The 72,089-nt window shown below is 37.1% G+C and overlaps 1 protein-coding gene across 1 annotated transcript; it reads left to right on the top strand.

The window, feature by feature from the left end:
* The first annotated feature begins 54,999 nt into the window (after positions 1 to 54,999).
* On the top strand, positions 55,000 to 57,580 carry LOC104219312 (zinc finger protein 4-like). Its single transcript, XM_009769976.2, has 2 exons — positions 55,000 to 55,194; positions 56,562 to 57,580. The coding sequence occupies exon 2, from the start codon at positions 56,607 to 56,609 to the stop codon at positions 57,354 to 57,356; it is 750 nt and encodes a 249-aa protein (XP_009768278.1). The 5' UTR covers positions 55,000 to 55,194; positions 56,562 to 56,606; the 3' UTR covers positions 57,357 to 57,580.
* Positions 57,581 to 72,089: the final 14,509 nt, after the last annotated feature.

Below are 72,089 nucleotides of genomic sequence, written 5' to 3'. Positions count from 1 at the left end.
TAAAAAAATAATCTTAGAATTACTACATTTTTTATTTTTCGTTTTTCTCTAAAATAAATGAAGAAAAATGTCCTACTTTATTTACATACTTTCGAGTTATTATAGTTAAGTTTCGAAAGTGAGTCGTTTAAAGAGTTTACATGGGCAGCGCATAGAATGTTCTACATACATACAATAAAAGAAAGAAAAGACTACATTAAACTACAACTTCAAATCTTTCTCATTTTTTTGCATTCATGTTTCGAGTAGCTTACAAGATGAACCAGTGTATCGTTTGTGTACCTGGTATTGTCAATACGAGAAGAAGAAGGTCAGCAAAGTAGTATGTAACACAGCAACATACAGCAGCATAAAGCCCAACACAGTAGCTTCAACACCTCAATCCAGAAATCCCAGCAACACGGAGAAAACTAGTAAAAATGGAGAAGAAAAATAGTGCGGAAATCTCTCTTTGTTTTTCTTTCTAGATTTGAACTCTCTATGGTGTTCTTCCGCTCTCAATATTTCAGAAAATTTGGTTATATCTTTTTTACTATCTCCAAAATGAATTCTGTCCCTGTATATTCTGTGTATCCAGAGTGTATATCGAGTGTATACTGCTCTCTCCGCCCCCTCTTTTCTTCTTCTCTCTATCTAGTTTTTCCTCTTTTTTCCACCCCCTTCTTACTAAATTTTCTCTTCTATTTATAGCAAAATTTTCGAAATTTTCAGATTTGTTTTTTATTATTTTATTATTTTTTTAATTAAAAGAAATCCCACTTACAAATTGCTTTTATTTTTTTAGAAAAAGAAATCCCACCTTTATTTACTTTTATTTTTAAAATTCCAACTTTAATTACTTTATCTTATTTAAAATACCACTTTTTATTTTTTTAAAAGAGAATCTCACTTTATTTAACTTTTCTTTAAAAAACAAACCACTATCTTTTCTTTTTCTTTCAAAAATGCTACTTTCAATTACTTTAAATTTTTTTAAATTTTCAGATACCTTTATATTTATTTTTTAATTCCAATCTTCTTTTACTTTTAAATTTTTTAAAAATTTCCACAAAACTTTTTATTTTTTTAAATTTTCTACATTCTTTTACTTTTTTTTAAAAAAAGAGAGAATTTCACCTATTTTTACTTTTATATTTTTTTTATTCAATACTTCCCTTTTTCTTATTTATTATTATTTTTTTAAATCATTCCCGAAATTATTATATTTTTTTAAAAAAATAAAAAATAAAAAAAATAAAAAAAATATTTTCGGATTTTTTATATATAAAAAAAACAAAAAATAAAACTATTAATAGTGATAATTCACCTTTTATTTTTTATTTTTTGGTTTTGTTTTGTGTTGGATAAAAATGAAGAAGGGGTGTTGGGTTAATGGAGCGGACCGGGTCGACCCAGTTTGAAGTGGACCGGGTCATGGGGAAAGTTGGGCAATTATTTGGGCCTGTAGCTTGAATTTTGAAGAAGAGGCCCAATTCCGACTTTCTTTATTTTTTGCTCTCTTTTCTTCTTTTATTTTTCTAAAACTAAATTATAAAAATACTTAAACTATTATTAAGAACTAAATTAAGTTATAAAAGCGCAAATTAACTCCCAATAACAATTAACGCACAATTAAGTAATAATTAAGCATAAAATTGTATATTCGGACATTAAATGCTAAAAATGCAAACGATACCTATTTTTGTAATTTTTATTTTTTTGTAAAACAAACTTAATTACTAACAATTGTAGAATTAAATCCTACATGCAAAATGCGACATATTTTTTATTTTTATTAATTTAACAAATAAACATGCACAGACAAACATACAAATAATTACACAAAAATACCACAAAATATCACAAAAATTGCACACCAAGAAAAATTATTTTATTTTTGAATTTTTTTGGGAGTAATTCTCATATAGGGCAAAAATCACGTGCTTACACTACGAATAGCAAATCCTGAGAACAATGAAAGATATCAGAATAAGGAAAGTAACAAAAAAGAAGATTGTGGTAAAGTAAAAGTAATATACCATGGGTCTTCACATTCCACCCAAACTTTTGCGAGAGAAAATTTCAGGATCTTTGATCCATAGGAGCGATAGGTAACATTTTTTTACCCAATCACGAAAGTCGGGAAGTTCAACCAAAAACTTCCATGATTTCCAAGGAATAGAAAAATATGAATGAGGAATCAAATTCTAAAAAAAAGTCGTATAGTAAAAAGAGAGAAAAATACTCACGTGCAAAGTTTCAATCTCAGGAAAAGACATGTTTTCATCACCCACTAAGTAATGAGTGGGAACAGCCACAAACTGAGCGTACTAGCTCCGGTCACGGTCATCTTCAGGACTGACCAAGACTCTTTGCTTCTTGCTACAAGAGTGAAAATTCCTTCACGAAAAAACTTTTGGGGAATACAGATGGAGGAGGTGACGAAAACTGAAAGGAGTTGAGACTAATCCTGCCAAGTAACAAAGGCAAGCACCACCATCCACATTATCGAGCTTATTTGACCAAGGCACACATTGAAATAACGGCAAAATTCGATGATCACTAGATGAATATGAGGACTGAATCCTAAAGTAAAAGAATAAGTGTAAACAAACGAATAACCCTCGCGATAAGAGGTTATTCGGTTATCAACACTAGGAGCTATGAGGAGAAATTGGGTTTCTAATGGCTTTCACGGTGTACTAAAGGAAGAAGGCTGGAAGTAATTAAAGAAAGGTAATGATCGGCAGGTTTGAGTGCTGCTATGGAAGAAACATCTTCCTCCACGCTTTACAGTCTAATGTAAAAGAAAATTCATAAGGGACATCTCAGAAATAACAGGCTCAGGTAATGGTTCGTTTTGATCTCTAACTTTGGAAAAAAATCTAGAAGTTGATGAAGCTTTAGCTTTCGAAGAAGAAAATTTAGAAGAATTCTTCTGGGAAAGAGTAGCGCTACAACTTTATATGGAACCTTGACTACGAAGTCTACAAGTTCTTCTACTTCTAACCTGGGTAATAGAAGGAGGAAGTTCATCTACGATGATAGTTTTTTGGGGATCCGTTGATGGAGAGGGGTTTGAAGAATGGGAAGCCCTTTTTTTTTATAGTAGAAACACGAAGTGAGAAGAGAAATTGCAAAAGAAGCTTGGAAAGGAATGCAAGAAAGTAGAAAAAAAGTTATGAATGGTGCGTGATGCGGTATTTATAAGAGAAAGACATCATTATGAATCATCATCATGGAATCATCACTTCGAACTGACACAGTTGCAGAAAAACCTAAAAATACGTTGTAAACTACAGAGTCAATCCTAGCGAAACACGTGTCTCAAGCATTAAATGAAAAAGACGTACGTCTCTCCACTTCTGAAGAATACATAATGATATTGGGAAGAGGCAAAAAAAATTCCCGCCATAAATATTTCGAAAATTCAGAAAGTGGGAGGACTTTCTGTATTGGAGGAAAAATAGATATGGCACGTGGATTAGTAATATATTGACAGGTGACATTTGAATAAGATCAACAAAGAAGAATGATGAGACGCGAGAAAAACACCCACGAGATTTTACAAAAGATATCGTACTTGACAATTAGGAAAGAAAAAAATCCACGGGATGCATGAGGACTACAAAAGAGGAAGATTCATCGACAACTGCGAATATGGAAAAGAAATCAGCATGATCCTTGATTATACGCGATTGTTTATTATTACTATAAACGTTATGAATAATTTGAAATAAGCAATTAATGTAGTTAATGTTAGTAATGGGCAGGAATTAAGTGGGAAAGCAGTTACATAACATATGCTTATATAAGCACCCCTTGCCATACTTTGTACGATCATTAAGGAATTCACAAATATATGCAATCAGTCTTTTATTCTTATTTCACTGCTTGATTGAAGATACTTACTCTCAAATTCTTGGAAGGAAGCTACAATACTCAATAAGATTTCCTTTCCTTTACTCATTGAATATTTAGTTTCTATTATTTCCTATTCTCTTATATTTAGTAAAGTAAAGTAAAATTGATTAAATCCGATTTATTTTAATATTTTCTTTAACCATAAAAACTATTTTTTGGTTAAACACTAACTAATAAAGTTAAAAGTTAATGATAGTTTGTGATAGACTTGAACTTTCTTTAAAAGTCTTGTTAAATAAAAGGAGAATTGATATTGGGATACTACGAGAAATGTCCAATAATATCTCCTATCCAGGCTGAACTCCTAGCACTACGATATGCACTTCAAACGATTATCAAGGAAAATATCGTCCCATGTGAACTAGAAACAGATGCCACAGAGGTGATTCGTTTTCTTGAAGAAGATTATCCTACTTACAGTGCTTTAATTCATGAATGCAGGTGGTTAATGGGGAAGGCAATGCAGCAGGGGGAGATCATAATGAAGCACAATTTCCGTGAAGGAAACATGATAGTATAGTAAAATTATTATTATATAATAGTTATTTATATATTTAACTTATTTTTTACTTTTATTTTATATGGTATGATATAAAATGAATTAAACTTTAAATGAAGAAGTAACAATTAATATAGTCACCGTCAAAGAATGTGGTGCAGTGAATGGGATTGTTCTTTCCTTAACCAAAGGTCTCGGATTCGAACTCTGAGTATGAAAAAATCTCTTCGCTCCCACCCGAATGGGGCTCAAACCTTATAAGAATCTTTTAAAATCCTGAAAATCTTTAAAGAATTATAGAAAGTAAAAAAAATAAAATTAAAATCCTCTACGTAGTGGATGCATGCATAAGTGCTAACGATACTTCTGCAGCCTTACCAAGAATTGATCATCTTATTATAATATCAAAAACTCGTTACCAAAAAAAAAAAAAAAAAAAAAAAAGATATACTTAGTACGGAACATTGTTTTTTATTATTGAAATCCTTAGGAAAGCTCATATTAAGTTGATGGTTGGCGGCTCATGGCAGACCAATATTCTTTCCGCTAAGCAATTAGTTTAGATTAAATTAGAGGATTACAGATCATCGGATAATGAAACATAAATAAAATATAGTGCAAATGGGAGTTGAAAATTAAATTTTAGTCATGTGACTTCTCCAGATATAGATTTTGTCAGACTAAATCTTATACAAATTCTTTTATTATAAGCACAATATGATATTGCGTTTTTTATCTTTCTAAAGAAAAATAAATACCGTAGTTAAACTATTTAAATATACTAGGTAAAGATTTGTAAAGTTTCTGGCTTTTGCAAAAATAATAAACATGGTTAATTGATTACTTATAAGTCAGTGCTTCTCTATCCTGTACGAGGAAAAAGAGTTATCGTAATATCCTTTACTGCCCGTACCTAATATTTTCGGGTAGATGTGTTAATCTTTGCTTAATATTTTTAATATAGTAGACAAGTAAAAGTGAACGGAGGGAGCATAAATTATGTGAAAATTATTAAGAAGCGACAAAAAATCATTTCATAATTACAAATATTAATTTTGAGAAAACTCTCCAAGTTCAAACTTATTAGCTCTCGGAATATAAAAAAGTTATCTTTTCTCTCCTCCCACATGAAAAAAAGTAGATAAAGGATTTAATTGTAGCTCCCACATTGTGAAAAAAAGAAGCAAAAGGTTTAGATACGATAATGATACAACTTGACCATTGTATATTGCTAACATAAAAGATGAAATATCCTTTTATGAAAAATTGGAAAAAAAAAGGTAAATGAAATAATTATTTAGGGAGCCAAATTAGTGGGATACACGAGCACGTGCGAACAGAGGAAAACCTAAGGGGAAGACGTTTTCTTGTCTTTATGTCTCTCACTATGTAACATATGAAGCTGTCGGCAATGATTCTAACTGTAACACACTTGTCCTAATCTTTGAATAAGCAGCAGGCGAGTGTATTATTGTTAACTTTTATTCAACAAGTTTTGAGATTGTTTCTCTAAAATGATGAAGGGCAAACTAGTCATTTCTGTAGGCTTTAGATGGCATAGTGGTAATTTGACATTTTCTGGAATAAGGTTTTTGATTTGATTCTCACTCGAGGGTGTGGAGGTGAAAACGGAAAACCATGTAAAGTTTGCTATAAAAGTTAGTTTGTTAAGCCAACCTATTCTACTTTCTATGATTCTATCCATAGGGTTAGGATGGAGATTTTATTTTTTGAGAGGAGTGAGATGATTTGGTGTCACAAGCTGGCCACTATTGACCTAAATTTGTTCTTCCAATGGAATTGCTCCATTTTCACACGATTACAATAACAACCTTATGAGCCAGACAAGCGTGCTGATGACACAAGCTCCTCACGGAGCTCAAGTGTGACTTCAGCAGTTTGGGTGTATGAACAGTGGGTGTACGAAGAGTGCGGAATCAAAATGTGGTTTACTTTTACTCAAAATACTCAAATAAGTGTAAAAAAAAAGTTACCAAACTATATATAACGCCACTAATAGTGGCGCTATACAGTAACGTTAACTGTACCGTTACTGTATAGCGCCACTATTAGTGGCGTTATACTGACACACCTTACATAGCGCCATTAATAGTGGCGCTATATGCCTTATTACCTGACCCCACCAATAATTTCTGGGTTCAATAATTTAAATGCGTATAAAGCCACTTTTTGTGGCGCTATATACAAAAAAAAAAAAAAAAAAAAAAAAACCCCGGCTAGCCATTTTCTATATAAACATCGTAGAATCGCCACAACTTCATTCAAAAAAAAATTTTAACTCTTGTTGGTTTCTATTATTGTTAAATTCTCCAGCATTTTTTCATTATGTCTGAAGAACGTAGAATAAGAGTATCATTATATTGGGGGGGTGAGGTTGTAATGTAGAATAACTCTGTGGGCTACAGTTTACCTGCTAAGTGTAATGTTAAATTGCCACTTTCAATGGAGTACGAAACATTGATATCGTTGTTATGCAAAAAAATGAGTGTGAGAAAATGTTCAGTGATACTCAAAGTAACCGGAAGAAATCTGTATTCCGTTACGCCGCAAGGGGTTGCTTTTTACTCAGAGTTTAACATCGACGATGATGACACTTTGAGTGATTTCTTGAGGACTCCGGACGAATGCCGGGAATTTCTTGTAATCACAATGTTGGAGATGTACGTGAAGGTCGAAGACGTTCCAAAAAATGAGGTTGTGCGTAGTAGAGATAACCCCCAGTCATCGGGTGGTTATTCTGGATCAGTTTTTGCCGGACATGTTCCAGATGAAAGAATTTTTCTTGATTTAAATTTATCACCGTCGTCAAATGAGCAGCGAGAAAATAATATATACCCTGCTTTCCATAATTCACAAGAAGAGTGGTAAACTTCAATTTTCATTTGTGTTAATTATGTATATTTTTGCGTATTGAATTAATTTTAACGCTCATTTATTTAATAGGGGTACCGGCCGGATATGAATTTTACAAGTGGCCCATCCGGTAGTCATCACCTAACTGAAAACGTCCATCATGGAATGTCATCACATTACAACTTGTAAGTGAAAAGCTACAGCCATATATAAAACATTTATTAATTTAGTAGCTTATATTTTTGTTGAAATGTGCAGTGAAAACGAGCAAGTTGAACTACCCGTACTCACTCAATTGCCCGAAAACGACGTATTACATCAGGATCTGGCAGATGAACAGAGTGAGGAAGAGAACAGCGATTATGATAACAATGCCGATGAATCGGGAGACGAGACATCATTTGCTCGTGAGGATGGTGATGAAGAGGACGAGGAGGAAGGACCCGATTTGAAGAGAGCCCCCCATAGACGAAAAGTGAACGAGTCTGAAGTGTCGTTTCATTCAAGGGAGATTCCTTATATTGATAACTTGCCAGCCGTGCCGGATGTGGAAGCTCTCACAAGAGATTTTGATGAAATCCGGACAGCAATGTGGGATGAGTCTAGACCAACGGTGCTTGCAAAGGGGATGCTTTTTCCTGATAAAGCACGCGTAAGCAGGGCTTGTAAAATGCACAATGTTAAAGAGTGTCGTGAGATGCAGGTATCGGAGTCAAGTCCGACGGTATACAAGGCTATTTGCCGCAGGTGGTTTTGGCCATGTAATTGGATGTTGCGTGCGTCGAAGAAGAAAACAGGTATGTGGAAAGTGGGTAAATACATTCCCACCCACACATGCGAAATGGACACTTTCAACGGGAATCACTTCAACTTGGATATTGACTTGATATCTCTTGTACTTATTCCGCACATCGAAGCGTCCATAAGGTATAAAATCAAATAGTGCATTACAGCAGTCTACCAGGAATATGGCCATACAATTACTAAAAGAAAGGCATATCTTGGGCGCAAACGAGCGTTTGAAATAGTCTATGGTAACTGGGATAAGTCATTTGCAGATCTGCCTAGCTACATGGATGCACTGCAGCACTTTAACCCCGGAACAGTTATTGAATGGAAGCTTGAGCGGAGTCCGGGTAAACCAGAATATATATTCAATTACGTGTTCTGGGCGTTTAAGCCAGCAATTGATGGTTTTCCGTATTGCCGGCCCGTAATATCCATAGACGGAACTCATGTCTATAGAAAGTACGATATCAAGCTATTGATAGTCGTGGCAGTGGATGCTAATGGACAGATATTTCCTCTAGCCTTTGCTATTTGTGCAAATGAAAGCACAGAGACGTGGACAATGTTTTTGAACCACTTGAAAGAGCACGTTGTCAAACATCGTTCAGGTATTTGTCTAATATCTGATCGGCACGGGGGTATATTAAGTTCTGTGGAGAACCTTCCTGCTTGGCAAGAACCTTATGCATACCACTGTTACTGTGTGAGGCACTTTAAGGCCAATTTCAAGAAGGCACATCCCAAAAAAGATCTACATGATTTGATGTGGATGGCAGCAATAGACCACCAACAACATAAATTCCGGAGGCATATGGATTCTATCAGGCAAGAAGACGATGCAGCATATCGTTGGTTAATGCGACATGATCCTGAAAAGTGGACGTTGCATGCAGATGGTGGCAGACGCTGGGGAATTCTTACTACAAACGTGTCAGAATCCTTCAACGGGTTATTAAAGTCGGCAAGAGGATTGCCCGTCACAGCCATGGTGCGTATGTCGTTCAAGCAGATGGCGGAGAGGTTTGTACAACGGTCTGCAGCTGCAACGGAATTGATGGAAAGGGGTGTTGAATTTATGCCAGTGCCTATGAAGAGATTAGAGAAATACAGACGGCGAGCACATTGGCATTCCTTTTTGCAATATGATAACGAACGAGGTATTTTTGAAGTTCGCACCGCTATCCATAATAATCGGGGTAATAATGTACATACTGTAAATGAATCCACAAGGTTATGCTCATGTGGGAAATGGTCAATCTACCACATGCCTTGTTCACATGCCATCAAGTGTTTTCAACGTGTTGGTTATGCGGAGACCAACTATATTGATCAACAATATAGTGTTTCCAAATACCTAAACACATATAGTGGTCAGTTGCAACCAGTGGGTTCTGAGCATTACTGGCCCCCAGAACCATTTAAAATGGTGTGTAACAAGTCCTATTTGCGTAAAAGACAGGTGCAGAAGAGAACGCGTATACGGAACCAAATGGATGTTAGTGATATCGTATATGCACGCAAATGTGGTATATGCTCGCAAACAGGCCACGACCGTAGAAAATGTCCTTTGGGTGGCAACAATAATCAAGCTCAGGGCGGGTGTTCTTCTATTGTACCTAACTACCCATGAGTTCATGTTGTAATAATTAGTTGTTATGTATACGATTTAAGTATTTATGAAATAATATTTTCTTGTTTGTTAATTATGATTTGTACTTTCCCTTTTTACCTATTTAAATAATAATTTAATATAATTATCGGTATATTTATTATGTGTGTTGTCTTGTCGCTATCACGATATTTAATACACAAAATATACATATGGCGCTATGTGTGTCTTGTCTTGTCGAACTAAAAAAGTTGAAAACATCATGATATGGCACCATTAGATATGTGTGACCGGCTGACATAAAGTCGTCTCGTCAACATCATAATATGGCGCTATCTAATATAGCGTCATTAGATATGGAGCTATCTAATATAGCGCCATTAGATATGGCGCTATATGTGTCTTGTTTAGCCTATAAATAATGGGGTCATTGTAGTTATTTTGTGTGCTAAAAATTTCCCCCAAGAAATATTTCATTAAAAGTAAGTAAGGTTTTTATTATAAGCAAATAGTTCACAAATGGCTCAACCTGGTCGTCCACCAATTTGCTTATGTGGAAAACCATGCATGATGGATTGTGGGTGGGAAGGTGCTAACGTTGGACGCCGCTATTGGTGCTGTATGAACAAGTTGTACAAGCAACCCGACGAACCTACTTGTGAATTTGATGAATGGGCTGAGGAACCATGTTATCAGGAAAGCTACAGGGATAGATTACAGGAATTTCATAATATGTTGTTATACCAGCATAGAATACAAAAGGAGGGAGATAGAATTATTACAGAAATGAGGGAGAAACTGAAGGAGGTGGAAGATAAAAAATGGAGAGCAGAATGGAATTGTGAAGCACACAAGGAACGCAACGAAAAATATAAACGGGAACTTGCGGAGGTGAAGGCGAGAGTGAAAGAGTTAGAAGAAGAAAAAGAACAAATGGAAGAACGATTTAAGTGGTTGGAGCGAAGAATAAATGACAACTGAGGATGGAGCATTGACGTGTATGTGTTTAGTGTCATTTTCATATGTCATGTATTTTTATTATGTTGGCCTGTTATGTTTGTGTTTGTGTTGTAGTAATGTTTTCCTTGTTTGTTGTACTAAATTTTATTTTAATTTAAGTGGAAGTTAAGTTTAAGTTGTTGTGTTACTATACCAAAAACTATAAAACGAAATGAGAACTAAAAAAAGTAACTGTCATATTCGACTAAATATTGTTGTTAATGTATACAAAAATATTATTTACACCAAAAAAACAAAAATATGGAAGACCGAATCAATGTGTCTCGCATCCGGTGTGTCTCAAAGTAGTCGTTGGCCTGAGGCGCATCCCCTGCCGCCCGGGTACACTATCAGGATCATCATCATCAAGTCGTCTCCTTATGGCCGGATGCGGCACAGGATGACATGTATCGGTGGTGCAGTCAGGTCCAGTAGAAGGCTACATAATAATATCAAACTTAGTATAGAAAACTACATAACAATTCACAAAAATTTATATTGTCTTACCATAATCGTGTCTGGATCCTGAATGTAGTCATCTGTCGCAGCATCGCATGAAGCCTAAAAAAGTAAATTAATAAAGTTAAAACAAAATAAATAAGTTATAGTAAAAACAGTAATAAAATTAATACTAATAAACTCATACCTGCGCATGTGATGAGCTGCCATAACTCAGTCGGTGCCCACTATCAAAATCTCGGATCGGTCGAGACTCATCAGTGGTAGACGGGCCAGGGAAATATCTACCCAACTCCACTCCTTGAAAATCCGAGCCCATGATCAAGAATTGACCCGATGGGGTCACCTGCGACGTCCCTGGAGTGTCATAAATGCCAAGGCTGTAAGACGGCATGTCGGTCTTATGCATGCCACCTCCCATATTAGCAGCAACATCATCAGTAGGAGCCTCAAAGCCCCCTTGCTGGGGACCTCCTCTCCACCCACGACCACGTCGTCCAACACCAGCAGGTCATCGTGGAGCAGCAGCAGCTTGTCGGCCACCACCCCGTGGCATACCACGACCTCGCTGGTATGTGGCTGGGTCAACATAATCTGGCTGGTGTGCCAAACGCTGATCCGATCGGCCTTGCTGTAGTGTCTGGGCAGCCACATCCATTAAGAGACGACTATAGTCCTGTATGATCACAGGGTCGTGGACATAACTCTGCATCTGCTGCCCCATACGATATACGGTATGCAATCCAATCGCCTGCACAAAAGTTTTTAATATAAACTACGTATTTGACTAGAAATTACTATTAATGTAATTGATAATAACAGAAAACATACCAGAGCCTCATGTCTCCCGGCGTATGAGACGTACCGACCATCTACCTGATGAACTGGGTTCCCGATAAAAAGTCGGGAAACAGTGCGGTACCATGCCATATAAACTTCGATAGGAAAGTGTTGCGGAGCTGGGGTCAAGTCCCCTCGGCTGTCCCAAATACCCAACTGCGCTGTCAGCCACTCAATAAATGTGTCGTCCACTCTCATCCTATCATCCCTCTCATAATGTAAAGGATCCCATGCAGGCTGAGTCGGTATAGACTGCGGAAATCCAAACTGACGAAATACTCGCTCTGAGGCATGATGCTCAACAATATCGAGGCACGTGAGAGGGATGGAAGCCCTCCAAATATGGCAACCGTGCGTGCAATACGCTGGCAGGGTACCTATCAGCTCTTCGTTGTACGGCGTCCAGATGAACTATCAAATAATAACACAAACCGTTAGTATGCGCAACACCTAGTTAAAAAATAATTGGTAAGTTTAGTTAGATATTCACTTGTGCATCCTCCAGAAAATCCAACACATCCCTATAGAAGGGGAGATTAACTATGAGGTAGAGATGGCCGAAGTTGCAGAAATCGCTCCCACACCCAAACCTAAAACAGAAAGTTGACGTAAAGATTAACTATAACTAGGTAGAATTGGAACTAAACGACAAATTATTTGAATAAGTTGTCACCTGTAGAAGTGGCAGAAAGCCAGAAACGTCTCTCTGTGTGCCCATGGATGCCCGGCATATCTGCCTGTACAAAAAAGATAGGACAGCACCACCCCAGCTGTAGCTGACTGTATCATCAAAGTCCGCAATATGATGCAGAAAACGAAGGCTCACTAGGTTCCCCGAAGTGTTCGGGAACAAGACCCCCCAAATAGAAGGAGCAACAACAGCCTCGTATATTGCTCCACATACACCTCCGCTGAGTCGTCGGTGATAGTATCGTGGATCTGCACCAAGTGGTCTCTAATGGGGACCAACTGCATACGACTGCTCCCAATTGCTACATCTGGGTCCTCGGACCTGAAGCCCATGAACCTGTGCAGCATATCCATATATGAAGCCCGGTTAAAATATATCATGTTCCCAAGCAGTAAAACTGGCAAGTCATCGGTGGACAGGCCATATAAAATCTCGACGTCCTGGAGTGTGATGGTGGCTTCGCCGATGGGCAGATGGAAAGTGTGTGTCTCCGGTCGCCACCGCTCAATCAATGCCGTGATCAAAGGATAGTCGAGCTGTATCCGGCCAATGCTAATGATCGTATATAATCCTATCTCCTCCAGGTGATGGACCACACGGGGATGTAGAACGCGGGGAGGAGTCAAAAACTCCCACAATAAATCCACTCATGCCCCGAAAAGTCTGCGTAAGCAACTCTCCCCCCATATATGCTCGGATCTATGCTGGGGCTGTAGGGGTAGTAGCTCCGACGTCCGAGGGCCGGGATGTATAGGTGCATCCATGTCGTCAACTGCAAATTCATAATTTTTAATAACTATCATTAAAATTTATGTGTGTTTTTTATAATTTAAATTCATATTTTTTAACAACTTAATTGTAAAAATTATATATATACTTATGGGTTTCGTGCTAGATTTTCTGAGGCCCAGTGGTACCAAACTATCATTAATAATTTTATGTTTTTTTAATAATTTTTATTCATATTTTTTAATAACTTAATTGTAAAAATTATATATATATATATATATAATTTTTATAATTATGGGTTTCGTGCTAGATTTTCTGAAGCTCAGTGGTACCAAACTATCATTAATAATTTTATATTTTTTTAATAATTTTTATTCATATTTATTTAATAACTAAATTGTAAAATATATATATATATATATATATATATATATTTATAATTATGGTGCTAGATTTTCTGAGGCCCAGTAGTACCAAACTATCATTAATAATTTTATGTTTTTTTAATAATTTTTATTCATATTTTTTAATAACTTAATTGTAAAAATTATATATATATATATATATATATATATATATATATATATATATATATATATAATTTTTATAATTATGGGTTTCGTGCTAGATTTTCTGAAGCTCAGTGGTACCAAACTATCATTAATAATTTTATGTTTTTTTAATAATTTTTATTCATATTTATTTAATAACTAAATTGTAAAAATAATATATATATATATATATATATATATATATATATATATATATATATATATATTATAATTATGGGTTTCGTGCTAAATTTTCTGAGGCCCAGTAGTACCAAACTATCATTAATAATTTTATGTTTTTTTATAATTTTTATTCATATTTTTAATAAATTAATTGTAAGTAAGAATTATATATATATATATATATTATGGGTTTCGTGCTAGAATATAAGATAATTAAACAATTACTACACAATACTACGCTACAAGGCTCTACATTTTACTACGCTAAAAGGGTCTACATTTTACTACGCTAAAAAGGTCTACGTTTTACTACGCTAAAAAAGTATACATTTTACTACGCTAAAAAATAATCTAAACTAAACGGCATAAAAACACATAAATATACATGAGGATATTAACAAACACATTTTTTAGACTAATTTATGTAAGCACGTGATTTTTGCCCAATATGAGAATTACTCCCCAAAAATTCAAAAATAAAATAATTTTCCTTGGTGTGCAATTTTGTGATATTTTGAATAATTATTTGTATTTGTCTGTGCATGTTTATTTGCTAAATTAATAAAAAATACAAAAATATATCGCATTTTGTATGTAGGATTTAATTCTATAATTTGTTAGTAATTAAGTTTGTTTACAAAAAAATAAAAATTTACAAAAATAGGCATCGTTTGCATTTTTAGCATTTAATGTCCAAATATACAATTTTATGCTTAATTATTACTTAATTGTGCGTTAATTGTTATTGGAAGTTAATTTGCACTTTTATAACTTAATTTAGTTCTTAATAATAATTTAAGTATTTTTATAATTTAGTTTTAGAGAAATAAAAAGAAGAAAAGAGAGCGAAAATATAAAGAAAGTCGGAATTGGGCCTCTTCTTCGATTTCAAGCCACAGGCCCAAAAAATGGCCCAATCTTCCCAAACGACCCAGTCCATTTCAAACCGGGTCAACCCGGTCCATAACCCAACACCCCCTATCTTGCATTTCAAAAAAAAAACAAAGCAAAACAAAACAAAACAAAAAAAAGAAAAGGAAGAAAACCCTAAAAAATCCCTCTCTCTCATCCGCCCCCCCCCCCTTCTCTTTCTCTCTTTTCTTCTTCTTCTTCAAGCATCCAAACACCCCATCCATGGCTGCCCTTCCCCCACCTCTTCTCCTTCACATACACACACACAACCACGGCAACACAACACACACACACCCGCCGCCCGTGTTTCTTCTTCTTCTTCAAGATCGCGAGTGTTTCTTCTTCTTCAAGTTCACGTTGATCGTTGCTTCTTCTTCTTCCTCACTTCATGATGCTGCGTGACTGCTTCGTCCAGCATCTACTGCTGCTCACGTTTTGCATTGCTGCTGCCCCGTCCGGCATCGCTTTCACGGTTGTCTGCTACCTCTCCTTCAAGCTCTTCGTTTGTCCGTTCGTGATCGTCTTCGGCGTCAAATGATTTTGGTGCGATATTTGTTTCCGGGCAGATTTGTTTCCGTTCAAGTTCGTCATTGTTTCGATCCGGTTAGTGGGTTTTTGAGTTTCATTTTTTGCCCGTAATTTGTTTGATATTTTTCGGATCCAAAATCGATAAATGATTCAATTCTTGTTTTGTTTGTTCATCATTGAAATAATTTTTTTTAGTTTGTTTATATGTTTGGTTGGTTTAATTTTCAGATTCAAATGAAAATTTAATTAATTGATTTTCAGTTTATTTCATGTTAATTTAATTTTTGCAAAAAAAAGGAATTGTTAGTTTAGGTTTAATATTGTTAGATTTAGTTTAAATCGCTTGAATCCGTTGTTTGTTTAATATAGATTTCATTCATGATCATGTATCTTTGTTATATTTTTTTTGTTGGATTTAATTAAGAAAGATTAATTGATTATTTGAAGATTAGTGATTTGAATATGTTTATTTGTTTTGTTTAAGTTCAATTCGAAATTTGAATAAAGTTTGTTATTGTGGTTGAATCTTTTCATTCATGTTCATACTTTATTTGATTGATCTTGAATCCGAAATTTGTATAGTTTGATTTTCTTATTTCTTGTTTATCATTTGTGATTATTTCTTGAATTGGTCTCATAATCTTGTTTAAAGTTTAATATAAGAATTGTTTGTTGTAATGTTGTTAGAGTTGATTTTAAGTTCAATATTATTGAATTTAAGAATCTAAATATACTTGTTTGATTGTTGTTGTTTAAATCCGAAAAATAGGTTTGTTGTTGCTAAAAATATTGTTCAATCAAATTTTAGTTGTTCTTGGTTGTTCAATTTGTGTTCATGTGATTTGTTGTTGAAATGTTGTTAAAATCATGTTCATGTGATATTGTTGTTATGATGTTCATCCGTGTTCATATTGTTGTTTGAACATTGTTAGAAATTGATCATATTGTCTATATTTTGGTTAAGTTTGATTAATTGATGTGTTATAGCTGATGGGTAGTTTGGTAAATTTGTAATACGTTCAGGGGTAGTTTGGTAATTTCAGTAAGGTCGGAAGGGGTAGTTTAGGAATTGTACATTTTGTAATTGTTTATTTGAAGCATGGGGGACAAAATGAAATGGGGTGGGTTGTGATATGATTATTTAATATAAAGGGGGGACAAGATTTAATTTAAAGGGGAATCTTGCATTATTTTAAATGAAGCATGGGGGACAAAATGAAATGGGGTGGTGTGATATGTTTATTTAATGTAATGGGGATGAGTGGAAAGATAATGGGTTGGGTAGAGAAAAGTATGGATTTTAATTAATTGAAAGGTTTATGGGATGGGTTATATATGTGAGGTCTTGAAATCAAAAAATATAGACAGAGAGATAGAGAAAAAATACACAGATACGAGAGAGAGAAACAAATCTGAAAATAAGAGAGAGAAAAGGGCTGAACATTTAAGAGATAGAAAATTCCGAAAAATATTTAAGCTTTCAAAAAATAAAAATAAAAACTAAAAAAATATTCTGCTTTCTTTTGTTGTTTGAAATCAGAATTAATTGTTGTTTCATCAAAGCTGGAAGATTTTGTTTTTTTTGGATTACTACTCCACTGGTTTGTTACTGTTGCTGGGCTATTGTTGCTGTGTTGTACTGATTTTACTGCTGCTGCTGATACTCATATTCATTTTCTTTTGCTTCCAATATCAGGTACACAACTGAAAAGCTGGTTATTGTAATCCGAAATATGAAGCATGAATACATATGAAGAATGAAAATTTGAAGTTTTAATTTCGTTTTTTTTCTTTGTTTCTTTTGTTGATTGTATTTAAGCTATTTCATGAATTACTAAATAATAGCTGGAATAAGAAAATAATATCATAAGTTAGTCTGTAATAAATCAGTTCGGCAAAACAGGTTAATTCACTAGCTATGAAGGCTTCAAGATTGTAGGTTGATCATGAACAAGTAGCTAAATTTAGTTAAAACATGAATTTAAATTAAACATCGTAAATTAGGCATTAAGGCATGACTTGAGCTTAAGCAAGATTAGAAGAACGTTTAAGTCTAATAAACTTTCTAATAAGCTTTAGTAATTATGGTTAAATCTAGTTTCAAATGATTGTGAATAATTAATCTCAATAATATTTTTTTAAAAAAAATAATAATAACAATGCTGAGTTTTAATCTAGCTATATTTGTTTATTTTGAATATTAGTTGTTGAATTTTTATTTTATTTTAAATTTCGAAATTAAGAGTAATTTTTTTTTCCATCAATATTTGTATTAACCAAGCAATTAGCATGTCATGTTTTCTTAAAATTATAAAAGCTAGTAATTAATTAGGATTTTTCTTTCTTTATTTTAGAGACTAATTTTTATAGAAAAAATGTAGTCGCTTTAAGATTTGTCCATTTAAAATAAATGAGATGAGCCTCGCTTAATGAAATGTATAGATTTCGGGGCCCTCAATAAATGTACAGTTAATTGCTTAGAATTAGGGAGGAGCCGTTTTAGCAAATTTCACGGCCCTACCCAAAATAATGACACGCTAGTCGCTCTAGACGCGTATTTAATAATGTTATTTCCTTAAATACGGGTGTGCATTTATGTAACCCAAATCTAAATCTCAACGGAGTCGAAATGTGTCGATAACCACGGGTGCAATTGATTGCGACGTGATTTGAAATACGTTTTCACAATGTTGCAATTTTTCGTAAAATACTAACAATAAATAAAAAGAATAATAAAAGCGGCTAAGGGATAAAATTTGCACATAAGTTTATAATACGTATTATATTAGATAATCAAGCCGAATATAACAGTTAAGCGACCGTGCTAGAACCACGGAACTCGGGAATGCCTAACACCTTCTCCCGGGTTAACAGAATTCCTTATCCGGATTTCTGGTGCGCAGACTGTAATACAGAGTCATTCTTTTCCTCGATTCGGGATTAAAATAGGTGACTTGGGACACCCTAAATCTCCCAAGTGGCGACTCTGAAATAAAGAAATAAATCCCGTTTCGACTGTCCTTTAACTGGAAAAAACTCCTGTACCCTCGCGAGGGCGGAAAAAGGAGGTGTGACAATTTACATATTTTTATACAACACTAAAATTAAATCCGGATAAAATTTAACATGCTAGTTTTGGAAAAAATAAACACAAACCGAAATAGAACACATACAAATCAAGTAATATGCATTGTTATAAAAGTTCAACTTAAAATAAATCGAAATACCTCGATTTAGAATTTTCGAAATGTAGATAGATCGAAATTTTGACTCCGGAAGAGTGAATCCACAAGCTCTACTCGACAGTGGGACCACAAATATTAAACTTTTATGTGACGGGGGGACCCAAATTTATTTTTATTTTTTTTAAATGGGGGCAGAATCGGTGGTGGTGGTGGTGGGGGGGACCAGAAATGAAAATGAGGGAGATGGAACGAAGAAGAAGAGGATGGAGGATTTGTATTAAGGGGTATAGCGCCACTATTAATGGCGCTATATGTTCAGGTAATAAGGCGTATAACGCCACGATTAATGGCGCTATGTGAGGTTTGTCAGTATAACGCCACTAATAGTGGCGCTATACAGTAACGGTACAGTTAACGTTATTGTATAGCGCCACTATTAGTGGCGTTATATATAGTTTGGTAACTTTTTTTTTACACTTATTTGAGTATTTTGAGTAAAAATAAACCACATTTTGGTTCCGCACTCGTACGAACATGGGTACTATGAGTATTATAAATAATAAGGTTAAATTGGGCGTTTGGGCCTAATGATTTTTATGAGAATGCGTGTAATGCCATTTATGTGAGCAGACCACGTGTATGCACTCTTAGATACATAGATTTTACTGCTTAATTCTTGATTTTATGTTCTATCGCTCAAATTCAGACTTTCGAGTTCCGAACTTCCAACTATCTCAACCTTCTAATGTGCTTCAATCCTTCAAAATGTTATTTGTTTGGTTTCCTTTGAAATTCTTTTTCTCTTGTTTTTTCCAGGAAAACTTTGCACACACCTGCATTTATAAATGAGTCTTTTTCTTTTTCAATTCAAGGTATGTGCTTTATTTTGTTCAATTGTGGTGGGGTTTTCTCGACTCTTCTATTTTTTTAATGCACCGATAATTGGTGGGTGATAATTTCTTACTCTATTGTATGATTTGCTATAATGTATCCAATTTGCACACTAATGCACTGTAGGTTTTTGATAGTATGCCAAAATTAACTCATTCTTCTTTTTTTTTTTTCTTTTGCTTTTCTCTTTTTACAAGTGTTCTCCAACTGAACACATTAGTAGACTCAATATGTTGAGCACATGCATGTGCAGAATCAATAACAAATTATTCAAATGGGGAAAAAAAGAATTATGATTGCCACCATTAAGAAAATTTACCCTTTTTCTCTTTCAACACTCTTCTTTTCTTAAGTAAACTTTTATCGACCTTTCTTTTTCAATTTCGTGATATCCCATTTAGGTGTTCATTTCTATTCCGTATGGGTTTGTAGCATATTGTAATGCTTCAAGGATCAGATTTGGGTGTGTATTGATGCAACATGGCAAAATGATTGCTTATACTTCTCGGTAACTCAAGAATCATGAGAAGAACTATCCAACACATGAACTAGAGCTTGCGGCAATGGTGTTTGCACTGAAGATTTAGCGTCATTATTTGTATGGGGTTCATGTGGATATATTCACAGACCATAAGAGCCTTCAATATATTTTCAAACAGAAGAAATTGAATCTGAGGTAGAGAAGATAGCTTAAGTTACTCAAGGACTACGACATCGATATTCTATATCATCCGAGGAAGGCGAATGTTGTGGCGGATGATTTTAGCCAGAAATCCATGGGTAGTTTGGCTCACTTAGAGGCACATCACATGCCATTGGCTTCACCAGTTGGCTAGTTTGGGAATTCGTCTTGCGGACTCTAGAAAAGGAGGGGTGATTGTGTAAAATATGGCTGAATCGTCACTTGTTGTAGAGATCAAAGAAAAGCAATACCATGATCCATTTTTGATGCAATTGAAGGAGAGGATTCATAAACACAAAACCACGGCTTTTTTCTCTTGGCATGGAGAATGGTACACTAAGATACCAAGGGTGATTATGTATTCCAAATGTAGATAGTCTCAGGGAAGGAATCATGACTGAGACTCACAGTTCCAAGTATTCCGTGGCACCCAGGATCTACAAAGATATACCATGATCTTAATAAAGTCTACTGGTGGAATGATATGAAGAGAAATGTAGCGGACTTTGTGGAAAGATGTCCAAATTGTCAATGAGTGAAGGCCGAACACCAAAGGCCTAGTGGGTTGGCACAGAACATAGAAATTTCAATGTGAAAGTGGAAGATGATTAATATGGACTGTGTGTTAGGTCTACCTCTCGCGCCTCGTAAGTTCGACTCTGTCACGACCCGAATTTTCCACCCTCGTGTATCGTGATGGCGCCTACTAGTGAAATCTAGGCAAGCCAACCATTTGCATTATTTACCTTTTTCCCATTTTAATCCTTTAACAATTAAGAACCAGCATTATATAAACATCATAATTTAATAAGCGGAAGAACAGAATATAACTATTTAAATATTACCAATACAAATACTAAAACATAAACTACCCACAGCTGGTGTCACAATTTCACAGAAGGTCTAGGAATACTACAAATAATGGTCCGAAAAATAAATACAACGTTATCTCTGAAATACATAAATGAAACAGGATGAAAGGATAGAAGGAGATGCCAAGGACTGCGGACGCCTGCAGGACTACCTCGGATCTCCGAATGGACTGAAGGCAGCAACCCAAAGCTAAGGTTTGTATGCTCTAGTACCGGGATCTACACACAGTGCATAGTATAGTATCAGCACAACCGACCACATGTACTGGTAAGTGCCTAGCCTAACCTCGGCAAAGTAGTGACAAAGCTAGGACCAGACTACCAAATAAACCTATGCAGTTAAATCATATACAGCGGAAAATAAAAGCAGATATTCACGTTAAAGCTGGGGAGGGGAAAACATGCTACGGGGAGTATCAAATAACAACAAAATATCAAAGAGGAATGTAAAGAAATCAGGATTAATTGCCAACAATAATGAGGAAAACAAACACAACATTCACTTTCATTTCTTTCTTGTTGCAGGCGTGCAACCCGATCCCATTTTATATATCTCGTTGCAGGCGTGCAACCTGCTCCCATTACATATATCTCGTTGCAGGCGTGCAACTCGCTTCCATTTCATATATCTTGTTGCAGGTGTGCAACCCGATCCCCTTTCAAAGCTCTTGTTGCAGGCTGCAACCCCCTCCCATTTCATATATCTTGTTGCAGGCGTGAAACCCGCTCCCATTTCATATATCTTGTTGCAGGTATGCAACCCTCTCCCATTTCACATATCAACATCAATCACAAAAGAATCCCGGCAAGAGAACAAGAGTATAACCACAACATCCCGGTAAGGAAGACAATATCGTAAAGAATAACATCGCGGCAAGAGAGACAATAACATCCCGGCAAGAGAGACAATATTATAAACATAACATCCCGGCAAGGGCCAACAATGATGATCAAAATATTAAGCATGAATAAATCTTAACGGAATCACAACAATTACAACACTAGACCCACGAGCATGCTTGACATCGACGTATACATACTCATCACCATGCCTATACATCGTACTCCACCATTAACACATAGCAATTAAGACACAACTCATAATCCCTCAAGCTAAGGTTAGACCAAACACTTACCTTGATGCTACGAACACAATTCAAGCCTCAACTACAACTTTACCTCTTGTTTCCACCACCAACTCGCTTGCATCTAGCCACAATTTACTTAACGATATCAACAAATGCTAAATGAATCAATTTTAATGCATGAAAATATTTTATTATGAAGATTTCCCCGAAACGTCAAAAATCGACCTTGGGCCCACATGGTCAAAACTTGAGGTTTGAACCAAAACTCGATTACACATTCACCTACGAACCCAAATATATAATTTGTTTTGAAATCGGACCTCAAATCAAGGTCAAAATCCCCAAAATTTGAAAAACCTAAGTTCTACCCAAAACACCCAATTTTCCCCATGAAAACCCTTGATTTTGAGTTGAAATCATGTGAAAAGATGTTAAAGATTAATGAAAACGAGTTAGAAATGACTTACAATTGATTTGGAAGAGTAGTTGTCTTTGAAAAATCGTCCAAAGGTGTTTAGGTTTTGAAAAGGTTTGAAAAATGAAAGATTTTCGGCTAAGTTATGATTTTGCAGGTCGCAATTGCGACCAGGGTTCGCAATTGCGAACCCCTTCAAAACCTGCTAACTTCGCAAATGCGAAGGATACGTCACATTTGGGACCATGGGCAATGCCGGTCACCTTCGCAATTGCGTGGAAAGGTCGCATTTGCGACCAAGGCCTGCCAGCCCAGTCTTCGCAAATGCAAATGTTTATTCGCAAATGCTAGCTCGCAATTGCGAGCCAGGCTTCACAATTGTGAAGTCTGCAGACCTGCAACACACAACAATTTTTCCTAAGTTCAAAACACTCTGTGGCCTATCCAAAACTCACCTGAGCCCTCGGGGCTCCAAACCAAACATCCACGCATGTCCAAAAACATCATACGGACTTGCTCGTGTGATTAAATCATCAAAATAACATCAATAATCATTAATTTAGCACCAAAATCAAAGAAAAATCTCATGAACTCTTAAATTCCATTTTTAACAACCGATGGTCCGATTCACATCATATCAAGTCCGTTTCTTACCAAATTTTACAGGCTCAACTTAAATACCATATAAAACTTGTATCAGGCTCCGGAACAAAAATATCGTCCCGATAGCATCAAATTCCAATTTATTCAAATTTCCAAAAACTCTTAAAATTTCAGTTAAACAATTTTCTTCAAAAATTCATTTCTCGGGCTTGAGACTTCGGAATTCGATTCCGGGCATACGCCCGAGTCCCATATTTTCCTACGGACCCTCGGGACCGTCGAATCATAGGTCCGGGTCCATTTACCCAAAATGTTGACCGAAGTCAACTCAAATTTATTTTAAAAGCAAAATTTACCATTTTTTACAGATTTTCACATAGTGACTTTTCGGATACACGCCCAGACTGGGCACGAAAATCGAGTGAGGCAAAAGGGAGGTTTTAAGGCTTCGGGATGCAAAATCGACTTATACAACAAGTGATGACCTTTTGGGTCATCACATTCTCTACCTCTAAAACAATTGTTCGTCCTCGAACGGACATAAGAAGGAAGTACCTGAGTCAAAGAAAAGATGGGGATAACGGCTCTGCATATCGGACTCGGATTCCTAGGTAGATGCCTCAACAGGCTAACCTCTCCACTGAACACAAACAGAAGGGAAACTCTTTGATCTCAACTGACGAACCTACCGGTCCAGAATAGCTACAGGCTCCTCCTCATAGGACAAGTCCTTGTCCAACTGGATAGTGTTGAAGTCTAACACGTGGGATGGATCGCCGTGATACTTTCGAAGCATGGACACATGAAACAGTAGATGCATGGCTGATAAACTTGGCAGTCCAACAACGAAGTCCATAGTGATACGTTCCCACTTCCACTCAGGAATCTCAATCTTCTGGAACAAACCACTAGGTCTCTGATGCTCGTACTTTACCTGCTGACAATTCAAACACCGAGTCACATATGCAACAATATCCTTCTTCATCCTCCTCCACCAATAATGCTGCTGCAAATCCTGATACATCTTAGCGGCGTCCGGATGAATAGAGTACTGGGAACTATGGTCCTTCTCTAAAATCAACTCTCGGAGTCCATCCACATTAGGCACATAAACTCGACCCTGTAGCCTCAAAACTCTATCATCTCCTAATGTAACCTGCTTGGAACCACCGTGTTGCACCGTGTCCCTGAGGACACATAAATGAGAATCATCATACTATCGATCTCGGATACGCTCCAATAAAGAAGAACAAGCGACTGTGAAAGCTAGCATACGACTGGGCTCCGAAATATTCAACCTCACGAACTGATTGGCCAAAGCCTGAACATCCAAAGCAAGCAGTCTCTCACCGATCGGAATATATGCAAGACTGCCCATACTGGCTGACTTCCTACTCAAAGCAGACCTTTCCCGGATGGTATAAGATGGTGATATCATAGTCCTTCAGTAACTCCAACCACCTTATCTACCTCAAATTTGGCTCCTTCTGCTTGAACAGGTATTGCAAACTCTTATAATCTGTGAACACCTCACATGACACACCATACAGATAATGCCTCCAAATATTCAATGCGTGAACAATGGCTGCTAACTCCAAATCATGAACTGGATAATTCTCCTCATGAATCTTCAACTGTCGCGAAGCATAATCAATGACCTTGCCATCCTGCATCAACACCGCACCAAGTCCAATACGAGATGCATCACAATAAACTATATATGGCCCTAAACTTGTGAGCAAAACCAACACCAGTGCCATAGTCAAAGCTGTCTTGAGCTTCTGAAAGCTCGCCTCATACTCGTCCGACCACCTGAACTAGGCATCCTTCTGGGTCAACCTAGTCATCGGGGCTGCAATAGATGAAAATCCCTCCACTAACAGACGGTAATAACCTGCCAAACCCAAGAAACTTCAGATCTCTGTAGTTGATACGGGTTTAGGCTAGTTCTTGACTGCCTCTATCTTCTTCGTATCTACCTGAATACCCTCTATTGATACGACATGACCCAAGAATGTAACTTAACTCAACCAGAACTCGCACTTCGAAAACTTAGCATACAACTGACTATCTCTCAAAGTCTGAAGAACCACTCTCAGATGCTGCTCATGCTCCTCCCGGCTGTAGGAATAAATCAAAATATCATCAATGAAGACTATTACGAATGAATCCAAGTAAGGCTCGAACACTCGGTTCATGAAATCCATAAAAGTTGCTGGGGCATTTGTCAACCCAAATGACATCACCAAGAACTCATAATGCATGTACCGAGTGTGGAAGGCTATCTTACGGACATCGGATGCCCTAATCCTCAACTGATGGTAGACAGATCTCAAGTAAATCTTTGAAAATACCTTGGCACCCTAAAGCTGATCAAACAAATCATCATCCTCGGCAGTGGATACTTATTCTTGATTGTAACCTTGTTCAACTACCGGTAATCTATACACATTCTCATCGATCCGTCCTTTTTCTTAACAAACAACACCGGCGTACCTCAAGGAGAGATACTAGGTCTAATGAAGCCTTTATCAAGCAAGTCTTGCAACTGCTCCTTCAATTCTTTTAACTCAGGCGGGGCCATACGATATGGTAGGATAGAAATGGTCTGGGTGCCCGGAGCCAAATCAATGCAGAAGTCAATATCCCTATCGGGTGGCATACCCAGCAGGTCTGAAGGAAAAACCTTAGGAAACTCACGAACAACAGGCACAGAATCCATATAAGGAACCTTGGCACTAAAATCACGGACATAAGCCAAATAGGCCCAACACCACTTCTCGACCATACGTCGAGCCTTCATATATGAGATAACACTACAGGTAGAATGACCAGGAGTCCTTCTCCACTCTAAACGAGGCAACCCCGATAAGGCTAAGGTCACAGTCTTGGCATGACAGTCCAAGATAGAGTGGTAAGGTGATAACCAGTCTATCCCCGATATGACATCAAAATCAACCATGTCCAAAAGTAACAAATCTACTCGAGTCTCAAGACCCCCAATCACAACTATACATGAACGATGGACACGATCTACCATAATAGAATCACCCACCGGTGTAGACACATATATAGGAGCACTCAAAGAATCACTAGGCATAACCAGATATGGTGCAAAATAAGATGACACATAGGAGTATATAGACACTGGATCAAATAGAGCTGAAGCATCTCTACTACAAACCAGAACAGTACCTGTGATAACTACATCGAAAGCCTTAGCCTTAGGCCTGGCTGGAAGAGCATAACATCGGGGTTGGGCCCCACCACCACCCTGAACTACATCCCTGGGGTGGCCTGCCGCTAGCTGGCCTCCACCTCTAGCGGCCAGAGATCCACCTCTAATACCTCTACCTCCACCTCTAGCACTTCTACCTCTACCTCTAGCTGGCTGAGCGGTCGGTGGAATACTGGGTGCCTAAACCATGGCACGGGAACCCTAGTGCTGAGAACTGCTCGGTGCTCGAGGGTAGAATCTAGCAATATGCCTCGTGTCACCACAAGTAAAACAAGCCTTCAGTTGCTGGGACTGACGACCCTGAAAACTTTGAAGCGGAGGTGCAATAATAGGAGCTGGCGATGCACTATAGAACTGCTGATCAAAATACTGCATGTTAGAACCACGACCACCTGGGTCACCGTGAGAAGCCTAAAGTGCTGAATGAAACGGCCTGGGAGGATGACCCCTACCAAAAGAATCCCTACCTCCAGACGAGGCACCACTGAACCTACCAGAATGACGAGGTATCTTGTCTAACCCCTGACCACCCCCTGTGATAGAACCATCTCAACTCTCCTGGCCATATTGGACGCCTCCTGAAAAGAAATCTCACTCCCTGTCTCCTTAGCCATCTGCAATCGAATAGGCTGAATAAGTCCTTCAATGAACCTCCGCACTCTCTCTCTTAGTGGGAAGTATAAGAAGAGCATGACGGGCCAAGTCAATAAATCTGGTCTCGTACTCAGTAACAGTCATAGAACCTTGCTGGAGACACTCAAACTGCCTCCGATAGCTCTCCCTCTAAGTGATAGGAAGAAACTTCTTCAGAAATAACTGAGAAAATTGATCCCAAGTCAAAGCTGGTGACCCAACTGGTCTAGCCAAAGAATAATATCTCCACCAAGTCTTGGTGGATCCAAACAAGCGAAAAGTAGCAAAGTAGACCTCATTGATCTCCACTATCCCCATGTCCCTGAGAACCTCATGACAACTATCTAAATTATCCTGGGGATCCTCAGAAGATGCACCGCTGAAAGTGATAGTGAAGAGCTTGGTGAACCTGTCCAACCTCCACAAGGCATCACCAGACATAGCTGCAACTGGCTGAGCTGCTAGAGTTTGGAACTAGGGAGCCATCTGCTCCGGAGTGTTGGTAGCGGGAGTCTGTGCTCCTCCCCCGGCCTGAGAGACGCTGGTGCTACCAGAAGTAAGCCCGCCCGGGTGACACTCTCCGTAAGGCCCACTAGACGGACTAGAGCATCCTAAAGTACAACCGTAGCAATGAACCCCTCTGGGACCTGAGCTGGGCCTACCGGAACTGCCTGGGCCGGAACCTCATCATCAAACTCAACCTGAGGCTCCGCCGCTGGTGCTGCTTCTCTTACCTTGGCCTCGCCCTCTACCCCTTATGGGAGCTGCTAATGGGGGCTCAGGCTGCTGATTAGTGGATGAGGAAGCGCGTGTTCTCGCCATTTGCGAAAGAATAGAGTAGAAATTCATTTAGCATTAAGAAACCAAACCGCACAACAGGAAAGGATAGATATGAAGTTTTTTCCTAACTCTGTAGCCTCTGGGGGATAAATACAGACGTCTCCGTACCGATCCCTTAGACTCTACTAAGCTTGTCCATGAATTGTGAGACCTAAGTAACCTAGAGCTCTGATACCAACTTGTCACGACCCGAATTTCCCACCCTCGGGAGTTGTGATGGCGCCTACTAGTGAAAGCTAGGCAAGCCAACCATTTGCATAATTTACCTTTTTCCCATTTTAATCCTTTAACAATTAAGAACCAACATTATATAAACAATGAAATTTAATAAGCAGAAGAATAGAATATAACCATTTAAATATTACCAATACAAATCCATAAACATAAACTACCCAGAACTGGTGTCATAATTTCACAGACGGTCTAGGAATACTACAAATAAGGGACCGAAAAATAAATACAACATCGTCTCTGAAATACATAAATGAAACAGAATGAAAGGATAGAAGGAGACACCAAGGCCTGCGGATGCCTGCAGGACTACCACGGATCTCCAAATGGACCGAAGGCAGCAACCCAAAGCTAAGGTCTGTATGCTCCAGTACCGGTATATGCACACGTGCAGAGTGTAGTATCAGCACAACCGACCCCATGTGTTGGTAAGTGTCTAGCCTAACCTCGGCGAAATAGTGACGAGACTAGGACCAGACTACCAAATAAACCTGTGCAGTTAAATCATATACAATGGAAAATAAAAGCAGATATTCACGTTAAAGATGGGGAGGGGAAAGCATGCTACGGGGAGTATCAAATAACAAAAAAATACCAAAGAGGAATGTAAAGAAACCAGGATTTAATTGCCAACAATAATGAGGAAAACAAACACAGTATTCACTTTTATTTCTTTCTTGTTGCAGGCGTGCAACCCGATCCCATTTCATATATCTCGTTGCAGGTGTGCAACCCGCTCCCATTTCATATATCTCGTGGCAGGTGTACAACCCGCTCCCATTTCATATCTCTTGTTACAGGCGTGCACCCGCTCCCATTTCACATATCAGCATCAATCACAAAAGAATCCCGACAAGGGAACAAGAGTATAACAACAACATCCCAGCAAGGGAGACAATATCGTAAACAATAACATCCCGGAAAGGGAGACAATATAATAAATAATAACATCCCGGCAAGGGAGACAATATCATAATAATAACATCCCAGCAAGGGAACCAACAATGATAATCAACATATTAAGCATGAATAAATCTCAACGGAGTCACAACAATTACAACACTAAACCCACGGGCATGCTTGACACCGACGTATAGATACTCTTCACCATGCCTATACATCGTACTCCACAATTAACACATAGCAATTAAGACACAACTCCTAATCCCTCAAGCTAAGGTTAGACCAAACACTTACCTCGATGCCATAAACACAATTCAAGCCTCAACTATCGCTTTACCACTTGTTTTCACCACCAACTCACTTGTATCTAGCCACAATTTACTTAACGATATCAATAATTGCTAAATGAATCAATTTTAATGCATAAAAATAGGTTTTTATGAAGATTTCCCCAAAAGGTCAAAAATCGACCCCGGGACCACATGGTCAAAACCCGAGGTTCGAACCAAAACTCGATTACCCATTCACCCACGAACCAAATATATAATTTATTTTGAAATTGGGCCTTAAATCGAGGTTCAAATTCCCAAAATTTGAAAAACCTAAGTTCTACCCAAAACACCCAATTTTCCCCATGAAAACCCTTGATTTTAGGTTAAAATCCTGTGAAAAGATGTTAAAGATTAATGAAAACGAGTTAGAAATGACTTACAATCGATTTGGAAGAGTAGTTGTCTTTGAAAAATCGCCTAAAGGTGTTTAGGTTTTGGAAAGGTATGAAAAATGAAAGATTTTCGACTAACTTATGATTTTGGAAGTCGCAGATGTCGCAATTACGAACCCCTTCGGAACCTGCTAACTTCGCAAATGCGAAGGATACGTCGCATTTGCGACCATGGGCAATTTCGGTCACCTTCGCAATTGCAGGGGACCTATCGCATTTGTGACATCACAATTGCGAGGAAAGGTCGCATTTGCGACCAAGGCCTGCCAGCCCAGTCTTCGCAAATGCGAATGTTTATTCGCAAATGCAAGCTCGCAATTGCGAAGCCTACAGACCTGCAACACACAACAGTTTTTCCTAAGTTCAAAACACTCTGTGGCCTATCCAAAACTCACCCTAGCCCTCGGGGCTCCAAACCAAACATGCACGCAAGTCCAAAAACATCATACGGACTTGCTCGTGCGATCAAATCATCAAAATAACATCAATAACCATGAATTTAGCACCAATTAAAGAAAAATTTCATGAACTCTTAAGTTTCATTTTTAACAACCGATGATCCGATTTACGCCATATCAAATCCGTTTCTTACCAAATTTTGCAGGCTCAACTTATATACCATATAAGATTTTACCATGCTCCGGAACCAAAATACGAGCCCGATACATCAAATTCCAATCCATTCAAATTTCCAAAAACTCTTAAAATTCTGTTAAACAATTTTCTTCAAAAATTCATTTCTCGGGCTTAGGACCTTCGAATTCGATTCCGGGAATACGCCAAAGTCCCATATTTTCCTACGGACCCTCCGCGACCGTTGAATCATGGGTGCGGGTCCGTTTACCTAAAATGTTGACCGAAATCAACACAAACTCATTTTAAAAGCAAAATTTACCTTTTTCACAGATTTTCACATAACGGCTTTCCGGATACACGCCCAGACTGCGCACATAAATCGAGGTGAGGTAAAAAGGAGGTTTTAAGGCCTTAGGACACAGAATCTACTTGTAAAACAAGTGATGACCCAAAAGGTCGTCGCAGACTCGATTTGGGTGATTGTGGACCGACTCAGATTGAGGGGCATAGTTCACCGCTAATTTTTGGAAGAAATTTTAGCAGGGTTTGGGTACTCAGGTGAATCTTAGTATAACCTTTCATCCATAGATCAACGGGTAGGCTGAGCGGACTATTCAGACTCTTGAGTATATGTTGCATGCTTGTGTTCTTGACTTTCGAGTTAGTTGGGATGACTATTTACTGCTCATATAAATTTCCTACAACAATAGTTACTATGCTAGCATTGAGATGGAACCATTTGAGGCTCTATATGGTAGGAGATATAGATCTCTCATTTGGTGGTTCGAGATTGGGGAAGCAGAGTTAGTAGGGCCGAACCTAGTGCATCAGACTATGGAGAAGGTTAAGATCATTAAGGAGCAGTTGAAAACTACTCAGAGTCATCAGAAGTCCTATTCAAATATGTGTCGCAGGGATTTGGAGTTCAAAGAGGATGATCGGGTATTGTTGAAGGTTCCCCCATGAAGGGTATAATGAGGTTTAGGAAGTAAGGAAAATTGAGCCCTAGGTATCTCGGGTCGTACATAATCATTCAAAGGATTGGTCATGTGGTTTATATCTCGAGCTACAACCAGAGACGTCGTTGGTGCACCAGGTGTTTCATGTATCTATGTTGAAGAAGGTAGTTGGAGACCTGTCACTCATTATTCCGATAGAGGCCATTGAGGTTAATGAACAATTGACTTATGAGGAGATTCGGATTGCCATTCTAGATAGGCAGGTTCAAAAGTTGAGGAATAAAGAGATTATGTCACGCCCCGAGCCTGGCGCGAGACCGGCACCCAGTGGCTCACTTATCCTTGCATACCACTTTTAACTAAGAAACTCTGAACATGTAATATCATAGTTTGGCTATGGGCCACATTGCAAGATAATGTGTGATGCAAAATATAAAGCTGAATAGAGACTAATGTTGACTAAACGTCAACATAAAACTGGGCCGGCAAGGCCATCATAATTACTACAACTGACAAGCCAACAAAATATATGTACAGGGCCTACAAGCCCAATATACTGTACTAACCGACAAGATATATCTACAAGCCTCTACTGATAAATGTACTATGATCGGAACAGGGCCCTGACCTACCCATAACTTATCTACATATATACACAAGATACATACCACACTACTAGACTCGGTAACTCCGAAAGAAGGGGAGCTTACTAATAAAGCTGAACTTGGGCAACACCTACTGAGGAGGTCTACCCGTCTGTCTATCTGAACCTGCATGCATGAAATGCAGTGCCACCAGAAAGGGATGTCAGTACGAAATAATGTACCGAGTATGTAAGGCAATATACTGAAGCTGAAACTGAATTGATAATATAATAACTGAAAACAACTGGGAGTCAAAGAAAATCTGAAGATATGTTCATGTGTTGATACTGACTCAATTCTCTCAATATAGTGAGTAAAATAGTTGTCCGGCCCTATAAAGCTCGGTATAATTATATATCTGCTTTGCTGTAGTAGGCTCGCTCATAAGCGCTTGGCCATACTAGACTCTGTATCTCAACCAACTAGGATCGCTCATAGGCACTCGGCCACAATAGGATCGGTATATATATAACTGCTCTACCGTAGTAGGCTCGCTCATATGCGCTCGGCCATACTAGGCTCTGTATCTCGACCAACTGGGCTCGCTCATAAGTGTTCTGCCATAATAGGCTCGGTATATAACTTACCATCTGATTAGAGGTTGCCCAATAGGGGCTTGCCCATCGATTATAGCTCGATGGTAATAAAAATACTTTTAATACTACATATATGTAAATTCTTTGCTCTCTTGACTAGATGAAGGAAATACTCAACTGAATATGAAGTCCCAATAAGAAGAATATTATAACTTACAAAACTAGGAAAATATATGCAATTTGCGAGACTAGCAAAATATACGTAAATTCTGGGATATGGATTTTTCTCTATGCCTCGTTATCGAACTTGTGTAATTACGATATCATGCTAAAATGAAGAACAAGCTTAGCCTTAATATACCTGGGGTAGGGAAAATCCCGTATAATATTTTGTTGGAAAACCTTTGTTGGTTGAACGAAATTTTTCCCCTGCTCCTTAGAAATTCACACACGAAATTTGTTTCTTGTTCCTAAAGATCTTGGAACGAAATAATGTTTTCAATTTCAAAGAAAACGTTTTCTGGTTCTTTGTTTGGAAGGAATAACGTTTCTTTTGGTTTGAATTTAAGAAAGGAAAATGTTCTGATTCTTCAAGTCTTGGAAAAAATGTGCTTGATTCACTTGAATCCTTATCAAATAAGATCCTTGTTTTTTTTAAAATCAAAGCATAATGTTTGGATAAAGATAATGCTTACTAAAGTCTTCTTGATAAGACTTTGAATTTTAAGCTTTGACACATATAAAGCTTAATCAATGACTCACCTTAAGAAGGGGGGGTGCCACGTATCTCCTTGGGGGAGGTGATTTTTATTAATTTATCCACTTATTAGTTAATCGGGTAATGTTTCGTTACCCGGTAATTAATTTATTACCCGCATAATTTAAGAATTATCACAAATTACTTAAAATTCTATTTATTTTCAAAATACTTCATATATACTTTATATATTATACTACAGTGGTCATATGGTACCTTGCATGGTACTAGTTTATAATTATTGGGTATTATTAATTGATCCATATTTTATCCAAACTTGGCCATTTTCAATGAAACTCGTTTTCTCTAATTCGTGCATCCTTTATCCTTCATGACACTTATTTAGCGCTTGTTATAAATAGCGTAAATACATTAACGTCAAGATGATCTCACCCCTGAGTCTACGTCGGTTAACTAAAAACGAAATTTTACGTACGAAAACGCGAGATGTAACATCCTTCCCCCCTTAGAAACATTCATCCTCGAATGTTCAACTCCCCGTGATCTACATAACTTTGGCAGGGTTGCCTTTGTAACAACACTACTACCAACTATCCCTGTAGAAGCTTAATAATACAATGCCACATCGAACCACAATTATCAATAACGACAATGGCCTCACATGACCAATGACAATAATCAACACAAGAATTTATACACATACCTTATAATTATGACGTCTCAATCGGACACTTCTCTGGAGGAGAAAATAAGTAGGGATATCTAGACTTCATGTTTTCCTCGACCTCCCAAGTCATCTCTTCCACATTGTTGTTTCTCCAAAGCACTTTCACGGAGGCTACCTCCTTATTCCACAGCTTGTGGATTTGTCGGTCTAGGATGGCAATCGAAACTTCCTCGTATGATAAGTTCTCTGTAATCTGTACATCATCCGTGGGCACTACTCGGGTAGGATCGCCAATGGACTTCCGTAACATAGATACATGAAACACCAGATGGACATCCAATTCCGAGGGCAGTTCTAACTCATAAGCTACTTGGCCCACTTTCCGAATGATCCTATAAGGCCCAATATACCGTGGGCTAAGTTTGCCTTTCTTGCCAAACCTCATCACACCCTTCATAGGTTACACCTTTAAGAATACCCAGTCATCAACCTCGAACTCTAAGTCTCGTCGTCGCACGTCAGAATATGACTTATGACGACTCTGAGCTATCAATAGTCAATCCTGAATTAACTTTACTCTTTCTATGGCTTGCTAAACCAGGTCTGGCCCATGTAATCTAGATTCTCCAACGTCGAACCACCATATAGATGACCTACACTTTCATCTGTAAAGAGCTTCGTATGGAGCCATCTAAATGCTGGAATGGTAGCTATTATTATACGCGAACTCAATATGTGGTAGATGATCATCAAAGCTACCTTTGAAGTCTATTACACAAGCTCATAACATATCCTCCAGTATCTGCATAGTACGCTCAGTCTGTCCGTCTGTCTGGGGATGAAATGTTGTACTAAGACTTACTTGAGTCCCCAATCCTTTTTGGAAGGAACTCCAGAAGTTAGCTGTAAATTAAGCTCCTCTATCCAAGATAATAAATATAGGGACACCATGCAGTCATACTATCTCCTTAATATAAAGCCTCGCATAATCCTCTGAGGAATATGTAGCCCTTACATGCAAAAAATGGGCTGACTTTGTAAGTCTATCAACAATCACCCATATCGAATCGAACTTACGCTGGGTACGAGGTAAGCCTACGATGAAGTCTATATTGATTATCTCCCATTTCCAAGTCGGAATCTTCATAGCCTGCAACAATCCACCGGGTTTTTTATGCTCAATCGTAACCAGTTGACAGTTAGGACACTGAAAAATAAATTCTACTATATCCTTTTTCATTCCATCCCACCAATACACTTCTTTGATGTCATGATACATTTTTATCGCTCTTGGATGGATAGAATAACGAGAATAGTGAGTTCCTCCCAAAACCTGCTGATGCAGCCCTGCAACATTAGGCACACATAATCGCCCTTGATATCTGAGGACCCCATCTTCTGTAATTTCAAATGGTGACTTCTCCTTCTGAAGAGTGGTATCCCTATAATGAACTAGCACAGGATCCTCATACTGACATTCCTTTAATTCAGTTACTAAAGAGGATATTGTCGTATCCTGAATAGTAATTCCAATACCACCTGAGTCCAGTAACCAAACTCCAAGACTAGCTAGCTGATGAACCTCATGGGTTATCTCCTTCTTTTTCGGCTGTAAATACGACAAGCTACCCATAGATCTACGGCTGAGGGCATTGGCTACTACATTCTCCTTCCCCGGATGGTATAAAATATCAACGTCATAGTATTTTAGTAGCTCCAACCATCTCCTTTGATGAAGATTCAATTCCTTTTGCTTGAAGATATACTGCAGGCTTTTATGATCTGTGAACACATCAACATGAACACCATATAAATAATGCTGCCATATCTTAAGTGCATGGACAACTACAGCCAATTCGAGGTCGTGGGTCGGATAATTCCGCTCATGCTTCTTTAACTGTTATAAAGCATACACAATTACTTTCCCATATTGCATCAGGACACATCCTAACCCAACACATGAGGCATCACAATACATGGCTTAACCATTTGGACCTTCTAGAAGTGCTAGAACTGGCGCTGAGGTCAACCTGTTCTTAAGCTCTTGAAAACTCTGATCATAGGCCTCTATCCACTGAAACTTAGTTGCTTTCTGCGTCAACTTTGCTAATGGTGCTGAAAGAGAAGAAAAACCCTCTACGAACCTCTAGTAATATCCTGCTAAGCCTAGAAAGTTACAAATCTCTGTTGGAGTGGTAGGTCTAGGCCAGGATCTCGCAGCCTCAATCTTCTGAGTGTCTACCTTTATACCTCTGTCAAATACAATATGCCCCAAGAATGCTACGGACTTTAACCAGAATTCACACTTAGAAAACTTAGCATACAATTTATTATCACGGAGGTTTGGAGTACTATTCGTAGGTGATCTACATGCTCATCCTCTGAACGTGAATAAACTAGAATATCATCAATAAAGACTATCACGAACAGATCCAAATATGGCCGAAATAGGCTATTCATCAAGTCCATAAATATGGCAGGTGCATTTGTCAACCGAAGGACATAACAAGGAATTCAAAGTGGCCATATTGGGTCCTAAAGGCTGTCTTGGGAATATCTTTCTCCCGAACTTTGACCTGGTGGTACCCGACCTCAAATATATCTTTGAAAAACATATAGCTCCCTACAACTGATCAAACAAGTCATCTATCCTTGGAAGGGGATACTTATTCTTAATAGTTACCTTGTTAAGTTTCCTATAATCGATACACATCCTTAGAGAGCCGTATTTCTTCTGTACAAATAGTACCGGTGCACCCCAAGGTGAGGTATTGGGTCTGATGAAACCTTTCTCCTGCAAATCTTTTAACTGTTCCTTCAACTCCTTTAATTCGGCAGGTGCCATTCTATACGGAGGGATGGATATTGGTTGCGTTCCTGGAAGCAAATTGATGCCAAAATCAATCTCTCGCTCTGGAGGAATACCTGGAAGTACATCTGGAAATACATCTGCGTACTCCTTTACTACTGGAATAGACTAAAGTGTAGGTATCTCAGCATCTGCATCTTTAACTCGCACAATATGATAAATGCACCCTTTTGCGATCATCTTCCTCGCCTTTAGATAGGAAATAAACCTGCCTCTGGGTGTTGCTGTATTACCTACCCATTCAAGGACTGGCTCACCTGGAAAATGAAATCTAGCTGTCTTTGCTCAACAATCAACTGTGGCATAACAAGCTGCCAACCAGTCCATGCCCATGATAGCATCAAAATCCAACATCTCTAGTTTAACTAGGTCGGTTGAGGTTTGACGACCACAAACTGTTATCGTACAACCTCGGTAAATGCGTCTAGCGATAATCGATGCTCCGACCAGTCTAGATACTGCAAAAGGATCACTTAGTATTTCAAGCACTATACCAAATTTTCGTACGACAAATGGGGTAATACATGGTAAAGTAGATCCTGGGTCTATCAAGGCATAAACATCGTGAGAAGAAATGGTCAACATACCTGTCACAACGTCTGGTGAGGACTCTTGGTCATGTCGACCTGCTAGCGCGTAGATACGATTTTGGCTACCACCTGAACTGGACCCTCTACCTCTGCCTCGACCTCTACCAGCTGAAGACTAAGACTCGCGTCTTGAAGGATGCAAGGATGTAGCTGATCATGTTGCTGAATTCGCTGGTAGAGCCATTTCCCTAGAATCTCTATTTGGACAATCTCGCATCATATGCCCTAGACGTTCACATGTATAACAAGTATCGAAATCGGCTCGGATTGGCCCAAGTGTCCTCGGCCACTAGACCTCCGCCACCTCGTTGTTGCTATAAACTTGATGCCTAGGAGCTCTCACCTAGTCCTGACTGAGTATAGCGGTCATACCTGTAACCCTGTAGCTGAGGTGGCGGAGGTCTAGTGGCCGTTCGAAGTACTGGAGCCTGTAGCTACCCTAAAACTGCTCCAGAGACCTGACAAATCTCGTCCTCTTATGTTGCCCTGACTCAATCCTCTCCGTACTCTACTATCGATGCCTACCCCTCTCTATATTCTGGGCAAATGCCCGAATCCACGAGATATCCATACTATCCTATAATGCAGCGGTGGCACACGCCTCGGTCAACTCTAGGGCCAACCATGGTATAAACCTGTGGATTTTATCCCGCATAGTAGCAACTATGGATGGTGCATATCTGGCCAATGAGTCAAAACGGAGACTATATTCTCGAACATTCATATCCTTGCATATTACACTAAGAGACTCTGAACATATAATATCATACTTTGGCCATGGGTCACATTGCAAGATAATGTGAGAAGCAAAATATAAAGCAGAATAGACACTAACGCTGACTAAACGTCAACATAAAGTTGGGCCGGCAAGGCCGGCATAATTACTACAACTGAAAAGACAACAAAATATATGTACATAGCCTATAAGCCTAACATACTGTACTAACTGACAGGATATATCTACAAGCCTCTACTGATATATGTACTATGATCGGACCAGGGCTCTGACTTACCCATAACCTATCTACATATATACACAAGATACACATCACACTGCTAGACCCGGCAACTCCGAAAGAAGGGGAGCTTACCGATAAAGCTGAACTCGGGCAACACCTACTGAGGAGCCCGTCTGTCTGTCTGAACCTGCATGCATGAAATGCAGCGCCCCCAGAAAGGGACATCAGTATGAAATAATGTACCGAGTATGTAAGGCAATATACTGAAGCTGAAACTAAACTGATAATATAATAACTGAAAACAACTGGGAGTCAAAGAAAATCTGAAGATATGCGCATCTGTTGTTACTGACTTAATTCAGTCAATATAGTGAGTAAAATAGTTGTCCGGCCCTATTAGGATCGATATACATATATATCTACTCTTCCGTAGTAGGCTCGCTCATAAGCGCTCGGCCATACTAAGCTCTGTATCTCGACCAACTGAGCTCGCTCATAGGCGCTCGGCCACAGTAGGATCGGTATATATATATAGCTGATTTGCCATAGTAGGCTCGCTCATAGGTACTTGGCCATACTAGGCTCTGTATCTCGGCCAACTGGGTTCGCTCATAAGCGCTCTGCCACAGTAGGCTCGGTATATAATTTACCATCTGATCAGAGGTTGCCCAATAGGGGTCTGCCAATCGATTATAGCTCGATAGTAATGAAAATACTTTTAATACTGCATATATGTAAATTCTTTGCTCTCTTGACTGGATGGAGGAAATACTCAACTGAATATGAAGTCCCGATAAGAAGAATATTATAACAAACAAAACTAGGAAAATATACGCAATTTCCGAGACTAGCAAAATATACGTAAATTCTGGGATATGAATTTTTCTCTATGCCTCGTTATCGAACTTGTGTAATTACGATATCATGCTAAAATGAAGGAAAAGCTTAGCCTTAACATACCTGGAGTAGGGGAAACCCCGTATAATATTTTGTTGGAAAACCTTTGTTGCTTGAACAAAATTTTGCCTCTGCTCCTTAGAAATTCACGGACGAAATTTGTTACTTGTTCCTAAAGATCTTGGAACAAAATAATGTTTTCAATTTCAAAGAAAATGTTTTCTGGTTCTTTGTTTGGAAGGAATAACGTTTCTTTTGGTTTGAATTTAAGAAAGGAAAATGTTCTGATTCTTCAAGTCTGGGAAAGAATGTGCCTAATTCACTTGAATCCTTAGCATATAAGATCCTTGTTTCTTTTTAAAATCAAAGAATAATGTTTGGATTACTAAAGTTTTCTTGATAAGACTTTGAATTTTAAGCTTTGATACATGTAAAGCTTAATCAATGACTCACCTTAAGAAGGGGGGAGGGGCTTCCATGTATCTTCTTGGGGGAGGTAATTTTGTTAATTTATCCATTTATTAGTTAACCGAGTAATGTTTCGTTACCCGATAATTAATTTATTACCAATATAATTTAAGAATTATCACAAATTACTTAAAATTCTATTTATTTTCAAAATACTTCATATATACTTTATATATTACACTACCGTGGTCATATGGTACCTTGCATGGTACTAGTTTATAATTATCGGGTATTATTACTTGATCCATATTTTATCCAAACTTGGCCATTTTCAACGAAACTCGTTTTCTCTAATTCGTGCATCCTTTATCCTTCATGAAACTTATTTATCGCTTGTTATAAATAGCGTAAATACATTAACGTCAAGATGATCTCACCCCCGAGTCTATGACGGTTAACTGAAAATGAAATTTTACGTACGAAAACGCGAGATGTAACAGATTACCTCCATGAAAGTGTTATGGCGGAAACAACATGTAGAAAAGGCCACCTGGGAGACCGAGGAAGAGATGAAGAAGAAACACCCTCATTTGTTTGTATTACTAAGTAGATGGGTTTTGAAAGAATGATTAAGAGCTTACTTTCTATAAATTATGTTCAACTTGTACTATTTATGTTAAAGATGCCCCTTTGTGGTAATATAATGCTTATGACGTTATGGTCGATGTTGTTTTCATATCATACATCGTGGTGTTATGCTTATGTTGTTAGGACTGGTTTCTGGGATTCTCTAACAGGTGAATAGGCTCAATTACAGGGGATATTCTGCCGAATGTTTTGAATTTTTTGGGAGTTAGCAAAAATTTAGGGCCTTCAAATGTGTGAAAGAAAAGATGAGTTATGTTGGGTGTTTTAGACGGACTCTACTCCACATTCAAGAACGAATGATCCTAAGTGGGAGAGGATGTAAGGACCCGTAAAATTTTATCTAGAACCCGGGGTTTCTTGGTTCTGAGGTAGGTTAAAGTGTTTCAGGGACTTTTTATGTTGTGCAATGCGTTGGGGAGTTGGAAGAATAATTTTTACAAAACATGGCATTTCTACGGTCCATTACGCGGCCGCAGAACTACTCCGCGGACCGCAGATCCATCGTAGAGTGGAACAGTAGAAAATCCTAATTTTTGGAGGTCATTTTGCGGTCAATTATGCGACCGCATAATCTTTTTGCGGGCCGCAATTCCATTGTATAACAAGCATGACAAATTTCGGAGGGAGATTCCGCGGCGCGTTATGCGACAGCATAACTGTTATGCGGGCCACAGAATAGTCACAGACTATTATAGACCAGCCCAGTTTTGGAGGTCAACTTCGCAGTCTATTTCACAGACTACAGAGCTGATCTGCAGTGTACTCTCCGACCGCATAGCTGAGTTCGGAGGATCCATTTTGTAATTTTATAACCCGACCCCATTTTGATTAAAAGCCATTGGGGCTCGTTTAGAAGGCAAAAGTCCGGCATTTTTAGAGAGCGTAGAGCTAGCTAGAGAGAAAAGGTAAAGCTCAATCATTTCAACACCCTACTCTTTGATCAAGCCACGGGAATTCAACAAAGTAAGCTTGCAAGTCTTCTTCCAAAAGGTAAGGTTCCATATGTCGCACCCCATTTTGCACTAGTCAAAACAAGATTCAACATGTGATTTCTCTGTTGTTGATGAAAGAGAGTCGCCACATAATATTTAAAGGTATATTAGGGTACTTATTTAATTACTAAAAGTTATATTCTTTATTATTTTGCTAACCAATGAGATTATGGGTAAGGGTTCTTGTCATTCTAAGGAAAAGGTGTTAGGCACCCCTTAAAATCTAACTAAGGTAACTCCATAGGATATAGACTAAGTTTTGGACTAATTATTTGTACTTAGCTTTAATTAGTATTCAAAGAGTGTAGCTTACCATATATTAAGGAATAATATCTATAAGGAAAAATCATGGTTTAAATAGGATAAATTTTGAAGAAAGAGTTTTAGGAAAGTTAGCATATGTAAGCTTGAAAAGGACTTTGAAAAATAAAGCGTTTGTTATGAAAGTTTTCAAAAGAAGCTAAGTCAATGCACTTGTTTCCTAAACCGTAGAAGTTAATATTATTCTAATATGGTGAAAGTGTTATGAAAATGATCCAAGATATACCTTGGTTTTAAGGTAGAAAATTGTTTGAAAAAGCCTTTGTTTTATGGGGGCAGCAACACTTTAATTTTCTCGAAATGGTTGATTCCTTTAAAACATAGGAAACTTATTCCATAGAACTATTGTCCTATATGGTGTGTATTAAACTCTATCCAAGTTATACGAACTACGAAAAATTAATAAAAATATTAATATTAACAACTAGACAAGAATTTAGTACATGATGATAAATTGAAAGGTCTCTATTCGGCGGATGCAAAAACATTAAGTGATTTGTTTTATCTATCCAAGTTTTAGTGAAAAGAGAGTTTATTCAGTACCAGTTCTGGTGGGAGATAACCAAGGTGCACACAAATGGCTCGATAACCATATTCATCCAAAAAAAATATTGATAGGTCTCTATTGAAGAAAAAAGGAGCACGTGAGTGGCATGTGCACGTGTCAGTTAGTTATAACAAATTTACGGAACAGTTAGTTAGCTTAGCTCTTCTCTGTTAGTATCTTAGAAGATACTAACTCAGTTGTATATATAGATGATCTAGCAGTGTAAATAAGTCATGTTTTCAAAAATAAAATTCATTTACCTCTCATCTATAGATTGAGAGTTTCTTCTAGAACCTTCGATTCCTCCATTGTTGATCTAGTCGAGCTCACCTCTGATCTTTATTATGGTATCAGAATCTAGATCGCGATGTGCTGAGGACATTGATTCTAATTGCTACGACTTGAGATTCATTGGTGATCGACGATATCATCAGATCAAGCTAGGGTTTGCAATTTGTTTCTTGTCTTTTGATTGAGCAGTCTGCGAGGTCTAGCATCTGTGCAAGGGAAGATTAACTTGATTAGTTTTTGACATCTACGTCGATCGGCGAACAAACTCCAGCTGGAAGTAGTGCAGGAACCACCATTAATCATCATCATTCTCTGTTCTTACATCCATGTGATACACTAGGCTATTCCTTAATCTCTATTCAGTTAACTGATTCTGAGAACTATGCATTGTGGAGTAGGTCCATAAAAATTGGATTTATTGGCAAAAGTAAATTAGGTTTTGTGGATGGAAGACACACAAAAGATAAATTTGATCGATCCTTACATGAATTATGGGAAAAGTGCAATATTGTGGTGTTGTCTTGGATTATGAATTCTGTGAGCAAAAGCTACGTAGTGGAATTGTATACAAGTCCAGTGCACATAAAATGTGGACATATCTGAAGGACAAATATGACAAAGTAGATTGATCTAGGATCTTCTATCTGCATAAAGAAATAGCTACCCCATCTCAAGGGATTTCCTCAGTTTCATCTTAGTTTGCAAAGCTGATAGACCTTTGGGAAGAGTATGATGCTCTTATGCCTTACCCAGGGTGTGATTGCCCAAAATCCAAAAGCTATGCTGATCACTTTAAATATTAAAGACTTTTGCAATTCTTAATGGGACTAAATGAAACCTATAGTCAGCCTAGAAGTTAAATTCTGATGATGACTTATGTTTCAACTGTTAACAAAGCATATTCTATGATAATAGTAGAAAAAAGTCAAAGATCCTTGGGAAAGTTCACACAGGATGTTGACTTATAACAGATGGAGTTGCACTATTCAGTAACAAAGATGGTATAAATTCAGGGAATAACTGCAGGCTTAGAAGGAGTACCTTATATTGTGACTTTTGCAATTATAAAGGTCACACTAGGGAAAACTAAAATAGGATACATGGCTATCCTCCAGATTTTAAGATGAGGAAGAAGGAAACTGGGTACCAACAACGATCCATGGCTAATGTAACAACCCATGAAGTGCAGCAGACAGAAGGCAAACCATCATCCAATGCAGTAACACAGGCGGAGAAACAAGTGATAAATCAACCAACAGGGAACACAATGCAGGGAGAAGGAATAGTATTCACTTAGGAGAAGTATGATCAAATATTAAAGTTGATCAACAAGGATAATTCTGGTAATCACATGAAAGAATTTGCATGTACAATCAATACTTTTTGATGTAAGTGATACAGTAGAAAACATAAATTGGATAGTAGATTCTAGTGCAACCAATCATATGGTTAATGAGAAATTGCTTAACAAAATACACAACAATAGTATAAACAAAGGAATAAAGGTGTATTTAACAGATGGAAAATCTCCAGATATAGCATACACGGGAGAATGCAGAATTTGTGAGGATGATACCATTAGGAATGTATTGTATGTACAAGGTTTCAAATATAACTTGTTGTCAGTCTTAGAATTAACAAAGGACTTGAGGTGTTTTGTGTCCTTTTATCCTGATTTCTGGATAATACAGGACCTTCACAATGGGAAAGTGAAGGGTATTGGTAAGGAACTAGAGGGACTATACAATCTGCAGTAGAAGAAAGTTAAAGCCAGTGTTGCAGCTGTGCAAGTAACAAGTACATATGGGAAGGAAGGAGACCTAGAAATCTGGCATGGTAGGCTTGGACATGCCCCTGACAGAGTGATGAAGCAGATTCCAAATATGAGTTTTAAGTCAAGTAGTAATAAAATAAAGGAATGTACAATCCGTCCTCTATCTAGACAAGAAAGATTGCCATTTCAAAAGAGTTCTTCTAGTACTGATAAACCCTTTCATTTGATATATGTAGATGTGTGTGGTAGGATACCTACTCATAATGGCTTTAGATTCTTTCTCACTATAGTTGATGATTGTAGTAGGATGGAGTGGATTTACTTACTAAGACTCAAACGTGATGTGATTGTATGTATGAACTAATTTCTTGTTCTAATAAAAACTTAGTTTGATGAATATTTGAAGATTCTAAGAAGGGAAAATGGGACTGAGTTTTTAACTCTAAGTGCAAAAATCCTTTTCAATCTCTTGGCATGATTAATCAAAGTTCATGTGTACATACCCCACAGCAAAATTGGGTGGTTGAAAGAAAATATAGACATATACTAAAGGTGGCTAGAGAAATAAGGCTTCAAAGTCATTTGCCTCTTAAATTTTGGGGAGAGTGTGTTCATGCTGTTGTTTATGTGATCAACATACTTCCTTTATTAGTGTTGGCAGGAAGGTCTTTATTTGAGATTCCATATGGAAGATCACCCTCACTGCAACACATGAGGACCATAGGTTTCTTATGTTTTTCCACCAATGTAAGGGGAGGTGACAAATTTATAGCCAAATCAACTAGAGCCGCTTTGATAGGGTATTCATCCACACAGAAGGGTTGCAGACTTTACAATATTCTAACTAACATCTTTTTGTTATAAGGGATGTAAAGTTCATGGAGCACATTTTTTCCTTTCAGCTACTGAAGAAAGGAAATCTACAAGTCTTCCAAAAAGAAGTAATATCCCACACTAATTTTTTAAGAATGGAGACCCATAAGATCAACCACAAGATGCAACTACTCCATCTCATCCAAACTCACTGGCTACAGACATACAACAAAGTTCAAAAGGAGGAGGCTTGCTATAACAACCAGGAACATCACCTATAGAACATGATCATGATCAAGACCATACAGTTTTCCCCTTAGCAGACACTGGCAACAATAGAGGAAATAAGCAATTGATGAAATCAGCAAGAACAATGAAAGAGCCTATAGGGATGCAAGACTATGTATGTGGAGGTACGTCAGCAAAACACTTAGCAAAGAATGCCTGCAGATATCCATTAGAAGAGTACATATGTCATAGATGCCCTTCTGCCAGCTATCAGAGTTGCTTGTCCAAGTTTACTGCTACCAAAGAACCTTTCAGCTATCAAGAAGCAATGACAGACCCTAGATTGATGGAAGCAATGAATCAAGAGTTGAGTGCTCTTAAGGAAAATGGCACTTGGTCACTGGTAGATTTGCCAAAAGGCAATGACGTGCCAATTGGATACAAGTGGTTGTTCAAAATAAAATACAAGGCAAATGGTAAAATAGAAAGATTCAAGGCAAGGTTAGTAGCCAAAGGGTACAACCTAATAGAGATATGGTATTATCAAGAAACTTTTTCACTAGTGGTTAAGATGGTGACAATCAGAGTTGTCCTAGCATTAGTTGTTGCACACAACTGGATCCTACAACAAATGGATGTTTACAATGTATTCCTGCAAGGAGATGTAACTGATGAAGTATACATATGCTTTCACTGGGATTTTCTAGCAAGGGGGAGAAGGCATGTGGTCTGAAATATGCTTCACGATAGTGCCTAAAGTTGACTGACTCATTCATTAGCTCAGGTTTTACACAAAGTCATTTTGATTACTCACTGTTCACCAAGAAAATGGAGACAAGAATGGTACTTAGTATATGTGGATGATCTTCTTATAACTGGAATGATCAGAAGATGATTTCAGAAGCCAAAGACATACTGCAACATAGCTTCAAGATCAAGGACCTAGAAGAACTAAGGCTCTTTATTGGAATTGAGATAGCAAGATCTAAACAAGGCATTTTGATGAATCAGAGGAAGTTTGCACTTGAATTGATCACTAAAGTTGGATTGACATGATCGAAGCTAGTAAGAAAACCAATAGAATGTAATCAAAAGTTTACTACTGCTGAATATGATAAACACAATAACTGGGAAGGTGATGAGAAGTTAGAGGATGCAGGACCTTATCAGAGACCGGTGGAAAAACTGCTATATCTCACAATGACAAGGCCAATGACAAGGCTAGACATATGCTATGCAGCACATGTACTCAGTCAATTCATGCATTGTCCCAAAATATCACATATGGAAGAAGAAATTAGAGTGGTTAAATACATAAAAGGTGACCTGAGACAAAGACTGTTGATGAGCTCAAAACAGTCGACCAAGCTTACTACATTTTGTGATATAGACTGGGCATCATGTCCATTCTCTAGAAGATCAGCGACACGATATGTAATGAAACTAGGAGACTCATTGGTTTCATTGAGTATATGAGTATGGCAGCAGATGTTTCAGAAATTTTCTGGCTAAGAGGGCTTTACAGAGAGTTGGGTGCAAAAGTTGATTTGTCGGTTGAGTTGAACTGTGATATCAAAGCAGCAATTCAAATTGCTGCAAATTTCATGAACGAACGAAACACATAGAAATAGATCTGCACTTTATCACAGAAAGGATTCATCAAGGAATTGTGAAGACAAGATATGTGATGTTAAAAGATCAAGAGGCTGACTTATTCACTAAAGCTCTGGGAAGAACACGATATGAGTATTTGATGAACAAGCTAGGAGTGCTCAACTTGTTAGCACCATCTAGTTTGAGGAGGAGTATTGAAGGAAAGAGGAGCACGTGAGTGGCATATGCACGTGTCAGTTAGTTATAACTAATTTCCGAAACAATTAGTTAGTTTAGCTCTTCTCTGTTAATTAGTTAGAAGATACTAATTTAGTTGTATATATAGTTGATCTAGCGGTATAAATAAGTCAAGTTTTCAGAAATGAAATTCATTTTCCTCTCATCCGTAGATTGAGAGTTTCTCCTGGAACCTTCGATTCTTCCATTGTTGATCTAGCTAAGCTCACCTCTAATCTTCATTACATTGATTAAGAAACATAGCACGAATTCCTTGAATTTCATACATGCCTTGATAAAACTAATATATATATGACAGGCATTATGGACAAAAGGAACAATGACACTTAATGAATGGCATATCATGATTATTAATTATTGAGCACCTTCATAACAATTTGAAATATCTAGAAGGACTTGACCAATTATATATTCTATTTATTCTTATCCACTTTAGTTTGATTCCCAATTTTTACACTTTCTTATTCAAGTAGAATTGAAGTTTAAGTTAATGCAGTCCAAATATAACTCACTTCAAACAAGATTATTATATTTCGTGTAATAAAGACACAAACACTGGTTGATGAGTCCAACTAAAGCGTTTACAACACATTTAATGCCAGGGTTTACAATCAATCTCCTTTTGTTTTCGTTTTCCAAAAAAAAAATCAACAAAAGTAGTATATTGGACCAAACAAAAGTTGCTATATCCGATCTTTTTCCTTCTTCTTTTATAGTATGACATACTTAAAAAGGAACGGAAAAGCAAACGTATTAACCTTTCTTTTCGTTCCTTATTTTCATAACAAAGCAAATACTTATATTTCAAAGTAATTGCTTGATGCCAGAAAATATTGTATTTGTTTTTCAAATCATAGGAACATAAACCTAGCTATCAGTTCAATATATAGTACTAAAAAGGTTTCTAATTATTGTGATATATGACCACTTTAACTTTATCACAAGAAATATAAACTTCTCAACCTAGGAATGGAAATGAGCACATATTGTTTGAATGGAATCTGCAAAATTCTTAAGAGGGGGTTCACACAACTTTAAAGAGTGGTTTGTGGTCCATGCCTCTTGTCTGGCTGCATTGTGGCTTGTTGCCATCAAATATGGTATGTTGTCACATGGCCTAAATGAATGTTACTTCACATTTATGAACTGGACCTTGTAGCCCCCAAACCCTCGCACATAAAAAAAACAAAAAAAATAAAAAAAATTCATATCAGTATTAAAAGAAGAAATTAGAAAGAAAATTAAAACAATTATGCAACCCAGAGTGTGGCTCAACGGCCATGAGAGGGGTTAGGAGTGGCAAACGGTCGGGTCGGATATGGTTCGGGCCGAAAACGGGTAATAAAAATGGATAGGTTATATGACCCGATCCATATTTAATACGAATAAAAAACGGGTTAACCGGTGGATACTTTTTGAATATGATCACTTTTGGGAGAAGTTCTAGTCTCCCAAACTTGAGGAACCCACAATTTGAGGCTTTACAAATATAAAAGTTAAATCCATTGATTATCCATTGGTTATTCATTTTCTAAATGAATAAAATGGTTCTTATCCATATTTGACCCATTTTTAAAAAGTTTATTATCCAACCTATTTTTAGTGAATAATATAGATGGTTAACTATTTTCTCTTAACCATTTTGCCATCACGAAGAGCGGTTGTGGGCTAACTCAAATTGGTAAGCTATTAGGTGGAGGGTCCAAACCTTAGCAATAAAATAATACCCTCTTTCCCCTATTCCCTTCCTCTTCCTGATGTAATTAAAAAAGCTGCTATTAGAATAGAGACTAAGGTTCAAACTGTAACATACATAAAATAAAACGTACCACGTTTTCTTCTCACTTACATAAATATTGATAGGTTTTTAATCTAAAAAAATAATTCGGAAATAAAGTTCTCTCGTAAATTTGAGTTCACTAACATTTCAAACTATATTATTTTGGATGGAGGAAATAAAAAGCTTTTAAAAGAGAAATTGCAAATCTTTTGAAGTTCTCCAGAGGGGAGTAGTGCAAATTTTGTACTACTTCTCGGAAACTTCTAATCAATTTTAGAAAAGCTTTGTAAAATCCGTGACGACGAAATGTGTCACTTTATGTAATAACTGATTTGGTGTGGTTGCATTGTTACCTTATCTTTTTCTCTCAATCTCACCCTTCGTTATTATTAAATAATTTTATTTTATCATTTACCCTACCTTTCTAATAATAATTTTACCCTGTATCATAATTTGTCTTTATAATATTACAAGTTTATCCCTTCTTTATATTGCTAGCGTGTGATATCATGAAACGATGACAAACAACACAATCTATCCAAATATTATATTTATCAAACGATATAGTATAATATAATACAGTATGATACGATTATGCCTCTGTCAAGTTTGATTTTACATGTTTCATCACCTTTTAAGAAAAAACAAAAGAAAAAAAAAGATATATTTTCTCTGAATTAGTTATTTTTTTTATTCTCACCCGTATCCAATCGGCCCGAACTACGCGGGTTTGATTCTCACCGGATGTGAGATACGTAGGCAACCCTCATCGGGTCTAACCCCTTTTTTTGCTAAAATAGCCAAAAACCAATAAATAAATAAATAACGTGTCAAAATTTTAATTTTTGTCATAAATAAGTCGGGCGGTATCCAACCTCCCCTTTTGCTAAAAAATAGCCAAAAAATATGTCAAATTTTATTTTTGTCATAAAGAAGTCGGGTGACGCTGTTTTATCAAGACATAGCCGAATGTTCCAGTCGCCACTTGGGAGATTTAGGGTGTCTCAAGTCACCAATTTTAATCCCGAATCGAGGAAAAGAATGACTCTGTATTACAGTCTGCGCACCAGAAATCCGGATAAGGAATTCTGTTAACCCGGGAGAAGGTGTTAGGCATTCCCGAATTCCGTGGTTCTAGCACGGTTGCTCAACTGTCATATTTAGCTTGATTATCTGATTTTATATAAATATGAACTCATGTGCAAGTTTTATCTTTTTACCGCTGGTGTCCCAAGTCACCAATTTTAATGCCGAATCGAGGAAAAGAATGACTCTGTATTACAGTCTACGCACCAGAAATCCGGATAAGGAATTCTGTTAACCCGGGAGAAGGTGTTAAGCATTCCCGAATTCCGTGGTTCTAGCACGGTCGCTCAACTGTCATATTTGGCTTGATTATCTGATTTTATATAAATATGAACTCATGTGCAAGTTTTATCTTTTTACCGCTTTCATAATTATTATTATTATTTTTACAAGAATGTGAACATTGTTTAAAACATGTCTTTGGATTACGTCACATGAAATGCACCCGCAATCCGGAACACATTTTACTCAATATTTTGGGATTTGGATTTGGGTCGCAAAAATGCGCACCCGTATTTAAGAATACAATCAACTATAACAAAAGTATGCCTTTGTTCTATTATTAACAATATAGGAAAATATATTGGTTGTCTTGTTGAAGTTAGGAGCCCGCCCATAGAACAGAGGCATACATTTCAGTCTTTACATTTCAGAGTTGAAGTTGGGAGCCCGCCCATAGAACAGAGGCATACATTTCAGTCTTTACATTTCAAGTGTTGAAGTTGGGAGCCTGCCCATATAACAGAGGAATACATTTCAGTCTTTTCATTTCAAGTGTTGAAGTTGGGAGCCCGCCCATAGAACAGAGGCATACATGTCAGTCTTTACATTTCAGAGTTGAAGTTGGGAGCCCGCCCATATAACAGAGGAATACATTTCAGTCTTTTCATTTTAAGTGTTGAAGTTGGGAGCCCGCCCATAGAACAGAGGCATACATTTCAGTCTTTACATTTCAGAGTTGAAGTTGGGAGCCCGCTCATAGAACAGAGGCATACATTCAGTCTTTAATTTCAAGTGTTGAAGTTGGGAGCATGCCCATAGAACAGAGGCATACATTCAGTCTTTAATTTCAAGTGTTGAAGTTGGGAGCCCGCCCATAGAACAGAGGCATACATTCAGTCTTTACATTTCAAGTGTTGAAGTTGGGAGCCCGCCCATATAACAGAGGAATACATTTCAGTCTTTTCATTTCAAGTGTTGAAGTTGGGAGCCCGCCCATAGAACAGAGGTATACATTCAGTCTTTTCATTTCAAGCGTTGAAGTTGGGAGCCCGCCCATATAACAGAGGAATACATTCAGCATTAATTTTCAAGTATTGAAGTTGGGAGCCCGCCCATACAACAGAGGCATACATTTCAAGATCAAGTCATAGGACAATAAAACAGAGGGTTACAACAGGAATCCCCAGCAGGAAACAATAAAAATTCCCAGCATCAGGAAGCAGAAGGTTGCAACAAGAGGTCCCAGCACAAACTCAAGTGCATGTGTCAAAAGGTAGAAAAACATCAGAAGAAAAGCACCGTAAGAAATGCAAGCAGACAAGAAAGCAAGGCAACAAGAACCAATTGCAGTCTAGCCTAGCTTCTTGTTTTCTTTTAAGCACGGTGTAACAAGGAGATCGGTAAGCAGTGGTAATAGCATGCAACAACAGTAACATTGTAGTTCGACGGTAGTCCCAGCTACAAAAACTTCCCGAACTATTGACCTGATTCCTGTTTAGCCCAGGATATGTAGGAAACTTTTGAAGCAAAGGTTCGGTCAAATCTTTTTCAAAAAAAATGCTTCACACGGAGTACTCAGATGGGCAAAAAACGCTCGCTTTATCTTTGCACGAAAACCCTTCGTGTCTTCGGGCAAAGAGGGGCAGCTGTAAGCACGTGATTTTTGCCCTATATGAGAATTACTCCCAAAAAATTCAAAAAATAAAATAATTTTCCTTGGTGTGCAATTTTGTGATATTTTGTGATATTTTGAATAATTATTTGTATTTGTTTGTGCATGTTTATTTGCTAAATTAATAAAAAATACAAAAATATGTCGCATTTTGCATGTAGGATTTAATTCTAAAATTTTTTAGTAATTAAGTTTGTTTACAAAAAAATAAAAATTTACAAAAATAGGCATCGTTTGCATTTTTAGCATTTAATGTCCAAATATACAATTTTATGCTTAATTATTACTTAATTGTGCGTTAATTGTTATTTGGAGTTAATTTGCGCTTTTATAACTTAATTTAGTTCTTAATAATAGTTTAAGTATTTTTATAATTTAGTTTTAGAAAAATAAAAGAAGAAAAGAGAGCGAAAATATAAAGAAAGTCGGAATTGGGCCTCTTCTTCGATTTCAAGCCACAGGCCCAAAAAATGGCCCAATCTTCCCAAACGACCCAGTCCATTTCGAACTGGGTCGACCCAGTCCATAACCCAACACCCCTATTATCTTACAAACAACACACAAAAAAAAAAGAAAACCCTAAAAAATACTAACCCATCCGTTTCTAATTGATTTGTTATAGTTGTGATATAGTTGTTTAATATAAGCTGCGTCTTCATCGTCGACCCATCGCCATGGCCATAACGCCATGTTTGTTGCTTCTTCTTGTTGCCTCTGCGTCGTCCATGGCTTCCCGAACTGCTGTTCCATTTTTTCCATAGCTGCTGAACGCATCAGCAGTAGACGACCAGCTGTTTCCTCCGCCTTAGTTGTCGTTGCTGCTGCTCGAATTTGCTTCAGCTGCGCAAGGCTGCGGCTCCAGCTCCCCGTCGTTGCTGCTGCCGCTCCAGCTCCTCGCCATTGCTGCTGGCTGCAAGCTTCTGCTTCACGCTGCTTCTCCTTCCCCGCAGACGACGCCATGGCTACTGTCACTGCTGCTCGCGTTTCATGGACGGTTGCGGGCTGTTTCATCTTCTCTTCGTCTTCGTCGTCATTTGTTCGAGCTTCGGTCGAGGCTCGTCAAAACAGTCCCCACCTAGTCGAGTTCGTCGTTGGTTAGTACGTATTTCGTTTCAATCCGGTGAGTAGATTTTGAGTTTTATTTTGTCCATATTTCGTTTTTATATTTTTTCGAAGTAAAAGTCGATAAATGTTCGAGCTTTGCTTTGTTTGTCTATCGTTTGAATTAATTTTTAGTTTGTTCATGTGTTTTGATTGAATTAATTTTCAGATTTTAAATGGAAGTTTAATTAGTTGTTTTTCATGTTTGTATTATTGTTTAGGTAAATATTTGTTAGTCTAATGTTGGTGAGATACAAATTGAAGTTTAATTAATTGTTTCTTCAATTTGTTTCATGTGTTTATGTATTTTTAGAGATTGTTAATATTGTTAAGTTCAAGCTTAAGTTCATAATTGTTTCTTCGTCGATCTTGTTATTTGTCTAAAAGAATTTAGTTGTGTTAAGGGAAATATATTGATTTAATCGTTTGAATCCATCATGTTTGTTGTTTAAAATAGATTTCATTCATGTTCATACTTTGTTTGTTTGATCTTGAATCCGAAATTTGTATAGCTTGAATTCTTGTTTACCATTTATGATTATTTCTTGAAATTGTCTCATAATCTTGTTTAAAGTTTAATATAAGAATTGTTTGTTGTAATGTTGTTAGAGTTGATTTTAAGTTCAATATTATTGAATTTAGAAATCTAAATATACTTGTTTGATTGTTGTTTTTGAATCTGAAAATAGATTTGTTTGTTGCTAAAAATATTGTTCAATCAAAGTTTAGTTGTTCTTTGTTGTTCAATTTGTGTTCATATGATTTGTTGTTGAAATGTTGAATAAATCATGTTCATGTGATTTGTTGTTTAAATTTGTGTAGAAATTGGTCATATTGGCTATATTTTGGTTGAGTGTGATTAATTGATTTGTTATAGTTGACTCTTTATTGGTCATATTGGGCCTGTGGCTTGAAATCGAAGAAGAAGCCCAATTCCGACTTTCTTTATATTTTGCTCTCTTTTCTTCTTTTATTTTTCTAAAACTAAATTATAAAAATACTTAAACTATTATTAAGAACTAAATTAAGTTATAAAAGCGCAAATTAACTCCAAATAACAATTAATGCACAATTAATTTAAAAAATTCCTTGCACCCCCGCGGGGCTGTAAAAAGGAGGTGTGACACATTATGAAACGATACGTAACAACCATCCAAATAAGCTGTTACTTAAACCTCCTAAAAGTATGTTATACATGAGGAATAGAAACTATCAAGATTTTTAGTCCGGTGATACCAATTCTCTCCTCCACCCTACTATTCCCAAAAAAAATAAAAAAATAAATATAAAGATAGAAGAGGACAGAGGTGGGGGATGGGGGATGTTATGGGTTTCCATTCAAGTGGCTGAAAGGCCAGTTTTAGAGGTAGAATGAGAAAAGTGAAGAAAAGAATCTTACGCCCCTTTTAACTCGTTAGTAGGATTCAGTTTTCTTCTTTCTTTTAGTGGGGACTTGTACTCCTATTGTCCACTTTATTTTTCTATACTATACTCTGTTCACCCCACCCACCCCCACCCTCTTTCCTTCGTCTTATTGTTAAATGCTCCTTTTTTAGCTATGCTTTATGAGCAACAAAAATAGTGTATGGTTATCTTTGTGCTTCCCTTCCTCACTTAGCCAGCCTGTTTGGCCAAATTTTTTTTTCGTTAAAAGTATTTTTTTTTTGTTAAAAAAAAGTATTTTTTTTTTGTTAAAAGTAGATGTTTGGCCAAGCTTTTGGAAGGAAAAAAAATATTTTTGAGGAGAAGCAAAAGTAGTTTTGGAGAAACAGAAAAAAGTAGTTTCTCTTCGAAAACACTTTTTTAATAAGTATTTTTGAGAAAAATATACTTAGAAGCAATTTTTTAAAGTATTGCCAAATACTAATTGCTACTCAAAAATACTTTTTAAATTAATTAGCGCACTTTTTTTAAAAATACTTTTGAGAAAAGTATTTGTTAGAATAAATTTATTTTAGAAGTTTGGCGAACTCTTGTATAGCTGCTTTCTTTTCTGACTTGCTCTGACGTCCCACCACTTCTTTTCTCTCTCTCTCTGTCTAATGATCTTATCTCCATCTTTTTTCTGTTATCTCTTATATTCTTCCCTCACCATATTTAGTAAAAACTAAAATACCTTCAACTCTGTCTGTCATGTCACTACTACTACTCTAGCTCAACCTTCTAAGTTTAAGGTATGCTATTCCACTTCTTTTTCCAGCTCTCTTTCTTGAAAATGATCTAACAGTTGTGGTTGTGTCTAATTGTTTTGGGTTTTATATCAATAGTATTAGTATTATTTGTTTGTAAAATTTTGAACTTTGTGTGCTTTTCTGGATGTGTAAGTGCTGCTTCTAGTTTGTAGTTTGGTTTTTGTTTATGTGATTTAATTATTTGGGATCTTTAGAGTTTTAGTATGTTAACCACTATTAGTAGCTTCCAGCTTGTTTTTTTCTTTTACTATAAGCAAGGTATGGGTGCAATTCTGTTTTTAGCAATATCCAATAAAAGGGAAATATGAATTACACTGGACTACTGTGTTTTTTTTTTCTTTCTTTAAATTCCTTTTGTACCTAATTTTGAACTCTGATACAGTTATCTTGAGCTTATTATATGTATTCGATTAGATCCAACCCAAAGGAAAACAAACTTGGTTGGATTGAACAAGTCAATTCAGACAGTAAAGGTTTTGCATGTTAATCTCTGAAATTTCCTTAGCCTTTCTGAAGATATCTAGTCAAGAATAGAAGGTTTTAAATTCTTTCTTTGTATTATCAATTACCCTATTGTTTTAAGAAAAAACCTGTAGAAATTTTCCGATTTACATTGAGCATCAAAAGAGAATAATCTAGTCAAATTATGTCCTCCTGTTGCTTCTTTGCTCTTCTTCCCAGTATTGTTTATTTTATTTTTTTAAATATTCAAAAACAAAGAAAAGAAAAGCCCCAAGAATGCCATCATAATTTAGACCTGATCTCATTAGTCAACACAAATTCTGGGATGTCGTGTTTTATTCTTGTGCCTGCTACTAGACCTCCAACTTGGCTTAAATCTCCAAGAAGATGAGGAGTTGTTATTCTTAAAACAACAAATTTACAAAGTGTTGTCCATCTAATTTCTTGAGTAGCACAAAGCAAGTGGATATAGTGTAGCTTAGTGATTCTTTTTCATTGAGTTGTTTTGTTTGTCCGAGCATGGAACCTGATCACGTTATATATAATCCAGAATACCTTGCAAATACTCTCTTGTATGCAACTATGAACTCCACTCAGACTAATGTGTGATATGAGCATACATAATCACTTTCCTGTTTAATCAGTGAATTGATAATCTAACAAAGAGATTGATGAGCTTTATGCATCCTTTTCTAGTAAAGGAGCTAATGACCTATAAGATATATAAACTTCCTAGTGAACTGTAGCTCATATTATTCATGTGCTGATTGCTGATTTATATGATTTCATTTTAGACTTTTAAGCTTTTATTGTTCATACCTTTATACTTGTAGGCAGGGGAGAGTATTTTGTCATTCAGAATATCATTTACTTCACTCTACCTGCAGGTTAATCAAGGACCGGAAGTCGTCATCAAATCTTTTGCAAGCAACATGAAGTCCCCAAATTTCAATCTTGAATCGGAAGACGAGTCTGAAGTCAGCAGCAGCCAAGTTGCCTCCTCCAACATTTCCGCCCAAGAAATCTCTCCTGATCCTTATAAGGACAGCACTACTAATTCATCCTGTCTGACTAACTCCCTTAATCTTCAGCAGGAGTCAAAACCAGTTACTCTTGACTTGACTCTTGGCTTCAACAGCAGTGATGCCGAGGTGAAGGAACATGCTGAGACTGGAAGTGAAGTAGTGCCGCATCCTCCAGCTGCACCGGTATCAAGGATCTTCTCATGCAATTTTTGTAGGCGCAAGTTTTATAGTTCGCAGGCTTTGGGAGGACATCAGAATGCACATAAGAGGGAGAGGACTCTGGCAAAGAGGGCAATGCGGATGGGAATGCTATCAGAGAGGTATGCTAGCTTGGCATCGCTGCCCCTTCACGGGTCTGCATATCGATCTCTTGGCATTGAAGCTCATGCGTCTATGCACCAGCGAGCCTCACAACAAGAAAGGCATATGCATGCTATTAGAGGCGGGGCAAGATTTGAACAGGGCTATTTCGGGTTGCCAGTATACATGGAGGATGATGAAGTGGAGATGTTTTGGCCTGGTAGTTTCCGCCAAGTTGAGGGAGTTGGTGGCAATGTGGGGTTCAACTCAGGTCAGAGTTCCAATATTAATTTTGTAGCAATGGCTCCACCACCTAGGACAGATTCATCATTACCTGATCTTAATTTGAAACTGTGACACTCTTCATTTCACATTTCTATATCTATTTTTCAGTGTCCCGCTTCTTTTCCAAAATGCACGGTTAAATTCGCGCTGTATTGTACAGGGAGATAAATGTCTTAGATTGATTTGAGCTTTCAACTTTACCGCGTTAGACTGTTGTCTTCCTGAAATGTGCTTAATTCATTACGTTGTTTATAAAATTGTACAAGATTATAAGGAAATTTCACATTTTTGGAACACTGTTGATTTCATCTATTCTTTCTGTATATCCTTACTTTCATGTGTGTTCTTAAGGATTGTTCAAAATGGACCCTAAGGGTTGCAACTACCCATGGTAGTGGCTGGTCAACCAAATTTTGTAGAAACTTCAGAGTCTATACTGTATTTTTCACTTTTATTTTATTTAGTATGATGATATGAGTTGAACTTAAATGAAGAAGTGATGATTTATATAGCCGACCCTAATTTGTTTGAATATGAGGCGTAGTTGTTGTTGTTGTTGTTCAGGGTCAGTACAGCTTTTAGCCAAGAATTACACCTACAGCTTTTGAATTACATATAGTATACACCTAGAAAAACATTGGTAAAAGTTTACAGAAAAATAAAGCAAGAGAGCTACTTTCTTCGGCATAAAGCATGTAAACCAGTTGCCTTTGCATCCACTTCAGCAACACTATAATTCTTCTTCGACTTCTGGATTTGTTCTTAAACCCATTTGTCCTTTCTACTTTGGATGCGATAGTTTCTCCACAAATGTAAATTCGAAAATCCGTGCACGTATGGTTGAAATTACAAAAAGGACAAAGCTGACTGATTGAGTTTTACTTATATGAGATCTTTAACGTAATCGGTTGCGCTATGGGCCTTGAGCGATTCGAGAACACCAGTTTGTTAAGTAAATTTTTACTCTCCATTCACTTGTACTTGTTCACAATGAACTTCGCACACCCTTAAGAAATAATAGATTAAATGCATATTTTACAGCAGTATCCATAATAATGATAGTATTTTGAGAAGTCTTGGAAAATGATTTGTGAAATGAGTAATTAATGATAAGGGTAAAATATGAAAAAAAAATTGGTTTTCTTTTGATTTGCTAAAATTGACAATAAAAGTGAAAATATATTTTTAGTATAGTGGACAAGTAAAAATGAACGGAGGGAATATAAAATTAATAGGTTAAAGAGTATAATATTCTCTCGGTTTCAATTTATGTGAACTTATTTCCTTTTGGCCAAATAGGTGTACGACCCCTTAAACTTGGCTCTAGTTTTCATTTTGACACTTTAACTTAACGCATTTCCTATTGAACACTTCGACTGTATTTTGTCTATACGTATTAAACACAAAACATGACCGAGCTGTAAAAACTTAAGTGCGTGTTTTTAAACGCTTCCAGTGTGGAATAAGTTACAAATAAAATGCTGACAAGTGTTTATTTCTCTAGGTCAGATAAAAAATCGACCCATTTTACTTTACCCCCATTTTGTTTTGCCTCACTTAATCGATTTTTCACCCAAATCCCTTTTTCATAACCTAATAAACCATAATAAACTGCATTGAGACCGATTCTTAGTGGATTCTTCATCGATTTTGAGTTAGATTCAACTCTCTATCAACAACATCGCTCGATTATAGTATAATTGTAATGACCCGACCGATCGTTTTGAATAAGTATAACCTCGTCTCCCCATATATTGCTAAATTAATGCTTCACGGTTCTTATATAACTTGCCGGGGAAATTGGTTCGGGTTAGGAAAGGTTTTTGAAAGGAATTGAGACACTTAGTCTCCAAGAAGAGAGCTTAAGTTGAATTAAATTGACCGGAAGGTGAAATATGAGTAAACAAATCTGGAATGGATTTTTGATGATTCCAGTAGCTCCGTATGGTGAGTTTGGATTTAGGAGCGTGCCTAGAAAATTATTTGAAAATTTGTAGTTTAATTAGGCTTGAAATGGCGAAAACGAGAAGTCGTATTTTGGAAGTTTGACCGAGGGGTTAACTTTTTGATATCGAGATCAAAATCCGACTCAAGAAGTTGGAATAGCTCCATTATGTCATTTATGACTTGTGTGCAAAATTTGGGGTCAATCGGACTTGATTTGATAGATTTCAGCGTTGTTTGTGGAATTTGAAAGTTCCTAAGTCCTTAGGCTTGAACACAAAGTGGATTTGGTGTTTTGGTTTTGTTTGGAGTAATTCGAAGGCTTGACTAAATTTTGATGATGTTATGGGATGTGTTGGTACATTTGGTTGAGATCTCGAGGGCCTTATGTGTGTTTCGTGGTGAATTTCGAGCGAGTCCGGGCATTTCGGAACTCTAAGATGGGTCTGGCACTTTTGGGAGTGCGGACCGCATCAAAAATATGCATATTGCAGAGGGGAGTGCGGACCGCACTAAATGGTGTGCGGACCGCACTAAATGGTATGTGGCCGCACCCCAAAATGTTCCGCAAGATCGTTGGTCCGGCTTCGGAAGCTCATATCCTTTTATCTACAAGGAATTTGGAGATGATTCAAACACGAAAGTTGTAGCTCGTTGAAACAAGTTTTCAAAAACATATTATAATAGACATTTGAACATTTGTAGCGAAAGTTATGGCCAAAATATTAAAGCCTATCACTGCAGTCAAATTTACCGCGGACAACACTGGTTTTTGTGTGGTCCGCGGTGCTCCACCGCGGTCAGCACTGGTTTTGTGCGGTCAACAGTGAGGGAATCCGGAAGGTACATTATAATACGAGGTTTGAGGTTTTATTTTATATTTTGACCTAGAGAGCTTGATTTGAGGTGATTTTTGGAAGGTTTTTCAAGAAATTCATCGGGGTAAGTGATTCTAACTCGGATTTGGCTAGAATACATGAATCTATCATTGAATTCATCATTTGATTCGTGATTTGGGATGGAATTTGGGAAAATTTGTGAAATCTTTCAAAAATGTAAAATGATGATTTGAAGGACCAAATGGTATTGGAATTGGATAACTTTTGTATGGGTGAACTCGTATCGGAATGGGTATTCGATTTTTGTAAATTTTGTCGGGTTTCGAGGTGCGGGCCTGGGGAGTTGACTTTTGGTTGACTTTTAATGCGAATTTCAAGTCGACATTTTATTATCTGGAATTATTTCCAATGTATTTTAATGAAGTTCTACAATTAATTTGGCTAGATTTGAGCCGTTCGAAGGTCAATTCAAGCAAGAAGGCTATTTTAGAATATCGGTCTAACTTCAAAAAGGTAAGTATCTTGCCTAAACTTGTGTGGAGGACTTTCCCTTAGGAATTGAGTCTTTTATGCTAATTGTAGTCCATGCATGCGAGGTGAAGAGTGTGTGTGCTCGAACTTATTTGTGGGAAATTTGCCTCTAGGGTTCTTAGGTCCTTATGTGGAAAGTATCCTGTTATGATTAGGTTTCCTAGTTGCCTAAATTGGCTCTTTATGCTCCATATGACGTTGTTAGCTTTCCTCTAATTCTTACGCGTTACATTGACCCTAAATTGCCTTAATTTAAGTGATTGTCTTCCTTATTATTTTGATACTTCTTGGTTGTGAGTTCCTCTATGACTTCGTGCAAATAGGTTACATGTCCAATTGTTGTGGTTGCCAGTGTAATTATCACGTGCTTATTATATCTTGTTGTGTAGTTGAGGTTTTATTGTGAAGTAAATTGTTGGTACAAGTTTGGTTATAGCGGATTCCCTTGCCAGGACATATTTAATTCTTACTGTTGGTTCCCTTGCCGAGACGTGTTTATTCTTGTTGTTGACTCCCTTGCCGGGATATTGTTGTTTCCTTATTATTCCCTTGTCGGGATACTTTCGTGATTGGTGTTGATTTGTATATGAGGATCGGGTTGCACGCCGCAACAATATTATATGGATCGGGTTGCACGCCGCAACAATATTATATGGATCGGGTTGCACGCCGCAACAATATGATATGGAGCGGGTTGCACGCTGCAACATCATTGTATGATTTGGATCGGGTTGCATGTCGCAACAGTAATATATGATTGGGATCGGGTTGCACGCCGCAACAATAAAGAATAAAAGTGAATATTGATTCTTATGGTGAGAACGAAAGTAAAAGCACGAAGGGTGATGCCGTGCACTTTCTGCCGCTGTGTTTATTTGTTGTTATCAATTCAAATGTTTAAACTGTTTAATTCCTTTATTGTTGTGATCCTTTGCGTTAGAATCCACAATGTTTTCAATACCTCACCTTATATATATATAATACCTCACCGTGTGTGTGTATATATATATACGTTCCAATACTTCAAACTTCAATAATTGTTACATCCTTAATTCAATTAGTTTCTCAATTATATCCCCTTAAATCGTATGAGGTTGTATTTTTCTTAAAAAAGAATTTCTACTAAGTTTTAAATTATCAACTCCCCTGTTAAAGGTAATAATTCTTCCGATGTTGTATTTTAAATTGAAAGGGGTACTTTCTTACTCAAATGATTTCTAAAAATAACTTCATCTTTTCTCGCCGATTTTCCAAACTTATTTAGAAATTGAAATTTAATTTATATTATGTAAATAGGACTTTTTGAACATCTTAAGTGCATTTGTAAGGACATTTTGTATTGTATATCATATGGATTTTGTTGTTAAGAGTGAGATAGAAAATATGTGGGCACGAGGTGCCATATGTGCTGAAAGTTCGAAAGTTGAGATTATGATATGAGAAATCGAGGATTGAAATGGTTGCGATGGTGTATTAAACATGATGTGATTGATTGAGTTGACATTATTTTCTTTAATTGGATACATTCTTACTTTTCTCCGTCTCTGTTACATCAGTGTTGAATTGCTTGGGTTATCTGATGTACTTGATTTCCGTTTGTTACTATCCGTGTTCTCCCTTTATTGATTATACTGTTTGTACTTGGATTTTCTCTCCGTGGTTGATATTACTTTGTTATCTTTATCTTGATGTTTTATTATCATATCCTGTTCATTTTATTTGACCAGTAGGTGTCCTAACTGTTCCTCGTCACTACCCACCGAGGTTAGTCTTGATATTTACTGGGCACCGCCGTGGTGTGCTCATACTACACTTCTATATATTTTCGTGTATAGATCCAGGTGGATTGATAGTATCTGTGCGGGTCGTCGCGGTGGAGACTCAAGGTCTGCTATAGCGTTCGCAGGTCTCAGAGTCACCTTCATTTGTATTTACTTCAGTTTGCTCCTTTGTTTCGGGGCAGTGATGTATTATTTTGTGAAATTACTCTTAGATAGGCTTGTGATTTGTACCACCGGTTTTGGGAATTGTAAATTGTTAAGAGTTATTGAATTTAAAGTTGGCAAATATCAATGCTATTTCAGTTTATGTTAGGCTTACCTAGTTTAGAGACTAGGTGTCATCACGACTCTTTCGGAGGGATTTTTGGGTCGTGACAATAATACTGAAAATCGTTTGTTGCTTTCGACCGTGGTAGTGATTTGAATTGGTCGTGACTGGAGTTAGCTCAATTTTGTCGTTTATGCTCTTTCAATCGAAGTTTTCTGTCTTGATAAGCTTTTATTTACTGAATATTTAGTTGGTTTTGGTTGTTGTAATTTACTATTTTGGAGTTTGTGAAAATTAGGGTTTTTTTTTTAATTTTGGGTCGGGGAATCTTCTGATCTTCTCTTTGGTTGAAAGTGGAGAAGAAGGAAGAACAAGAAGTCTCTACTGCAAGAATTGACAGGCTTTTAGGGCTAATTCAAGAACAACCCTCTTCCACCAAAGAACTAGTCCTCAATCCTCTTATGTTCCTAGTAGTATGTTGCCAGTCCTTTGTCCTAAACCCTCTTTATGTCTAGTGTTTGTATTTTTTGTTGGTTGATGTCATTAGCAGTTTGACGGGTTTGTTCAACCGTCTTTTGGTTTGGGCACCTTTGGGCTTAATATGGTACATAGTTGTTCCCAAATGACAATCTATAATATTTTCTGTTTTGGCTAATTCTAAATGTTTGGACTGTATATTTCGATCACTAATATATGCTCTTGATGATATGTACATGTTAGTGTAGCCTCAACAACCATGAGTTTTACATTACTCATTCTCTCATTGACCTTACTGACATGTTGTTTTTCGATGATGTCAAAAAAAGGAAGTTAGGTGTGTGCTTATGCTTATAAACCAGGTTATTAAAAACTTCTTATGCTAATAACTAGAAGATATCTTGATTTGTCTGTTTGCAGGTTTAACAACGAAATATGCCTAGCCATCTACTGGGATTCTATGAATGAAAGACGACTCCCTTACACTTGTGCAAATGGTTCTTGTACTAAAAGTTTATGAACTTGGAGCAAGCTAATTGATGGAGTCACAGGGGTTTGTCATCAAAAGAAATTTGTTGAACTAAGAACGTATTGTATTTTGATGATTAACAAACTGTGATAAGAACCGAGTTTGAGGGTCTAGTCTGGCGTACGCAAGACTGCTGTGAAGATCTGACAAAGTAAGAATGTTGAATCTCAAAAGAACCAGGTTTACAGCAGGCTAACTAAAGTCACTAAGTCAGACGCGGAAGACTAGTTTTTCCATGCAAGTAAGGATTTCTTGAAGATCCTGTCCATGTCCAAAAAGGAATATGCGTTTGGAGGATTTTGTGTAATAAAGGAATGTGCGTATATGGAAAATACTTGTGGGAAGCAAGAAGGATGCAAGTTGGAATCAAATAAGGAAACCTAGTCTAAAGGGAAATGATTTTCTTTACCAAAATATTTTAAGTTTTAGAGCATTAATTGAGGAAGTATTTCGGCTAACCTTTGCCACAATTCAAAACTACTGCTATTGAGAGAAATCGTGAGAATACTTCCGACAATAGTATAGCAAAGCAACAATGTACTTCTAAAGATTCAACTCAATCAACTGAAGAACATGTTCTTGAAGATGAAGCTGCTCGAGTTCTTTAGTTGTTAGCTTATTTGCTTTCATAGAAGTTTTGTAATAGGTTATCATTGAAACTTATCTGCTTTCATAGAACTATGTTGTGTTACGCTTTCTACACTAGAGTTACTTTAGAAAAGGGTTGCTACTATTGCATTGATTGTAGGAGTTAGGGGTACTAGAGGTAGTTTCCTTGGTTATTGAGTTGTAACCTAGAATTGCTCTTTGAAATTAGTAGAGATTTGTAGAAAATCCTATTAGGTAGGTCGTTCTTTTTACTCCCTTGAGCAAGGAGGTTTTTCACGTCAAAATTTGTGTGTTGATTACCTTTTCCCCAATTATTCTTGTTTGAGTATTGCTAAACTAGTTCAAAAAACTAGGTTCTTTGAAAATGCAAAAATCAGGCAAGATACAATTCAACCCCCTTCTTGTGTCTAAGTATAGTCTAAAATTATACTGATACATATAAATCGTGAATCCACTTTGAAGTATTCCTCTTGGGGTCATTTTGGAACTCAACAGTAGTCCGGCCTTTGCAAACTCAATTGTCATACTCTCTATTTCATTTATACGATACTTACTAATTTTGTACTCCCTCCGTCTCATATTAACAATTATGGTTGCTAAAAAATAGTTATCTCAAATTATTTGTCATTTTAGAAATTAAAAACAAAAGATAACTTTTTAACCCTTAGTAATAATTGTTCTTGAAGATGGTGATAACAGATAAATAGAATAAATATTCAATGAAGAAAGATTATATCTTAAGACATAAATAAGGGTAGAATGGTCCAATCTCTTTCCTAATCAATATTTCTTAAGAGCGTGTAAAAAAAAGAAGAACGACACATAGTATGAGACATAGGGAGTACTTCACTATTACATTCTCTATTCTAATTTATGTGTTGTAATTTGTGTCACACTTTTAAATTTTAACAATGAATTTAAAAATAGAATTATTAAATAAAAATTATTATAAATCACAGAAAGTAATAATCTAAAATATTTAAAAAAACATAATATAAACGGTAAAAATAAAAAAAAAATAAAAAAAAATCTCTTTTGACTCTCCAAATCTTGGAACACTTGTTTAAGCTACCGTGAGATTATTGCAGAGCAGTGCACCTACAGGAGTCAAGGTAGAATAAAAAATGCAGTTGATGTTCTTCCTTGATCCATTTTGTTGTTTTGGTTTCTAACGTTTCACATAAATACTTACAATGCAAATAAGAGAGTAAGAAGTGTGTAGCTGATTCCTGGCTCGGAAAGTGCATAACATATTCTGAGAGTGGAACTTATGCCCCTCTTATGATGTTAGAGTGCGAAAGACATGGTTGTCCACAACTATAGCTTCAATCAAATTTTCACCATCGAAGACCATAAGAGGAGCACAAGCTTCAACCAGACTTTCACCATCTGTATTTGCTCGTACAGAGAGATATCTACCATGCCCAAGCTGCGGATCCTCTTATTTTCGTCCCCCTGATTTGCTAACATTTTATTATCATAGCCTCATTTTTGGGTTAAACTCGCCTGGTCACTTTTGCTTATGGAAATCCCTTTTATAGTGGGGATTCTCCAATTTCAAATTTGGACGGTAAGTTTGAATTTTAAAATTTTGAACGTTAATATGACTGTTCTTACGTTGGCAGTCGTATAGTGGATAAAAATGGTGAGGGATGGTCTGAAAGGGAGTCCAAAACCTAAATGTTGTGATTTTGGACTCAAAATATGTTTCTGCGGATTAAAAAAAAGTTATTTTTCTATATATAACGCGCTATATTTTAACGGCTGAAACGCTAAACCTCTTGGTCTGGTTCTCTTGGAGATTTTGAGCTCATTTTGGTAAATAATTGATCATTTCTTCTTGGGTTATGATTCAGTAGTTGGATGGTAAAGTTGGAATTTTCTCTAGCAAAGTTGTGGAGTTTTTAGATTTTTGTTATGGATTTTAATTAGATTGTGTAAAAATTACTAGTATTAGTTTCTGGAGGACCAAAATATTTGTGGGTACTTGTGAGAATCTTTGAAAATGGAAGAACAAATAGTTCACGGTGATGGGTTATTGGTGAATTTAGCAAATGAAGTGAAATTAGAAGAAGATGAGGAAGATTTTTGTAGCTGCTGTGAAGACGAGGAGGAGTTGGAGGAAGCAGCTTTGCTTTAAAGGAAGAAGAGGATGAAGTAACAAAGGAGAAGGAATTATTAGTAAGTGAAAGTTTTGAGGTAGATCTTGATGAACATTCAATTAAATTGTTCTTTAAAGGGATTTCTATAGCTGATCCTGGAGAATCTGGCTGCAGGATATCGGGAATTGGAGTGGTTATAGAAAGTGTTCCTCCTATTCAAATCCAGAAAAAGCTTGATTTCTATGTGGAAGAATTTGTGGCAGATTATTTGGCTTTGATGGGATATGGATGGTTTAGCACAGTATTAATATATAGTAAACCACAACATTTAGGTTTTGAATTCGTCTGAAAGAGTCCTAGAGTTTTTGTATTTTTGCTCTAAAGTGAAAGGATGACGATGGGGTGGGGTAGGTGGCGTGAGAAAAGAGAAGAAGAAATAAAATTTCTGAAAAGAGAGTAAATATTTTCACAGGAAAGGAAGAGATCTTTTGGGAATTTGAAAGTATTTTGGTGGGATCTAAAGTTGGAGTCCGAAACCTTTTTAATTATTTTTTTGGACAAAAAATACTTTTGTATTACTTTAAAAAAAAAAGTTACATAAACGAGTAAAATGCAGTATTATATTGTGAATTACTTTAACGGAAATTTTGTCGTTAAAATAATTCGCAGTATAGTACTGCGTTTTACTTAAAAAAAATTTTTTTTTTGTAAATCGCAGTACTATACTGCGTTTTACTAAGACGCTGGGCCTAGCTATATTTTATTAAAGTTGTTCGCAGTATAATACTGCGAACAGCTTCAATAAAAGATAGCCCTTCTTCTTCCTTGGACCATTGAACCGAAGGAAACCAAAAACCTTCGATGTTGCTGGTCGCCCCACCCGTCACCTAAAGAGCAAGGAGTATAGGTCCCACATACAAGACAAGCTTTGAATTCCTTCTTTCTTGTGCAAAAATTCGATTTCAATCAAATTTAAAAAACTTAAATCGAGGTATTTCAATTTTGTTTATGTCGAAACTCGTATAGTACATGCATATTTATATTGTTTAATGTGTTTCCATGTTAATTTGTGTTATGTTTGTGTTTAAATTTGTATCTTATTTATATCCGGATTGATTTATTAGCTTTGGTACAAAAAATTGTTAAAATTTGATAAATTATTTGTATTGTTAAAAAATTAATATTATTTATTTTGTTTGTTGTTCATATTTGTATTTTATGTTAGTTGTTTTTATATGTAATAATGACCTTTTAGCGTAGTAAAATAAATAGCCTTTTGCGTAGTAAAATATAGAGCCTTTTACTGTAGTAAAATATAGAGCCTGTTAGTGTTTTAAAATATAGAGCTTTTTAGCGTAGTAAAATGTAGAGCCTTTTAGCGTAGAGTCTATGTAGTTTAAGTATGTCGTAACTGCAAACTCTATCAAATTACACTTTACAAAATTAATTATTTAATTATAACAATAAACTTACAAAAGTAACAAATTCCTATATGTTGTAAAAGTAACTCAAATATCGAGCCTAGAACCCATACATAATTATTCTGTCCAATTTTAAACATAATTAATTATTTAATTTATTAATCTAGCACACACAATTCTAAAAATGTTAAAATTGACACGCATGATAATTAAGGATAACTCGGTGCTACCGGGCCTCAAAAATCGAGCCTGGAACCTATACATAATTATTCAGTCCAATTGTAAACATAATTAATTATTTAATTTATTAAGCTAGCACACACAATTCTAAAAATGTTAAAATTGACACGCATAATAATTAAGGATAACTCGGTGCTACCGGGCCTCAAAAAATGAGCCTGGAACCCATACATAATTATTCAGTCCAATTGTAAACATAATTAATTATTTAATTTATTAAGCTAACACATAAAATTGACACGCATAATAATTAAGGATAACTCGGTGCTACCGAGCCTCAAAAATCGAGCCTGGAACCCATACATAATTATTCAGTCCAATTGTAAACATAATTAATTATTTAATTTATTAAGCTAACAGACACAATTCTAAAAATGTTGAAATTGACACGCATAATAATTAAGGATAACTCGGTGCTATCGGGCCTCAAATATCGAGCCTGGAACCCATACATAATTAATCAGTCCAATTTTAAACATAATTAATTATTTAATTTATTAAGCTAACAGGTAGTGGTAGGGCACGAGGGAGGGGTGGCCCACGAGGTAGGGGTGCTCCACGGGGTCGCGGGGGACGGCGAGGAGGTGGTCCCCAGCAAGGGGGCGTTGAGGCACCTGTCGACCCACCTGTTGAGGGACATGATGAGGACTTTGGAGTTGTGGCGCTTGGAGATGATCAGCCGGGTTATATACCTCGGCAAGATGAGCCTTCCAGCAGCATACCTTCGTACAACCTTCAGCTATCTCTGCCAGCATCGCAGGTCACCCCGTCAGGAGCATTGCCGATCACGGGTGCATTCGACGGGGATGTAGACCAGTACTTTGCATGCCCATCTACCGCAGCTGAGGATCGGCCCACCCGGGACATGGATGGCGGGCGCATGTTGAGTTATGCCTCATCTCCGGCGGTTGATGCGGATCTATCACAGGCGCAGGTATGTTTGTATTACTTTAAAATTTCAATTTGTTTATTTTTCCTTAATGAGCTGCCATTAATTAGTTTTTAACTTTCTTATGAAGGCATCGTCCCAACCCATCTTTGAGGCCATACATACTTTGATGAAGACACCACTGATGTGTATATTCAGGAGGCCGACGAGACCACGGTGGGAAAATATTTTTTGTCTTAACACGTATAATACAAATATACTTTGTCACATGCTAAGTTTAGTACTTGTTTTGTAGGTTGCTGACGGCCCGACGGCCTATTCTTCCGATCCTGCCAGTTGTGGTATCGATGCTGCTGCACATCCTCACATAAAGAGGCGGCTTGATGATGATGATCCAGATAGTGTACCCGGGCGACAGGGGATGCGACTCAGGCCAGCAGCAGCACTGAAGCACACAGGCTACGGGACTCACTGATTTACTTAGGTTTTTAGTTTGTGTAAATAGTGCATTATGTATATAATGATAACAATTATCGTTTAACAACATTTATATTTTAATTGCATTTGAACAACAGTTCTACTTAAACAATACACAAGAAACACAAACAATGCAAAACGTAGTACTATACTAGAACTAAAACCATCACTACACAAAGGATAGCAGTACACAGAAAAACAAACAATAGAACTAAAACCATCACTGCACAAAGGATAAGTAAAACCAGTTTTTTTCACATGGTTTTCATCTTTTTCAGAACGACAAGACAACTCCATAAAACGTAGTACTATACTACGCTTTATGTGTTAAATTTTTCTGCAATAAACAAGCTTTTTTCACATGGTTTTCATCTTTTTCAGAACGACAAGACAACTCCATAAAACGTAGTACTATACTACACTTTATGTGTTAAACCAGCTTTTTCACATGGTTTTCATCTTTTTCAGAACGATAAGACAACTCCATAAAACGTAGTACTATACTATGCTTTATGTATTTTGTCTCGCCTATAAATAACGACATCATTATAGTTATTTTGTGTGCTCAAAACTTAGTAAAAGCAAATATTTCATTAAAAGTAAGGTTTTTTTTTACTAAAAGCAAATATTTCATCAAATGACTCAACCTCTTCATGCACCGAAGTGCAACTGTGGAAAAGAATGCTCGATGCAAAATTGTTGGGACGATGTTGAAGTTGGACACCGCTACTGGTGCTGTATGAACCAGTTATACAAGGTTTCCGACGAACCTATTTGTGATTTTCAGGAATGGGTTGATGAACCATGTTATCAGGAATGCTACAGAGAACAACTGCAGTTTCTTCATAATATGTGTTTATGCCAACGGGAAACACAAAGAGAAAGCGATAGAATTATTGTAGAAATGAGGGCGAAACTGAAGGAGGTGGGAGAAGAAAAATGGAAAGCACAATGGAATTGTGAAGCACAAAAGGAACGAAAAGAAAAATATAAACGGGAACTTGCGAAGGTGAAGGTGAAACTGAAAGAGGTAGAAGAAGAAAAAGAACGAATGGAAGAACGATTTAAGTGGTTGGAGCGGAGAATAAATGGCAACCGGGACTAAACATTTGCTTGTATGTGTTTAGTGTATTTTTCATATTTCATGTATTTTTATTATGTTGGTCTGTTATGTTTGTGTTTGTGTTGTAGTAATGCTTTATTTTAATTGAAGTGCAAGTTAAGTTTAAGTGCTTGTGTTGTTATATGAAACTATCAAACCATGCTTTACATATTACATTTCCTACAATTAAACAACTTTTTCTTCACTCATTTCAAATTGTGGAGCATAATTTTATTTGATATATATTGCAACATACACAAGTAAAAACATGTATTACAAAAACATTACCAAAATAAAAGACTAGGGGTATCTTTGATAGTTGGGTACATTCGACGAACTTGCACCAGGAGCCGGATTACCACCGCCACGCACACCACCTGAAGGACATTTACGACGGTTGTGTCCTGTTTGCGACCATATGCCACATTTACGCGCATAAACGGTGTCACCAACATCCATTTGGTTTCGTATACGCGTTCTCTTTTGCACTTGCAGCTTGCGCAAATAGTCCTTGTTACATACCATCTTAAAAGGTTCCGGCGGCCAATAATGCTCAGCACCTAATGGCTGCAACTTCCCACTATACGTGTCTATGTATGCAGCAACACTGTATTGCCTATCAATATAGTTTGTTGCCCCATATCCAACTTGTTGAAAGCACTTCAACGCATGTGCGCACGGCATGTGATAGATGGTTCATTTTCCACATGAACATAACCTTCTATTTTCATTCACCGTCTGTAGATTATTCCCATGGTGTCCGCGAATAGCGGTCTTAACTTCAAAAACACCCTGTTCATGATCGTACTGAATAAATGAATGCCATTGTACTCGCCTCCTGGACCTTTCAAATCTTCTCATGGGTATTGGCATAAATTGAACACCCATGTCCATCAATGCTGATGCAGATGCATGCCTTTCAACAAACCTCTCTGCACTCTATTTGAATGTCATGCGGACCATGGCAGTGACAGGCAGTCCACGGGCAGACTTTAACAAGCCGTTGAATGACTCCGACACGTTTGTAGTGAGGGCTCCTCATCGTCTTCCGCCATCAGCATGCAATGTCCACATGTGAAGCTCATGCCCCATCAACCAAGTATAGGCTCGTGGTTCTAACTGCCGGATCGCTTCCATGCGCCTCGTGAATTTGCACTGCTGGTGCTCAGTTGCAGCCAGCCACATTAAGTCATGCAATGCCTTGTCAGGATATTTCTTCTGGAAATTGGCCTTCAGGTGACGCACACAGTAACAGTGGTATGCATATGGTTCCTATCATTCAGGCAAGTGACGTACATGACTTAAAATACCACCATGCCAATCAGATATTAGACAAATACCTGAACGTTGTTTGACAACGTGTTGCTTCAAGTGGTTCAAAAAAAGCGTCCATGTCTCTTCACTTTCGTTGGCACATATGGAAAAAGCTAGTGGAAATATTTGCCGTTGGCATCTATTGCAACTGCAATCAAAAGCTTAATATCATACTTTCCATAGACATGAGTACCGTCTATGGAAATAACAGGACGACAATGCACAAAACCATCAATTGTTGGTTTAAATGACCAGAACACATAGTTGAAAATATATTCGGGT

Source organism: Nicotiana sylvestris, chromosome 11 (genome assembly GCF_000393655.2).
Source record: "Nicotiana sylvestris chromosome 11, ASM39365v2, whole genome shotgun sequence".
NCBI lineage: Eukaryota > Viridiplantae > Streptophyta > Magnoliopsida > Solanales > Solanaceae > Nicotiana > Nicotiana sylvestris.
The sequence above is the reverse complement of the archived record's forward strand: the minus strand, read 5'-3'. Positions and strand labels throughout refer to the sequence as shown.

Excerpts from the sequence above, each read along its gene's own strand:
- LOC104219312 (XM_009769976.2), top strand. The coding sequence starts at position 56,607 with ATGAAGTCCCCAAATTTCAATCTTGAATCGGAAGACGAGTCTGAAGTC.